Source organism: Arachis hypogaea, chromosome 11 (assembly GCF_003086295.3).
Source record: "Arachis hypogaea cultivar Tifrunner chromosome 11, arahy.Tifrunner.gnm2.J5K5, whole genome shotgun sequence".
Taxonomy (NCBI): domain Eukaryota; kingdom Viridiplantae; phylum Streptophyta; class Magnoliopsida; order Fabales; family Fabaceae; genus Arachis; species Arachis hypogaea.
Genome location: NC_092046.1, coordinates 102,056,835 through 102,128,923, shown reverse-complemented (window position 1 = coordinate 102,128,923; position 72,089 = coordinate 102,056,835). Strand labels below are relative to the sequence as shown.

General features: G+C 38.7%; 4 non-coding genes across 4 annotated transcripts; 2 read left to right on the top strand and 2 right to left on the bottom strand.

The window, feature by feature from the left end:
* Positions 1 to 12,703: 12,703 nt before the first annotated feature.
* On the top strand, positions 12,704 to 12,811 carry LOC112725995 (small nucleolar RNA R71). Its single transcript, XR_003165069.1, has one exon. It is a non-coding gene; the product is annotated as a small nucleolar RNA R71 (small nucleolar RNA).
* Positions 12,812 to 26,313: 13,502 nt separating this feature from the next.
* Positions 26,314 to 26,421, top strand: LOC112725320 (small nucleolar RNA R71). Its single transcript, XR_003164436.1, has one exon. It is a non-coding gene; the product is annotated as a small nucleolar RNA R71 (small nucleolar RNA).
* Positions 26,422 to 32,818: 6,397 nt separating this feature from the next.
* LOC112725263 (small nucleolar RNA R71) lies at positions 32,819 to 32,927 on the bottom strand. Its single transcript, XR_003164382.1, has one exon. It is a non-coding gene; the product is annotated as a small nucleolar RNA R71 (small nucleolar RNA).
* Positions 32,928 to 50,287: 17,360 nt separating this feature from the next.
* On the bottom strand, positions 50,288 to 50,395 carry LOC112725566 (small nucleolar RNA R71). The gene has a single exon (XR_003164666.1). It is a non-coding gene; the product is annotated as a small nucleolar RNA R71 (small nucleolar RNA).
* Between the last annotated feature and the right edge of the window lie 21,694 nt (positions 50,396 to 72,089).

The window sequence follows — 72,089 nt, the reverse complement described above, 5'->3', positions numbered from 1 at the left end:
GGAGCATTAGTTAGTCCAAACGACATAACCGTATACTCATAGTGACCATAACGAGTTCTAAATACAGTCTTCGGTATATCTGATTCTTTCACTCGAATCTAGTGATAGCTCGATCACAAATCAATCTTCGAGAACACAGTTGCACCTTCCAACTGATCCATCAAATTATCTATCCGTTAAAGTGGATACTTGTTCTTGATAGTGTCTTTATTTAGCTGTCGGTAATCTACGCAAAGTCTGATTCCACCGTCCTTCTTCTTTACTAGCAATACTGGAGCTCCCCAAGATGATGCACTAGGACGAATAAATTCCTTTCCAAGTAGCTCATCCAACTACTTCTTTAACTTTGCAAGTTCCAGTGGTGACATCCGGCACGGTGCTATGGAAATCGGTCCGGTTCCAGGTACTAGTTTAATGCTAAATTCTATCTCTCACTAAGGAGAAAACTCAGGTATGTCATCCGGGAAAACATTAGGAAATTCCTTCACCACTCGGATTCGTTCTAAGCTTAGTTCACTGTCATTCGAGCTAGCCACTAACGGAATGTACCCCTCATAATCACTGCCGCCTAAGGTAACTCTTACAGAATTCAGATATAAGGTGTGGGACAGAAATGGTTTGGTACATAGACTATCAGATGGAATAACAGTAGTTCTTTTAAAATAATCAAGGAAAAGATGATACTTAGATAACAAAATCTAATCCTAAAATAACTTCTAAACTACATAGAGGCAAACATATTAGATCAGGTATAAAAGTCCTGTTCCTAATAGCGAATGGTACTTGCAGGCACACTAAACTGGTCAAAGCATTTTGGGATGCAGGTGTATGGACAATCAGATCAAAGTTCAACTCAGAGAAATCTAGTCCCAACTCACGAGCAACAGTTAAAGAAACAAAGGAATGCGATGCACTTGAGTCATACTGTATAGTTAGAAATCAATCTTTGACAATACACTGACCTTGGATCAGGGCGTCTGATTGCATAGCATCATCAGCAGTCATGGCAAACACTCGACCTTGTTGCTGGGTTCGCACTAGATTCCGAAAAAACTTTCTTGGGTACATCCTAGCTGTGTGTCCAGATTCCTCACAAGTAAAATAAGCGTTCGTTCCTTACAGCATCCAAATATAACATAACCATAACCATGGAGATCATAACAGCTATGAGGATAGCTATGCCTCGCATCGATTCGTCATTCGGAACTCGATTAAACTATGTCTATTCGCAGTCATTAAGGTCCTATCCACACCAAACAATCAACATTAAGGTGATCAGTCTTAATATTTCAAGTAAGGCACGAACATTCCCAAAATGAGCACTCATAGACATTCATGCCAAATGTATCATACCCTAATGGCGTGAGACACACAAGCAGAGTATGCAATGAAGCATAGTCAGTCTACCCCCCCAGGCTCTACTGGGAACGAACTGCTCTGATACCAAATTGTAACGACCTAATTTTCAATACGCCTAGGACATACCAGAAACTAAGTGCTACCAATTTGTCATCCTATATATTATCTATTATTTATTATATGAGCCTGATTCGTTGTTAAAAGCGTAGTTAGTTAGCGAGGAACTTTTTTTTTTTTTGAAAAAATTTGGATTAATAGACGGATTCATTCATAATCAACTCACAGCTGATAAGAAATAAAACAGTTATAAGCAACCACACATAAATACATCACAAGTAGCTAGCAACATTCAGTTATCCAGCCTTTATTAGAGTATAGACCTTTAGTTGGAACACCCCTAGGTATAGCTAGATAATAACTATATACATATACATACATACAACATCCCAGGTCCTGACCTGTTCAAGAGGTCCCTAAGCTGGCACCTAGGCTAGCCTAGACTCTATACTCACCTAGTCCCTCTAAACTACTAAAGTGAGGGAAAGTACGTTCTAAGTCTTCACAACTCAAGTCAGGTGGAACGTCATCAAAAGATAGAACATCATCTGTTACTCCTCTGCACGATCAGACTTTTCCACAGGACGTCTCTCTGGTACCTCATGAAGTATCCACAAAATAGGAATCTCGTACACAGGATTTAGGTTAAAGTGCGCATACAAAGGGGTGCAGACGTTGGCTGGTCTCACAGTATTTACATATAATCAGAGAACGATATTCACCCTAGACTCAGAAGACTATCTAGAGCAGAATCCTCTTCTTGCGAACGGTCATCAGCGAACTATGGTAAGGTACTCTTACTTCCATCTGAAGGGGGAAGGGAGAGAGAAGGGGTAAGAACAGGGGAGTTCTTAGTAGGGTCGGGGTTATTAGTTACGTTCATTAATTCTATGTTGTTTAGCAGACTATTAGCAGAATACAAGGAAGTAGTAATTAGAAAACACAGATAAGTAGAGAAGATAGAGAAAACAGATAGCAGAACACAAACAGAAGAATACAAGAAAATATCACAAGCGCAGATAATGGAATACAAACAAGGAAAGCATACATTCATACCACAAACATAACAAAGGAAATGCGCAACCAAGTATGATGCATGTCTAGCCCTAGTGTAGGTAATGAGCTTATCTGTCGGTTACTAACCCGCTCCCGACGTTATCCAGCAACCTCTGTCTGGATAAGGCTTTCCTATTGGCTATACCCCTGTGTACAGGAAATAACCCTTTTGCCACCACAAGGTCCATTGCACGCAGGAAATAACATATCTACCACTGCAGGGATGTACGCCGACACACCTTCTGTATACAGGAAATAACCCCTCTGTCACTATAGAAATGGAACAGGTAGTCACGGTACTTCTGTAGCAGGAAATAACCCCTCTGCCTTACAGAAATAAAATATGGATCTTTACCGTAGGAAAGCGTTCTCAATGATCACACCATTATCTATCTGACTGCCTCACTGCAGCAGATGATCATACAAGTATATCTGGAGTTGCCTTAACGCAACAAATGAATAAACACATCTCTTGGGTTGCCTCAAGCAACAAATAAATATCTCTTGGGTTGCCTCAAGCAACAAATCATCACCTAATCATTCTCATTATCATCATTCATCATCATTCTCATTATTCATCATCATTTTCTCATTTTTATGCAGTACCTCTTTCTTTCTCTGTTCTATCATACTGTACAAACTTTACATCTTTCACTTTTACAACATCTTAATTCAAACCATTTCTCTTTATCACATTACTCTTTTCTCTTTGTCTTTTTACTTTGCTCTGATTACTCTTTTCTCTGTATCCCTTTATTCTACTCTGGTTACTCTGTTCTCTGTGTTTTTTTACTCTGCTCTGATTTCTCTGTTTAACGTATGTATTTAAAGCTTATGTAAATTTTGGTATGAATAGTTAGTCTGTCCCAAGTATAGGTTCATTAAGTCTATACTAAAACAGTTTAACTTTTCATATAATACCTAACCCTATTCACAATTCCAGGACTAACTATGTTGCCCTAGTTCGTCACTAGTCTCTGTCTGTTTTTATGTCATTAAAACTTTACAGACTTTTTTTTTTATTTTTATCTTTTCTTCAACATTTTATCTTTTATTTATCTTTGCCTCACTAATATGTTTTTACCAATCCCTAAGTGTTTTATGAAGGTAATTATGAGATCCTGAGTTTAAAGTTGTCTTTCTAAAGCTTTTACAGAAAACTGCCTTTTCCGTATTATTTTATTATTTTATTACTAAATTTTCGAAAATTACCCCACTTTAACTTTTAACCTTTAAAATTTACTTTTTACCACCAGTAACTTTTAATATTTCTACTTTAACCACCCTAACTTTCAAAAATTTCTAAATAACCCCCCAAACACCAAATTAATTAATTCCTTGCCCTTTTATGAATCAAAAAGGTTGGTGCACGAAATAGTGATCTCAGGCAACGGTGCCAGAAACTCTGTACGCACGTCTTAATAAATCGTTTTTCATTCACAACTTCGATACAACTAACCAGCAAGTGCACTGGGTCGTCCAAGTAATAAACCTTACGTGAGTAAGGGTCGATCTCACGGAGATTGTTGGTATGAAGCAAGCTATGGTCACCTTGTAAATCTCAGTTAGGCGGATATAAAATAGTTATGGAATTTTTGAACATAAATAATAAATAGATAGAAAATAAGGATAGAAACACTTATGTATATCATTGGTGAGAATTTCAGATAAGTGTATAGAGATGCTTTCGTTCCTCTGAACCTCTGCTTTCCTGCTGTCTTCATCCAATCAGTCTTACTCCTTTCCACGGCTGGCTTTATGTAAGGACATCACCGTTGTCAATGGCTACTTTTTATCCTCTCTGGAAAATGGTCCGATGCGCTGTCACTGCATGGATAATCGTATGGAGGCATCATCCTTGTCAATGGCTGCATCCCATCCTCTTGTGAAAATGGTCCAAATGCTCTGTCACAGCACGGCTAATCATCTGAGGTTTTCGATCATACTAGAATAGGATTCACCCTCCTTTTGCGTCTGTCACTACGCCCAGCACTCGCGAGTTTGAAGTTCGTCACAGTCATTCAATCCCAGAGTCCTACTCGGAATACCACAGACAAGGTTTAGACTTTCCGGACTCTCATGAATGCCGCCATCAATCTAGCTTTTACCACGAAGATTCTGATTAAGAGATCCAAGAGATACTCATTCAATCTAAGGTAGAACAGAAGTGGTTGTCAGGCACGCGTTCATAGGTAATGATGATGATTGTCACGTTCTTCACATTCAGGTTGAAGTGCGAATGAATATCTTAGAAGCGGAATAAGTTGAATTGAATAGAAAGACAGTAGTACTTTGCATTAATCTTTGAGGAACAGCAGAGCTCCACACCTTAATCTATGGAGTGCAGAAACTCTACCGTATGAAAATACATAAATGATAATGGTCCAGGCATGGCCGAATGGTCAGCCCCCATGAAAGTCTAACATAGCATAAAACTGATCAAAGATTTCTAATACAATAGTAAAAAGTCCTATTTATACTAAACTAGTTACTAGGGTTTACAGAAGTAAGTAATTGATGCATAAATCCACTTCCAGGGCCCACTTGGTGTGTGCTTGGGCTGAGCTTGAATGTTACACGTGTAGAGGTCAATCTTGGAGTTAAACGCCAGTTTGTAACGTATTTCTGGCATTCAACTCTGGCTTGTGACGTGTTTCTGGCGTTTAACTCCAGACAGCAGCGTAGAACTGGCGTTCAACGCCCTTTTACGTCATCTAAACTCTGCCAAAGTATGGACTATTATATATTGATGGAAAGCCCTGGATGTCTACTTTTCAACGCAATTAGAAGCGCACCATTTTGATTCATGTAGCTCCAGAAAATCCACTTTGAGTGCAGAGAGGTCAGAATCCAACAACATCAGCAGTCCTTCTTCAACCTCTGAATCTGATTTTTGCTCAAGTCCCTCAATTTCAGGCAGAAAATACCTGAAATCACAGAAAAACACACAAACTCATAGTAAAGTCCAGAAATGTGAATTTAACATAAAAACTAATGAAAACATCCCTAAAAGTAACTAGATTCTACTAAAAACATACTAAAAATAATGCCAAAAAGCGTATAAATTATCCGCTCATCACAACACCAAACTTAAATTGTTGCTTGTTCCCAAGAAACTGAAAATCAAATAGGATAAAAAGAAGAGAATATACTATAAATTCCAAACTATCAATGAAATATAGCTCCAATAAAATGAGCGGGACTTGTAGCTTTTTGCCTCTTGAATAGTTTTGGTATCTTACTTTATCCATTGAAGTTCAGAATGATTGGCATCTATAGGAACTCAGAGTTTAGATAGTGTTATTGATTCTCCTAGTTCAGTATGATGATTCTTGAATACATCTATTTTATGAGTCTTGGCCGTGGCCCTAAGCACTTTATTTTCCAGTATTACCACCGGATACATAAATGCCACAGACACATAATTGGGTGAACCTTTTCAGAATGTGACTCAGCTTTGCTAAAGTCCCCAATTAGAGGTGTCCAGGGTTCTTAAGCACACTCTTCTGTTGCTTTGGACCTTGACTTTAACCGCTCAGTCTCAAGTTTTCACTTGACACCTTCACGCCACAAGCACATGGTTAGGGACAGCTTGGTTTAGCCGCTTAGGCCAGGATTTTATTCCTTTAGGCCCTCCTATCCATTGATGCTCAAAGCCTTGGGATCCTTTTTATTTACCCTTGCCTTTTGGTTTTAAGGGTTATTGGCTTTTTGCTCTTGCCTCTTGGTTTTAAGAGCTTTTGGCTTTTTCTGCTTGCTTTTTCTTTTTAATTTTTTTCGCCTATATTTTTTTTCTGCAAGCTTTGTTCTTTGCTGCTTTTTCTTGCTTCAAGAATCATTTTTATGATTTTTCAGATTACCAAATAACATGTCTCCTTATCATCATTCTTTCAAGAGCCAACATATTTAACATTCTTAAACAACTTCAAAAGACATATGCACTGTTCAAGCATTCATTCAGAAAACAAGAAGCATTGTCACCACATCAATATAATTAAACTAAGTTCAAGGATAAATTCGAAACTCATGTACTTCTTGTTCTTTTGAATTAAAACAGTTTTCATTTAAGAGAGGTGATGGGTTCATAGGACATTCATAACTTTAAGACATAGTTACTAACTACTAATGATCATGTAATAAGACACAAACATGGATAAGCACTTAACATTAAGAAAATGAAAAACAGAAAATAAGAACAAGGAATGAGTCCACCTTAGTGATGGTGGCGTTTCCTTCTTGAGGAACCAATGATGTCCTTGAGCTCTTCTATGTCTCTTCCTTGTCTTTGTTGCTCCTCCCTCATTGCTTTTTGATCTTCTCTTATTTCATGAAGGATGATGGAGTGCTCTTGATGTTCCACCCTTAATTGTCCCATGTTGGAACTTAATTCTCCTAGGGAGGTGTTGATTTGCTCCCAATAGTTTTGTGGAGGAAAATGCATTTGAGGCATCTCCGGGATCTCATGGTGATGAGCTTCATGCGTCTCTTGAGATCCATGAATGGGCTCTCTTGCTTGCTCCATCCTTTTTTTAGTGATGGGCTTCTCTTCCTCAATGGGAATGTCTCCTTCTATGAAAGCTCCAGCTGAGTAACATAGATGGCAAATAAGATGAGGAAAAGCTAGCCTTGCCCCAGGAGAGGGCTTTTTGGCTATTTTGTAGAATTCAAGGGAGATGATTTCATGAACTTCTACTTCCTCTCCAATCATGATGCTATGAATCATGATGGCCCGATCCACAGTAACTTCAGATCGGTTGCTAGTGGGGATGATGGAGCGTTGAATGAATTCCAACCATCCTCTAGCCACAGGCTTGAGGTCCAGTCTTCTTAATTGAACTGGCTTGCCTTTGGAGTCAATCTTCCATTGAGCTCCTTCCACACACATGTCCATGAGGACTTGGTCCAACCTTTGATTAGAGTTGACCCTTCTAGTGTAGGGGCATGCATCTCCTTGCATCATAGGCAAGTTAAATGCCAACCTCACATTTTCCGGACTAAAATCTAAGCATTTCCCCCGAACCATTGTAATATAATTCTTTGGGTTTGGGTTCTTACTTTGATCATGGTTCCTAGTGATCCATGCATTGGCATAGAACTCTTGAACCATTAGGATGCCGACTTGTTGGATGGGGTTTGTTAGAACTTCCCAACCTCTTTTTTGGATTTCATGTCGGATCTCTGGATACTCATTCTTCTTGAGCTTGAAAGGGACCTCGGGGATCACCTTCTTCTTGGCCACAATTTCATAGAAGTGGTCTTGATGGGCTTTGGAGATGAATCTTTCCATCTCCCATGACTCGGAGGTGGAAGCTTTTGTCTTCCCTTTCCCTTTTCTAGAGGATTCTCCGGTCTTGGGTGCCATCAATGGTAATGGAAAAACAAAAAGCTTATGTTTTTACCATACCAAATTGCTCGCCCTCGAGCAAGAGAAGAAAGAATAGATAAAGAAGAAGAAGAAAATATGGAGGAGAGGGGGGAGGGGTGTATTCGGCCAAGAAGGGGGAAGAGAGGGTTGTGTTGTGTGAAAATGAAGAAGAATGGAGGGCTTTATATAGGGAAGGGAGGGGGGGTAAGGTTCGGCCATAAGGGTGGGTTTTGGGTGGGAAATTGATTTTGAATTTTGAAGGTAGGTGGGGTTTATGAGGTAGGTTTATGGGGAAGAGTGGATGGATGTGAGTGGTGAAGTGGTGATAGGGAAGAGAGATTGAGGTGATTGGTGAAGAGTTTTGGGGAAGAGTGTTTATGGGATTGTGTGAAAGAGGGGTGAGAAGAAGTGAGTGGAGGTAGGTGGAGATCCTGTGGGGTCCACAGATCCTGAGGTGATCCTATGGGGTCCTCAGATCCTGAGGTGTTCAAGGATTTACAACCTTGCACCAAATTAGGCATGCAAAATGCCCTTGCACACAACTCTGGGCATTCAGCGCCAGATTGGTGCTTGTTCTGGGCGTTGAACGCCCATTTGTTGCCTATTTCTGGCGTTGAACGCCAGAACCATGCTTGTTCTGGGCGTTCAGCGCCAGCTCTTCTCCAGGGTGCAATTCTGGCGTTCAAACGCCCAGATGCTGCCCATTTTGGGCGTTCAGCGCCAGAACCATGCTCTGTTCTGGCGTTGAACGCCAGCCAGATGCTTCTTACTGGCGTTTAAACGCCAGTAAGGTCTCCCTCCAGGGTGTGATTTTTCTTCTGCTATTTTTGATTCCGTTTTCAATTTTTATATTTATTTTGTGACTCCACATGATCATGAACCTAATAAAACATGAAAGAACAAGTAAAATAAAATTAGATAAATAAAAATTGGGTTGCCTCCCAACAAGCGCTTCTTTAATGTCAATAGCTTGACAGTGGGCTCTCATGGAGCCTCACAGATGTTCAGAGCATTGTTAAGACTTCCCAACACCAAACTTAGAGTTTGGATATGGGAGTTCAACACCAAACTTAGAGTTTGGTTGTGGCCACCCAACACCAAACTTAGAGTTTGATTGTGGGGGCTCTGGTTGACTCTGTTTTGAGAGAAGCTTACTGTGCCTCTTTTCCATGTTTACAGAAGGGTAACCTTGAGTTGTAAACACAAGGGAGTCCTCATTCAATTGAAGGACTAATTCACCTCTGTCAACATCAATCATAGCTCTTGCTGTGGCTAGGAAAGGTCTTCCAAGGATGATGGATTCATCCTCATCCTTCCCAGTATCAAGGATTATGAAATCAGCAGGGATGTAAAGGCCTTCAACCTTTACTAACACGTCCTCTACTTGTCCATAAGCCTGTTTTCTTGAATTGTCTGCCATCTCTAATGAGATTTTAGCAGCTTGTACCCCAAAGATTCCCAGTTTCTCTATTACAGAGAGGGGAATGAGGTTTATCCCTGAACCAAGGTCACACAGAGCCTTTTCAAAGATCATGTTGCCTATGGTACAAGGTATTACGAACTTTCCAGGATCCTGTTTCTTCTGAGGCAATGTCAGTTGATCCAGATCACTTAGTTCATTGGTGAACAAGGGAGGTTCATCTTCCCAAGTCTCAATACCAAATAATTTGGCATTCAACTTCATGATTGCACCAAGGTACTTGGTAACTTGCTCTTCAGTAACATCCTTATTCTCTTCAGAAGATGAATACTCGTCAGAGCTCATTGATGCACGGAAATCTTGTCTCACAACAAATCTCCCTTCGGCAAGTGTACCGAATTTGTCGTCAAGTAAAAACTCACAATAGAGTGAGGTCAAATCCCACAGGGATTGATTGATCAAGCAACTTTAATTAGAAGAATGTTCTAGTTGAGCAAATCCAGGATTTGGGTTAAGAGTTCCAGAAAATAAAATGGCGGGAATGTAAATAACAGAAAAGTAAATGCTAGAATTAAAGGACTTGAAGTAAATGACTGAAAATAAATTGCAGAATTGTAAATGGGAATAGGGGATTTGCTAATAAAAGTAAATGGCAGAAATTAAAGAGAATGGGTAAGATCAGAGATGGGGAGTTCATTGGGCTTAGGAGATGTTGCAATTCTCCGGATCAATTTCATTTTCATCTCTTTCTCAATCAATGCACTCATTGATCTCCTTGGCAATCTTAAGTGATTGAATTACAATGTCTTGCAATTCAATCTCTCAAATCTTGATCAATAGCCAATTCCTTGGTCAATTGCTCATGAGAAGAGATGAAGTATGGTCACTGATTATACCACATGCATTTCCCAAATCAAGTATTGAGAGGGTTATAGTCACATACCCATCCAAACCCAATTTGGTCCAGCATGAGAAAGCATTTCTAGCTTGATCTCTTCATTCCTCTTTCAAGGTTCAAAAGAGATCCAAGTTTGAATAGCTTCTTTTCCAAGATTACTACTCAATTGGATGAAGATCGAAAGCTTTCAAGTAAAACCAAGAGAAAAGATAGAAGAAGAATAATGAAGATTAGTATTGATCCATCAAATTACAACAGAGCTCCCTAACCCAATGAAAGGGGTTTAGTTGTTCATAGCTCTAGAAAATGAAAACAAAGATGGAGAATACATCCTAGAACCAGAAATTGCAGAGAAAGTAAAATACAGAGAGTAGTTCTCTTTTTCCAACTTCCAGCCCCCTTAACAATTCAAACCTACTCCTATATATACTACTTCTCTCAGCTTCTAGTTGGCTCTTCAAGTCTTGGGCCTTTGGATCTTGAGTTTGAAGCAGTTATCTTCTTCATTTGGGCTTGGCTTTACTTGCAGAGAGAAAATGTGAAGTGGGTAGAGACTTTAGCTTAGGACGTTAGGGGTGTTAACGTTTAGTGAAAATATAAGTTCGAGAACGTTAGTGACAATCAACTTTCTCACTAACGTTACTAAGTAAAAGCCACGTTAACTTCAACGTTAGTGGCATAAACGTTGCCTCTAAGTCTTTAGCACACGTTATTGAGACTTAACATTTCCAATAACTTTGAAAAGCCCGCTTTGTTCCCACGTTAGAACCCACGTGGCTCTTTAACGTGGGCTTGCCATCCTTCGAGAACGTTAGTGACACTCAACATTGTCACTAACGTTCCAAGGTGCCCCTATGCCTCACGTTAGAGTCCACGTTAACTAGGTTAACGTGGCTTCTAACGTGGCCATGCTTAGCCATCCCCAACGTTAGTGACAATGTTGAGTGTCACTAACGTTGGCCATTCTTTCACTCATCAACGTTAACTTCCACGTTAACTAGGTTAACGTGGAAGTTAACGTGGCTCCTTGGGGGGTTGTGTGGTTGCTTCCAACGTTAGTGACAATGTTGGGTGTCACTAACGTTGTCGACCATGCTTGCTTCTTACGTTAGCTCCCACGTTAACTAAGTTAACGTGGGAGTTAACGTGGTATATTTCTCCTTAGGCCCACGTTAGTGACAATGTTGAATGTCACTAACGTTGGCGCTTCTCCCCCTTTCTAACGTTAAAGGCCACGTTAACTAAGTTAACGTGGACTCTAACGTGGCCACTTATGTGCATTTGCCAACGTTAGTGACAATGTTAAGTGTCACTAACGTTGGCTCAACTTCCCTTCTCCACGTTAGAGTTCACGTTAACTTAGTTAACGTGACTCTTAACGTGGTTAATGATGGCTTTGAGAGCGTTATTGGCAATCACTTTTCTCATTAACTTTGCAAGTTACCTCCCATTCCTTGCTTCCTTTGGTCCTGAAATCAAGCAATAGAGTGCATCAAAGTTCTAGTCCAAGTCATGGGTAATGCAACATACAATTTGTCACTAAACTCATGCAAAATCCTCATGAAATAATGTAAAATGCACAATGTATGCTTGAATCAAGGTGTAAGTGAATATCTACCCAAAACTAGCTTATTTCCTAAGGAAATGCATGAAACTAACCTAAAAACAGTAAAGAAAAGGTCAGTGAAACTGGCCAAGATGCCCTAGCATCACTCATGAAGGGCATAAGGAGGTTCAATGGAATCTCTATGGTCTTTAGATGAATCTCAGATTCCTTTGGTTCCTCAAAGGGAAACTCCTTATTGATCACTGGACGTCCCAGGAGGTCTTCCTCACTGGGATTTACGTCCTCCCTTTCCTCTCCAGGTTCGGCCATGTTGACTATGTCAATGGCCTTGCACTCTCCTTTTGGATTTTCTTCTGTATTGCTTGGGAGAGTACTAGGAGGGATTTCAGTGATCCTTTTACTCAGCTGGCCCACTTGTGCCTCCAAATTTCTAATGGAGGACCTTGTTTCATTCATGAAACTTACAGTGGCCTTAGATAGATCAGAGACTAAGTTTGCTAAATTAGAGGTATTTTGTTCAAAGTTTTCTGTCTGTTGCTGAGTGGATGATGGAAAAGGTTTACTATTGTTAAACCTATTTCTTCCACCATTATTAAAGCCTTGTTGAGGCTTTTGTTGATCCTTCCATGAGAGATTTGGGTGATTTCTCCATGAGGGGTTATAGGTGTTTCCATAAGGTTCACCCATGTAATTCACCTCTGCTATTGCAGGGTTTTCAGGATCATAAGCTTCTTCTTCAGAAGATGCCTCTTGAGTACTGTTGGATGCAGCTTGCATTCCATTCAGACTCTGAGAAATCATATTGACTTGCTGAGTCAATATTTTATTCTGAGCCAGTATGGTATTCAGAGTATCAATGAGTTCTTGAGCTTCTGCAGGCATTTTCTTTAGGTGAATGGATCCACCTGCAGAAGTATCCAATGACATTTTAGCCAATTCAGATAGACCATCACAGAATATATCCAGGATGGTCCATTCTGAAAGCATGTCAGAAGGACACTTTTTGGTCAGTTCTTTGTATCTCTCCCAAGCTTCATAGAGGGATTCACCTTCTTTCTGTCTGAAGGTTTGAACATCCACTCTAAGCTTACTCAGCTTTTGAGGAGGAAAGAACTTGGCTAAGAAAGCCTTGACCAGCTTATCCGAAGAGTTCAGGCTATCCTTAGGTTGAGAGTCCAACCATATTCTAGCTCTGTCTCTCACAGCAAAAGGGAAAAGCATGAGCCTGTAGACTTCAGGATCTACTCCATTAGTCTTAACAGTATCACATATCTGCAAGAATTCAGTTAAGAACTGAAAAAGGATCTTCAGATGGAAGTCCATGAAATAACTTGCAGTTCTGCTGCATCAGAGAAACTAATTGAGGTTTAAGCTCAAAATTGTTTGCGCCAATGGCAGGAATGGAGATGCTTCTTCCATGTAAATTGGAATTAGATGCAGTAAAGTCACCAAGCATCCTCCTTGCATTATTATTATTTTCGGCTGCCATCTCCTCTTCTTGTTCAAAAATTTCTGAAAGGTGCTTGCTGGATTGTTGTAATTTAGCTTCTCTTAGTTTCCTCTTCAGAGTCCTTTCAGGTTCTGGATCTGCTTCTACAAGAATGTTCTTGTCCTTGCTCCTGCTCATATGAAAAAGAGGGACAGAAAAATAATAATAATAGGGGTCTTTTTTACCACAGTATAGAGGTCCCTGTGTGAGTAGAAGAAAAGAAGAAGAAAAAAATTCGAACACAGATGGAAGAGGGGGTTCGAATTTGGGTGAGATGAAGTGTTAGTAAATGAATAAATAAATAGAAGGAGATGAGAGAGAAGGATAATTTTCGAAAATAATTTTTGAATAAGAGTTAGTGATTTTTGAAAATAGTTTTTGAAAAAGGTTAGTAATTTTTCAAAAATTAAAATAATTAGTTAATTAAAAAGAAATTTTGAAAAAGAGGGAAGATATTTTCAAAAATTAGAGAGATAGAGTTAGTTAGGTAGTTTTGAAAAAGATAAGAAACAAACAAAAAGTTAGTTAGTTAGTTGAAACAAATTTGAAAATCAATTTTGAAAAGATAAGAAGATAAGAAGTTAGAAAGGATATTTTAAAATCAAATTTTTGAAAAAGATAAGATAAAGAGATATTTTTGAAAAGATATGATTAAAATTAGTTTTGAAAAAGATTTGATTTTTAAAATCACAATTAATGACTTGATTCACAAGAAATCACAAGATATGATTCTAGAACTTAAAGTTTGAATCTTTCTTAGCAAGCAAGTAACAAACTTGAAATTTTTGAATCAAAACATTAATTGATGATGTTATTTTCGAAAATATGGAGATAAAGATAAGACAAAGATTTTTGAAAAATATTTTTGGAATTTTCGAAAATAGATAAGAAAAATGAAAAAGATTTGATTTTTGAAAAAGATTTTGAAAAGATAAGATTTTTAAATTGAAAATTTGATTTGACTCATAAGAAACAACTAGTTTTTAAAAAGTTTTGAAAAAGTCAACTCAAATTTTCGAAATTTATGAGTGAAAAAGGGAAAGATATTTTTTTTATTTTTGAATTTTTAATGATGAGAGGGAAAAACATGAAAAAGACTCAATGCATGAAAATTTTGGATCAAAACAATGAATGCATGCAAGAATGCTATGAATGTCAAGATGAACACCAAGAACACTTTGAATGTCAAGATGAACATCAAGAACTTATTTTTGAAAAATTTTTAATGCAAAGAAAACATGCAAGACACCAAACTTAAAAATTTTTCATGTATAGACACTATGAATACAAGAATGCATATGAAAAACAAGAAAAGACACAAAACATGAAAACATCAAGATCAAACAAGAAGACTTACCAAGAACAACTTGAAGATCATGAAGAACACTATGAATGCATGAATTTTTCGAAAAATGCAAGATGAATATGCAATTGACACCAAACTTTCAACTTGACTCAAGACTCAAACAAGAAACATGAAATATTTTTGATTTTTATGATTTTTTTATTTTTTTGGATTTTTGTATAATTTTTTTTTTCGAAAAAACATATAGGAAAAAGAAAATAAGGATTTCAAAATTTTTTTATATGAATTCCAGGAATCTTGTATTCTTAGTCTAAAGCTCCAATCCGAGGGTTAGGCATGGCTTAATAGCTAGCCAAGCTTTAGTATGTAACTCAGACATGCCACGACAGACATTCCAATTAACTTGCCTCTATGCTGATGGTTGGAAGCCTCTATCCAAATGAATTAGACATGGCTTTACAGCCAGCTAGGCTTCAACATGCTTCATGAAACTCTAGAATTCATTCTTAAAAATTCTGAAGAAAAATATATTTTTGAAAAGATTTATTTTTTTTTTCGAAAACAGATGAGAAATTTTTGAAAGGTTTTTGAAAAATTTTTGAAAATAAAACAAAAAGAAAATTACCTAATCTGAGCAACAAGATGAACCGTCAGTTGTTCAAACTCGAACAATCCCCGGCAACGGCGCCAAACACTTGGTGCACGAAATTATGATCTCAGGAAACGGCGCCAGAAACTCTGTACGCACGTCTTAATAAATCGTTTTTCATTCACAACTTCGATACAACTAACCAGCAAGTGCACTGGGTCGTCCAAGTAATAAACCTTACGTGAGTAAGGGTCGATCCCACGGAGATTGTTGGTATGAAGCAAGCTATGGTCACCTTGTAAATCTCAGTCAGGCGGATATAAAATAGTTATGGAGTTTTCGAACATAAATAATAAATAGATAGAAAATAAGGATAGAAACACTTATGTATATCATTGGTGAGAATTTCAGATAAGTGTATAGAGATGCTTTCGTTCCCCTGAACCTCTGTTTTCCTGCTGTCTTCATCCAATCAGTCTTACTCCTTTCCATGGCTGGCTTTATGTAAGGACATCACCGTTGTCAATGGCTACTTTTTATCCTCTCTGGAAAATGGTCCGATGCGCTATCACTGCATGGCTAATCGTCTGGAGGCATCACCCTTGTCAATGGCTGCATCCCATCCTCTTGTGAAAATGGTCCAAATGCTCTGTCACAGCACGGCTAATCATCTGAGGTTCTCGATCATACTGGAATAGGATTCACCCTCCTTTTGCGTCTGTCACTACGCCCAGCACTCGCGAGTTTGAAGTTCGTCACAGTCATTCAATCTCAGAGTCCTACTCGGAATACCACAGACAAGGTTTAGACTTTCTGGACTCTCATGAATGCCGCCATCAATCTAGCTTATACCACGAAGATTCTGATTAAGAGATCCAAGAGACACTCATTCAATCTAAGGTAGAACGGAAGTGGTTGTCAGGCACGCATTCATAGGGAATGATGATGATTGTCACGTTCATCACATTCAGGTTGAAGTGCGAATGAATATCTTAGAAGCGGAATAAGTTGAATTGAATAGAAAAATAGTAGTACTTTGCATTAATCTTTGAGGAACAGCAGAGCTCCACACCTTAATCTATGGAGTGCAGAAACTCTACCGTATGAAAATACATAAGTGATAATGGTCCAGGCATGGCCGAATGGTCAGCCCCCATGAAAGTCTAACATAGCATAAAATTGATCAAAGATTTCTAATACAATAGTAAAAAGTCCTATTTATACTAAACTAGTTACTAGGGTTTACAGAAGTAAGTAATTGATGCATAAATCCACTTCCAGGGCCCACTTGGTGTGTGCTTGGGCTGAGCTTGAATGTTACACATGTAGAGGTCAATCTTGGAGTTGAACGCCAGTTTGTAACGTATTTCTGGCGTTCAACTCTGGCTTGTGACGTGTTTCTGGCGTTTAACTCCAGACAGCAGCGTAGAACTGGCATTCAATGCCCTTTTACATCGTCTAAACTCTGCCAAAATATGAACTATTATATATTGATGGAAAGCCCTGGATGTCTACTTTCCAACGCAATTAGAAGCGCGCCATTTTGAGTTCTGTAGCTCCAGAAAATCCACTTTGAGTGCAGAGAGGTCAGAATCCAACAACATAAGCAGTCCTTCTTCAACCTCTGAATCTGATTTTGGCTCAAGTCCCTCAATTTCAAGCAGAAAATACCTGAAATCACAGAAAAACACACAAACTCATAGTAAAGTCCAGAAATGTGAATTTAACATAAAAACTAATGAAAACATCCCTAAAAGTAACTAGATTCTACTAAAAATATACTAAAAACAATGCCAAAAAGCGTATAAATTATCCGCTCATCAAAGGTGTTCTTCATTGTTCTTCATCACACTCAAAGTGTTCTTCATGTTCTTCATAAATTCTTCAGATTCCTTCTCTGTTTTTACCCGTTTTTCAGTCTTTTCAACAATCGATTTTTACTATAATTCATAATAAATTAGCAGCCACTAAAACCCCATCTTTTCTACATGATTTCAACACAAATTGAACCTCAATTTAGGCTTAGGGTTTCATTTTTTCCAGCTGCCCAAGAACATGAACTTTAAAGCTTGAATTTCATCAAATTTCATCAAAATTTCACCAAATTTTCACCAAGAATCAATCATATAAGCAACCAATTTTTAGCACAGCCAATTTATACAACATTCACATAACTCAAACAAAAATTAGCATGATTAATTTCGTGACATCCTACCTGGTTTTGCTGCTCCTAATTCGGTTAAACTTTCAGGTGGTCCTTAAGCACTTTTTCCTCCTAAATCACATCAAGAACAACTTTAAATCCAAAAATTCTCAACTGACCAAATGTCACTCAGTATGTTAGGAAGAGATATCTCATCTTAGACTTACTGGAAATTCACGTTTCTTGGCCCTCAAGTCAAGTTAAGCATGATTCCTAAGGAAGAACATCAAGAAAGCACATGTTTTGCATGGTTTTCCTTGAAAACCGAATTGAAATGGGAGAGAGACAGCCATCTCACCTTATTTCCAGCCTTGATAAGTCACATGGTTATGTAGAGGAAGAAGAGAGGATCATTTTGGTGAAATCGGAGTTTGGATTTGAGTTTTGGTTCAGAAGAAATCAAGCTTTGAAGATTAAGTGTTCATGAAGTTTTCTCTCTTTTCTCTCTTGTTATTTTCGGCCAAAATGATGAAATGAGACAGCCTTGGAGGTCTTGGGGGTGTAAGGTGAGTTGTGATTGGTTGGCTTGGAGGTGGATTAAAATAATATTAAAATATCTCTGGTGTACAACTACTAAAACTAGGTGTATCAGAACACTCGTAAAAACATCTCTAAAAATTATTTTTTAAGCTACTAGCATAAATGACACTAGTAACATATTTATTATGATAATAGTACATGTATAATGAGGCCTTAGCATTGCTAAATTCATCAGAGAGTGTTGGTGCTAAGCTGTACCAGTAAACCGTAAACCCAGTTAAACCGATTTTCTGTTTTTAACTAAAACTGACTAGGTAATCTTATAATATTATTCAAGAAGCTTCTAATACTAATATAATGATAATATCATCCTATTATCTCTCTTCTCTCATAAATCAAGTCCGGTTCGTCAAACTGAGACTATTTAAAAAAAAAACCAAATCAAAACTTCTAACTGATACGGTTCGAAAACCAGGTTCTTCGTGACCGCGTTATCGAGCTTGTCTTGGAAAAGGTTCTAACTTAAAGATCACATAATGACAATGAGGATTGAGATACTTGATGATATATCAAAGGTTTTCCCCTTACTGATCTTCCGGAGAAATTCGTACTTTCAGAAAAGATTTGCGTTCTCGAAAACCGGGGTTGTTACACACGCGCACACGCGCCAATACTCTTACATGGCCCACTTAAAGACAAAACGCTGGGGGCGATTTCTAAGCTGCCCAGGCCCAATTCCAACTTGTTTCTGAGTGTATTTCATGCGGAATTGAAGTCCAAGCAAGGGGGGAGCAATTGTTTGAAGTGTTAGCATCATGTAGTTTAGTTTCTAGAGAGAGAAGCTCCCTCTTCTCTCTAGAATTAGGATTAGAATTTCTTAGATCTAGGTTTAATTCATGCTTTGATTTACTTTTCCTTTACAATTTCTTGTTCCTCTACTCTTTCTCTCTCTAATTTTGTATTTCATTCTTGTAATTATTTACTTTGTTGTTGATGCACTCTTTCTTCTTCTATTTTCCTTTAATGCAATTTATGATTCATGTTATTTTATTATTGATTTGCTTTATTGTTGTTTAATTCCTTGAAATTGAGTAGTGTAATTACATTCCTTACAATTTACTATGCTTTCCTTTTATGCCTTCAAAGTGTTTGACAAAATGCTTGGTTGGATTTTAGTGTAGATTTAGTGTTCTTGGCTTTGGTAGAGTAATTAGTGATGCTTGAGTTATCTAATTCCCGTGTTGATTGATAATTAGACGTTGCTAATTGATTTGGATACCACTAAAGCTAGTCTTTCCCTTGGGAGTTGGCTAGGACTTGTGGAATCAAATTAATTCATCTACTTGACTTTCCTCCATGGTTAGAGGTTAACTAAGTGGTAGCAATGGATAATTGTGGTCACAATTGAGAAGGATAACTAGGATAGGACTTCTAATTCTCATTCTTTGTCAAAAGCTTTCTAGTTGTTAGTTTATTTTCATTGCCATTTACCTTTCATGCCTCTTATCAAAAACCCCAAAACATGCTCCATAACTAATAACAAGGCACTTTATTGTAATTCCTAGGGAGAACGACCCGAGATTCCAATACTTCGGTTTATAAATTTAGGGATTTGTACTAGTGACAAACACAATTTTTGTATGAAAGGACTATTGTTGGTTTAAAAACTATACTTTATAACGAGAATTCATTAGTGGAATTCTAGACCACACAAAAGTTTGATCATCAGTTGGCTTGGTTATTAATACCCTTAGCCCTTATGCTTATATTGGTTTTCTTGGGAATTTATTTATTTTGACCAAGTAATTGCATTCATTTAGATAGGTTGCATATAGATAGTTTGCATTGAATAAATGTTGATACCCTTTGCCTCTTTCTTGATTAAGCATGCAGACATGCTTGGTTTAAGTGTGGGATGATTTGATGCACCACTATTTTGTGGTATATTTTGTGCTTAATTTAGGTGGATTTCATCCACTTTTCCCACATTTATTCAATAAAATGGCATGGTTTCATAATTTTCTGCTAATTTGAGCTTAAGTGTGAAAACATGCTTTTTAGGCCCTTAATTGGTTAATTTTAATTCACCTTTGATTCCACTAGATGCCTTGATGTGTTTGTTGAGTGATTTTAGGTTCAAAAGGCTAGGAATAAATCAAAGGAATGAAGAGAAAAGCATGCAAAATGGAGAAACCATGGAAAATCAAGCATTTGGGATGCACCTATCAATGCGCATGCGCAGTAGACGCGCACGTGTGGAATATGGAGTCGCATGGCGACGCGTACGCGTACATGACGCGTACGCGTGTGATAAATCACTATTTTATGGTTTATGTTGTGCTAAATTGAGTGGTTTATATCAAGTCTTTGTACACTTATTCATACCATTTGCATGATTTTACAATTACTTCTTAATTCTGTTCTATGATTGAAAATTTACTTCCTAAGCCTTTAAATTATGTATTTTAATTTCCCTTTATACCATTCGATGCCGTGATCTATGTGTTACGTGTTTTCAGGCTTTATAAGGCAGGAATGGCTTAGAGGATGGAGAGGAAGCTTGCAAAAATGGATGGAACAGAAGAAACTAAGGACATGACCAGCGAGGAACGATGTGCGCTCGTACCTGACGCATGCGCGTGACTTGGCACATTACATGGCGACGCGTGCGTGTACCTGACGCGTACGCGTGACACGCGAAGATGACCAGCGGCGCGTACGCGTGACTGACGCGTACTGGTGTGGGAAATTGTGATTCACACTTTTCACAACTCCGCACCAACTAACCAGCAAGTGCAATGGTTCGTCCAAATAATCCCTTACGTGAGTAAAGGTCGATCCCACGAAGATTGTTAGCTTGAAGCAAGCTATGGTCATCCTTGTAAATCTCAGTCAGGCGAATTCAAATGGTTATGAGGTTTTGATAATTAAAATATAAATAAAACATAAAATAAAATAGAGATACTTATGTGATTCATTGGTGGGAATTTCAGATAAGCGTCTGGAGATGCTTTGTTGCTTCTGAATCTCTGCTTTCCTATTGCCTTCTTCCAACCATGCGTGCTCCCTTCCATGGCAAGCTGTATGATCCTCTCGGATGGAAAATACTAGGTACGATCTTTGCATGGCTAATCAACTGTCGGATTGCTAGTCTCGGATGAAAAATACCATGTATAGCTACCGCATGGCTAATCATCTGTCGGTTTCGACTAGCGTCGGAATAGGACCCTTGTCCTTTTGCACACTGTCACTGCGCCCAACATTCGCAGGTTTGAGGCTCGTCACAGTCATCCCTTCCCAGATCCTACTCGCAATACCACAGACAAGGTTTAGACTTTTTGGATCCCAGGAATGCTGCGAATTGGTTCTAGCCTATACTACGAAGATACTAATCTCACGGACTCGGTCCGTGTATTAGATACCCAAGAGATACGCACTCAAGCTGTCGTCCAATGACTACGTTAAGCTCAGATAGAACGGAAGTGGTTGTCAGGTACGCGTTCATAGAATTGAGAATAATGATGAGTGTCACGGATCATATCATTCTCCAGATTGAAGTATGAGTGAGTATCTTAGAAATAGAATCAAGCGTGATTGAATAGAAAATAGTAGTAATTGCATTAATTCATGAAGAACAGTAGAGCTCCACACCTTAATCTATGGGGTGTAAAACTCCACCGTAGAAAATACATAAGTGAAAATAGTCTAGGCATGGCCGTGAGGCCAGCCTCTCAAAACGTGAACAATAGTCCCTAGATCAAAAGTGATCAAAAGATGATAAAAGTCTATGAATACAATAGTAAAAAGTGCTAATTATACTAAACTAGTTACTAGGGTTTACAGAAAATAAGTAACTAAGTGCAGATAGTGTAGAAATCCACTTCTGGGGCCCACTTGGTATATGCTTGGGCTGAGAATTGAAGCTTTCACGTGCATAGGCTGTTCTTGGAGTTAAACGCCAGCTTGGGTGCCAGTTTGGGCGTTTAACTCCAATTCTGGGGCCAGTTATGGCGTTTTACGCCAGACAGGCTGGTTTTTAGCGCCGGTTTGGGTCATTAAATATCAGAAAAAGTATAGACTACTATATATTGCTGGAAAGCCCAAGATGTATACTTTTCAACGCAATTAAGAGCGCACCAATTGGGTATCAGTAGCTCCAGGAAATCTACTTCGAGTGCAGGAGGGTCAGAATCCAACAGCATCTGCAGTCCTTTTTCAGCCTCTGAATCAGATTTATGCTCAGGTCCCTCAATTTCAGCCAGAAAATACCTGAAATCATAGAAAAACACACAAACTCATACAAAGTCCAGAAATGTTTGAAAAAAAACTAATAAAAATATAATAAAAAATAACTAAATCATACTAAAAACTTCCTAAAAATAATGCCAAAAAGGGTATAAATTATCCGCTCATCACAACACCAAAATTAAATTGTTGCTTGTCCCCAAGAAACTAAAAATAAAATAGGATAAAAAGAAGAGAAAATAAAATAAATTTCAAATATCAATGAAGCTCAGTTCCAATCAGATGAGCGGGGCTAGTGGCTTTTTGCTCTGAACAGTTTTGGCATCTCATTTTATCCTTTGAAGTTCAGAATGATTGGCATCTATAGGAATTTAGAATTCAGATAGTGTTATTGTTTCTCCTATTTCAGTATGTTGACCCTAAGCATTTTGTTTTTCAGTATTACCACCGGATACATAAATGCCACAGACACATATCTGGGTGAACATTTTCAGATTGTGACTCAGCTTTGCTAGAGTCCCCAGTTAGAGGTGACCAGAGCTCTTAAGCACACTCTTTTTGCTTTGGACCACGACTTTAACTGCTCAGTCTCAAGCTTTTCACTTGACACCTTCATGCCACAAGCACATGGTTAGGGACAGCTTGGTTTAGCCGCTTAGGCCAGGATTTTATTCCTTTGGGCCCTCCTATCCATTAATGCTCAAAGTCTTGGATCCTTTTTACCCTTGCCTTTTGGTTTAAAGGGTTATTGGCTTTTTCTGCTTGCTTTTTCTTTTTTTTTTCTTTTTTTCGTCATTTTTTTTCTGCAAGCTTTTCACTGCTTTTTCTTGCTTCAATAATCAATTTTATGATTTTTCAGATTATCAACAACATTTTTCCTTTTTCATTATTCTTTCAAGAGCCAACAATTTTAACATTCATAAATAACAAATTCAAAAATATGCACTGTTCAAGCATTCATTCAAAAAACAAAAAGTATTGCCACCACATCAAAATAATTAGATTATTTTCAAGATGTAATTCAAAATTCTTGTACTTCTTTTTCTTTCTCAGAAAACATTTTTTCATTTAAGAAAGGTGAAGGATTTATAGGACATTCATAGCTTTAAGACATAGACACTAGACACTAATGATCATGTAATAAAGACATAAACATAGATAAAACATAAAGCATAGAAATTGAAAAACAGAAAAATAAGAACAAGGAAATTAAAGAACGGGTCCACCTTAGTGATGGCAGCTAGTTCTTCCTTTTGAAGATCTTATGGGGTGCTTGAGCTCCTCTATATCTCTTCCTTGCCTTTGTTGCTCCTCTCTCATGGCCTTTTGGTCCTCTCTGATTTCATGTAGGATGATGGAGTGCTCTTGGTGCTCCATTCTTAGTTGCTCCATGCTAAAACTCAAATCTCCTAAAGAGGTGTTGAGTTGCTCCCAATAGTTTTGTGGAGGAAGGTGTATCCCTTGAGGCATCTCAGGGATTTCTTGATGAGTAATTTCCTCATGCTCTTGTTGAGGTCCATGAGTGGGCTCTCTTGTTTGCTCCATCCTCTTCTTAGTGATGGGCTTTTGAGATGAATCTCTCCATCTCCCATGACTCAGAGGTGGAAGCAATTGCCTTCCCTTTCCTCTTTCTAGAGGTTTCTCCGGCCTTAGGTACCATTAATAGTTATGGAAAAACAAAAAGCAGAGCTTTTTTCATACCAAACTTAGAAGGTTTGCTCATCCTCGAGCAAAAAGAAGGAAGAAATGAGGAGAAGAAGAAGAAATGGAGGAGATAGAAAGGAGGAGTGAATTTGGCCAAGAGGCTTGAGGTGTGTAAGATGTGTGAAATTGAAGGTGGTAATGAGGGGTATTTATAGGGTAAGAGAGAGAGAGAAGGCATGTATGAGGGGTTGGGTTTGGGAGGGAAATGTTTTTGAATTTGAATGGTGAGGTAGGTGGGGTTTTATGATGGATGGAAGTGAGTGGTGAAGAGATTATGAAGAAGATGGTAAGATTTGATAGGTGAAGGGTATTTGGGGAAGAGTGTTATGGAAAAGTGTGAAGAGGAGAGAAGAAGAGGTGGGGTAGGTGGGGATCCTGTGGGGTCAACAGATCCTGAGGTGTCAAGGAATTCTACTCCCTGCACCATTCTGGCGTGTAAACGCCCTCTATGTGCCAATTCTGGCATTTAACGCCAGCTCTGCTACCTTTCCTGGCGTTAAACGCTAGTCTGCTACCCCTTTCTGGCGTTTAACGCCAGTCAGACACCCTTTTTTGGCGTTAAACGTCAGTCTGTCTGCCATTTCTGGCATTTAACGCCAGCCAAACGCCAGAAACCCTTTTCTGGCGTTAAATGCCCAGAATACTTCCCATTCTACTGTTTAATGCCCAAAATGCTGCCAGACTGGGCGTTAAACGCCCATTCTGCTATCCTTACTGGCGTTTAAATGCAAGTAAGCCTGTCCTCCAGGGTATGCTATTTTTGATGCTATTTTTGATTCCGCTTTAATTCTATAGTTGTTTTTATGACTCCACATGATCATCAACCTAAAGAATACATAAAATAGCAATGGAAAATAAATAAATATAATTAAATAACATTGGGTTGCCTCCTAATAAGCACTTCTTTAATGTCAATAGCTTGACAGTGAGCTCTTAGAGAGCTTCACAGAGACTCAGAGCTTAATGGTGGCCTCCCAACACCAAACTTAGAAGTTGAGTATGGGGGCTCTGTTTGACTCTGTGTTGAGAGAAGCTTTTCATGCTTCCTCTCCATGGTTACAGAAGAAGATCCTTGAGCCTTAAACACAATGTAGTCCTCATTCAATTGAAGGACTAACTCTCCTCTGTCCACATCAATCACAGCTCTTACTGTGGCTAGGAAGGGTCTTCCAAGGATAATGGATTCATCTTCATCTTTCCCAGTGTATAGGATTATGAAATCAGCAGGGATGTATAGGCCTTCAACCTTCACTAAGACATCCTCTACAACTCCAAAAGCCTGTTTCCTTGATTTGTCTGCCAACTCTAATGAGAATTTAGCAGCTTGTACCTCAAAGATCCCTAGTTTCTCCATTACAGAGAGTGGCATGAGGTTTATTCCTGATCCCAAGTCACACAGAGCCTTCTTAAAGGTCATGGTGCCTATGGTACAAGGTATTAAGAACTTTCCGGGATCCGGTTTCTTCTGAGGTAACTTTAGTTTCCCCAAGGCATTCAATTCATTGATGAGCAATGGAGGTTCATCCTCCCAAGTCTCATTATCAAATAACTTGGCATTCAGTTTCATGATTGCTCCTAGATATTAAGCGACTTGCTCATCAATAATATCTTCATCCTCTTCAGAGGAAGAATACTTATAAGAGCTCATGAATGGAAACAATAAGTTAAGTGGAATCTCTATGGTCTCTGTATGAGCCTCAGATTCCTCTGGTTCCTCATTAGGGAACTTCTTAGTGGCCAGTAGACATCCATTGAGGTCTTCCTCACTGGAATTCACTGCCGTTCCCCTTTCTGTGCATTCGGCCACTTTGGGTATATTGATGGCCTTGCACTCTCTCTTTGGATTCTCTTCTGTATTGCTTGGGAGAGTACTAGGAGGGATTTCAGTAACTCTTTTACTCAGCTAACCCACTTGTGCCTCCAAATTTCTGATGGAGGACCTTGTTTCAGTCATGAAACTGAGAGTGGTCTTAGATAGATCAGAGACTATGGTTGCTAAGTCAGAGAGACTCTGCTTAGAATTCTCTGTCTGTTGCTCAGAAGATGATGGAAAAGGCTTGCTATTTCCAAACCTATTTCTCCCACCATTATTATTATTGAAGCCTTGATTATGCTTCTGCTAATCCTTCCATGAGAAATTAGGATGATTCCTCCATGAAGGATTATAGGTGTTTCCATAGGATTTTCCCATGTAATTCACCTCTTCCATTCCAGGATTCTCAGGGTCATAAGCTTCTCCTTCAGGGGAGTCTTCTTTAGTACTTCCTGATACAGCTTGCATTTCAGTCAGACTCTGAGAAATCATATTGACTTGCTGAGTCAATATTTTATTTTGAGCCAATATGGCATTCAGAGTATCAATCTCAAGAACTCCTTTCTTCTGTGTTGTCCTATTATTCACAGGATTTCTTTTAGAAGTGTACATGAACTGGTTATTTGCAACCATTTCAATGAGTTTTTGGGCTTCTGTAGGCGTCTTCTTCAGATGAAGAGATCCACCAGCAAAGTGATCCAATGACATCTTAGACAATTCAGACAGACCATCATAGAATATACATAGGATGTTCCCTTCTGAAAGCATGTCAGAAGGACACCTTCTAATCAATTGCTTGTATCTTTCCCAAGCTTCATAGAGGGATTCACCTTCCTTCTGTCTGAAGGTTTGGACTTCCACTCTAAGCTTGCTCAACTTTTGAGGTGGAAAGAATTTGGCCAAGAAAGCATTGACCAACTTTTCCCAAGAGTTCAAGCTTTCTTTAGATTGTGAGTCCAACTATGTCCTAACTCTATCTCTTACAGCAAAGGGGAAAAGCATAAGTCTGTAAACCTCAGGATTAACTCCATTGGTCTTAATAGTGTCACAGATTTGCAAGAATTCAGCTAAGAATTGATGAGGATCTTCCAATGGAAGTCCATGAAACTTGCAATTCTGCTGCATTGGAGAAACTAATTGAGGCTTAAGCTCAAAGTTGTTTGCTCTAATTGTAGGAATTGAGATGCTTCTTCTATAGAAGTCAGAAGTTGGTGTAGTAAAGTCACCAAGCACTTTCCTTGCATCTCCACCATTGTTGTTATTTTCGGCTGCCATGTCTTCTTCTTTTTCAAAAATTTCTGTAAGGTCCCCTCCAGAATGTTATGCTTTAGCTTCTCTTAGCTTCCTCTTCAGAGTCCTTTCAGGTTCAGGATCAGTTTCAACAAGAATGTCTTTATCCCTTTTTCTGCTCTTATGAAAAAGAAAAGAATAGAAAAGAAGAGGAATCCTCTATGTTACAGTATAGAGATTCCTTTATGTGAGTAAAAGAATAGAAGAATAAGGTAGAGATAGAATGAGAAGAATTCGAACACAGAGAGAGGGAGAGGGTTCGAATTATTAGAAGAGAAGTGTTAGTAAATAAATAAAATAAATAGAAAGAGATGAGAGAGAGAGAGAGTATTCGAATTTTAATTAAAAGAAAAGAAAAATATTTTTGTTTTTATTTTAATTATTAGCTAGAATTAAAAATTATTAAAAGAAATAAAATAAAATTAGAATTTAAAATAATTAGTTAATTAAAAAGAATTTTGAAAAAGTGGTGAGGGGTTTTCAAAAATTAGAGAGAGAGAAAAGTAGTTAGGTGGTTTTGAAAAAGATAAGAAATAGTAAACTTTTTAAAATCAAACAAACAAGTCAAGTGGTTAATTGAAAAAGATTTGAAAATCAATTTTGAAAAGATAAGAAGTTAGAAAAGGATTTTGAAATCAAATTTTGAAAAAGATATGATTGAATTTCATTTTGAAAAAGATTTGAAAAGAAAATTAAAAAGATTTGATTTTTTTTTTGAAATTAAAGTTGATTACTTGACTAACAAGAAACTAAAAGATATGATTCTATAATTTAAAGGTTGAACCTTTCTTAATAGGCAAGTAACAACTTGAAATTTTTGAATCAAAACATTAAATGTTAGCAATAAATTTGAAAATATGAAATAAAAGTTAAGAAAAAGATTTTGAAAATTTATTTTGAAGAATTTTCGAAAAAACATGAAAGAAAAATGAAAAAGATTTGATTTTGAAAAACATTTGAAAAGATAGAATTTTTAAATTGAAATTTTGACTTGACTAACAAGAAACAACTAAATTTTAAAAATTTTTGACCAAATCAAACCAAAATTTCGAAATTTATTGGTAAGTAAGAGAAAGATATTATTTTTGATTTTTGAATTTTTAATAAGGAAAGAGAAAAATAACAAAATGACACAAAACATAAAAATTTAATATCAAAACAAATAATGGATGCAAGAACACTTTAAATGTCAAGATGAACACCAAGAACACTTTGAAGATCATGATGAACATCAAGAACATATTTTTGAAAATTTTTAAGAAAAGAAAGACATGCAAGATACCAAACTTAGAAATTTTTAAACTTTAGACACTAATACTTTGAAAATGCATATGAAAAACAAGAAAAGACACAAAACAAGAAAATTTAAAGATCAAATAAGGAAAATCATCAAGAACAACTTGAAGATCAATGAAGAACACAATGCATATATTTTCGAAAATTTTAGAAAATTAAAACATGCAATTGACACTAAACTTAAAATTTGATATAAGACTCAAACAAGAAGTACAAAATTTTTGGTTTTTATGATTTTATTAATTTTTTTGTAATTATTCAAAAATTATTTTGGAAAAAGAAAAATAAAGGGATAAAAATTTTTTAATAAGAATTCTAGGCTTCATGCAATGTTAGTCTAAAGCTTCGGTCCAAAAGAATTAGACATGGCCAAATGGCCAGCCAAGCTTCAGCATACAAATACAGACATGTCCTTTCTACAATGGAAAGTAGAAACCTCGGTCCAAAAGATTAGACATAGCTTAACAGCCAGCCAGGCTTCAACATATCTCAATAAGCTCTAGAATTCATTCTTAAAAATTCTGAAGAACATATTATTTTTTTTAGTTTTTGAATTTTTCAAAAATTATTTTTGTATTATTTTTTTCGAAAATAAAAAATAAAAAAATAAAAAGCTTAAACATACGATAAAATTACATAATCTAAGCAACAAGATGAACCATCAGTTGTCTAAACTTGAACAATCCCCGGCAACGACGCCAAAAACTTGGTGTGGGAAATTGTGATTCACACTTTTCACAACTCGGCACAACTAACCAGCAAGTGCACTGGGTCGTCCAAGTAATACCTTACGTGAGTAAGGGTCAATCCCATGGAGATTGTCGGCTTGAAGCAAGATATGGTCATCCTTGTAAATTTCAGTCAGGCGGATTCAAATGGTTATGAGGTTTTGATAATTAAAATATAAATAAAACATAAAATAAAAAAAGAGATACTTATGTGATTCTGATGAGCGGATAATTTATACGCTTTTTGGCATTGTTTTTACATAGTTTTACATAGTTAGTTTTTAGTATATTATTATTAGTTTTTAAATAAAAATCACATTTCTGGACCTTACTATGACTTTGTGTGTTTTTCTGTGATTTCAGGTAATTTCTGGCTGAAATTGAGGAACTTGAGCAAAAATCAGATTCAGAGGTTGAAGAAGGACTGTAGATGCTGTTGGATTCTGACCTCCCTGCACTCAAAGTAGATTTTCTGGAGCTACAAAACTTCGAATGGCGCACTCTAAATTGCGTTGGAAGGTACACATCCAGGGATTTCCAGAAATATATAATAGTCCATACTTTGCCTGAGTTTAGACGATGCAAATTGGCATTCAACGCCAGTTCCATGCTGCATTCTGGAGTTAAACGCTAGAAACAGGTTGCAAAGTGGAGTTAAACGCCAGAAACAGGTTACAAACTGGCGTTCAACTCCAAGAGAAGTCTCTACACGTGTAAAGCTCAATGCTCAGCCCAAGAACAAACCAAGTGGGCCCTAGAAGTGGATTTTTGCATCATTTACTCATTTCTGTAAATCCTAGTAACTAGTTTAATATAAATAGGACTTTTTACTATTGTATTTACATCTTTTTTTGATCATGTTTTGATGATTGAACCCTCCTTGGGAGGCTGGCCATTTGGCCATGCCTGAACCTTGTTCTTATGTATTTTCAACAGTAGAGTTTCTACACACCATAGATTAAGGTGTGGAGCTCTGCTGTTCCTCATGAATTAATACAAAGTACTATTGTTTTTCTATTCAATTCAAGCTTATTCCGATTCTAAGATATTCATTCGCACTTCAATATGAATGTGATGATCGTGACAGTCATCATCATTCCCAACCTATGAACGCGTGCCTGACAACCACTTCCGTTCTACCTTAGATTGAATGAATATCTATGGGATTCCTTAATCAGAGTCTTCGTGGTATAAGTTAGAATCCATGGACGGCCATTCTTGAGATCCGAAAAGTCTAAACCTTGTCTGTGGTATTCCGAGTAGGATCTGGGAAGGGATGGCTGCGACGAGCTTCAAACTCGCGAGTGCTGGGTGTAGTGACAGACGCAAAAGGATCAATGGATCCTATTCCAGTATGATCGAGAACGACAGATGATTAGCCATGCAGTGACAGCGCATTGGACCATTTTCACTAAGAGGACAGGATGTAGCCATTGACAACGGTGATGCCTAATATACAGCTTGCCATAGAAAGGAGTATGAATGATTGGATGAAGACAATAGGAAAGCAGAGGTTCAGGAGGAATGAACGCATCTCTATACACTTATCTGAAATTCTCACCAATGAATTACCTAAGTATCACTATCTTTATTTTACGTTTTATTTATATTTTAATTATCAATTCACCATAATCAATTAAATCCGCCTGACTGAGATTTACAAGATGACCATAGCTTGCTTCAAGCCGACAATCTCCGGGGGATCGACCCTTACTCACGTAAGGTTTATTACTTGGACGACCTAGTGCACTTGCTGGTTAGTTGTGCGAAGTTGTGACAAAGAACTAAGATTATGAACGTGCGTACCAAGTTTTTAGCGCCGTTACCAAGGAATGAACCGTCACGATTTCTGCGCACCAAGTTTTTGGCACCGTTGCCGGGGATTGTTCGAGTTTGGACAACTGACGGTTCATCTTGTTGCTCAGATTAGGTAATTTTATTTTAATTTTAAGCTTTTTATTTTTTATTTTCGAAAAATATAAAAAAAATTTCTTCTTTTTTTCGTTGTTCCCAAAATAATTTTCGAAAAATCCAAAAATTTTTTTTTATAAAATCATAAAATCAAAATTATTTTATGTTTCTTGTTTGAGTCTAGTGTCAATTTTTAAGTTTGGTGTCAACTGCATTTTTTTAATTTTTCTTAAAATTTTTGAAAATTCATGCATGTGTTCTTCATGATCTTCAAGTTGTTCTTGATAAGTCTTCTTGTTTGATCTTTAAAATTTCTTGTTTTGTGTCTTTTCTAGTTTTTTATATGCATTTTCAATTTGTTAGTGTCTAAAGTTTGAAAATTTCTAAGTTTGGTGTCTTGCATGTGTTTCTTTTCTTGAAAATTTTCAAAAATAAGTCTTGATGTTCATCTTGATCTTCAAAGTGTTCTTGGTGTTCATCTTGACATTCAAAGTGTTCTTGCATGCATCATGTGTCTTGATCTAAAATTTCCATGCATTGTGTCTTTTTTGTGTTTTTCTCTCTCATCATTAAAAATTCAAAAATAAAAAAAATATCTTTCCCTTTTTCTTCTCATCAAATTCGAAAATTTGAGTTGACTTTTTTCAAAATTTTTTAAAATGTAGTTGTTTCTTATGAGTCAAATCAAATTTTCAATTTAAAAATTCTATCGTTTTCAAATCTTTTTCAAAAATCAAATCCTTTTTATTTTTCCTTTATAAATTTTGAAACTTTCAAAATTATTTTCAAAATCTTTTTCTTATTTTTATTTCATATTTTCAAAATTAATGCTAACAATTAATGTCATTGATTCAAAATTTTTAAGTTTGTTACTTGCCTAATAAGAAAGGTTCAATCTTTAAACTCTAGAGTCATATCTTTTTAGTTTCTTGTTAGTCAAGTAATCAACTTTGATTTCAAAAATCAAATCTTTTCAAATTTCTTTTTCAAATCTTTTTCAAGTTAAATTTCAATCATATCTTTTTCAAAATCAATTTCAAAATCTTTTCTAACTTCTTATCTTTTCAAAATTAATTTTCAAATCTTTTTCAGTTAATCCTATCCTTTTGTTTCAATCATATCTTTTTCAAAACTACCTAACTAATTCTCTCTCTAATTTTCAAAAATAACCTTCCCCTTTTTCTAAAATTTCCTTTTTAATTAACTATTTGTTTTAAATTTAATTTAATTTGATTTAATTTTCCTTGCTTAATTTTCGAATTTTTAATTTTTATTTTAAATTAAAAACAAAAGTATTTTTATTTTAATTTATTTAATTTTCAAAAATTCTTTTCTCTCATCTCCTTCTAATTATTTTATTTATCTACTAACACTCCTCTTTTTCTTAAAAATTCGAACCCTTTCTATCTTTCTGTGTTCGAATTTCTTTTCTTCTTCTACTCACATAAAGGAATCTCTATACTGTGACATAGAGGATTCCAAATTTTCTTTTTTGTTTTCTTCTTTTTCATATGAGCAGGAACAAGGATAAGAACATTCTTGTTGAAGCTGATCCTGAACCTGAAAGAACTCTGAAGAGGAAGCTAAGGGAAGCTAAAGCACAACTCTCTGGAGAAAAACTAACAGAAATTTTCGAAAAAAAAGGAGACATGGTCAAAAATAATAACAATTCAAGGAAGATGCTTGGTGACTTTACTGCACCTAATTCCAATTTACATGGAAGAAGCATCTCAATCCCTGCCATTGGAGCAAACAATTTTGAGCTGAAACCTCAATTAGTTTCTCTGATGCAACAGAATTGCAAGCTTTATGGACTTCCATCCGAAGATCACTTTCAGTTCTTAACTGAATTCTTACAGATCTGTGATACTGTTAAGACCAATGGGGTTGATCCCGATGTCTATAGGCTTATGCTTTTCCCATTTGCTGTAAGAGACAGAGCTAGAATATGGTTGGACTCTCAACCTAAGGACAACCTGAACTCTTGGAATAAGCTGGTCACGGCTTTCTTAGCCAAGTTCTTTCCTCCTCAAAAGCTTAGTAAGCTTAGAGTGGATGTTCAAACCTTCAGACAAAAAAAAAGGTGAATCCCTCTTTGAAGCTTGGGAGAGATACAAGGAACTGACCAAAAAGTGTCCTTTTGACATGCTTTCAAAATGGACCATCCTGGATATATTCTATGATGGTCTGTCTAAATTATTTAAAATGTCATTGGACCATTCTGCAGGTGGATCCATTCACCTAAAGAAAACGCCTGCAGAAGCTCAATAACTCATTGACATGGTTGCAAATAACCAGTTCATGTACACTTCTAAAAGGAATCCTATGAGTAATTGGACGCCGCAGAGGAAGGGAGTTCTTGAAATTGATACTCTGAATGCCATATTGGCTCAGAATAAAATATTGACTCAACAAGTCAATATGATCTCTCAGAGTCTGAATGGATTGAAGGAATCATCCAACAGTACTAAGGAGGCCTCTTCTGAAGAAGAAGCTTATGATCCTGAGAACCCTGCAATAGCAAAGGTGAATAACATGGGTGAACCCTATGGAAACAACTATAATCCCTCATGGAGAAATCATCCAAATTTCTCATGAAAGGATCAACAGAAGCCTCAACAAGGCTTTAATAATGGTGGAAGAAACACGTTTAGCAATAGCAAGCCTTTTCCATCATCCACTCAGCAACAGACAGAGAATTCTGAGCAGAATCCATCTAGCTTAGCAAATATATTCTCTGATCTATCTAAGGCCACTGTGAGTTTCATGAATGAAACAAGGTCCTCCATTAGAAATTTGGAGGCACAAGTGGGCCAGCTGAGTAAAAGAGTCACTGAAACTCCTCCTAGTACTCTCCCAAGCAATATAGAAGAGAATCCAAAGAGAGAGTGCAAGGCCATTGATTTGACCATCATGGCCGAACCTACAAGGGAAGAGGAGGACGTGAATCCTAGTGAGGAAGACCTCCTGGGACGTCCAGTGACCAATAAGGAGTTTCCCTTTGAGGAACCAAAGGAATCTGAGGCTCATCTAGAGACCATAGAGATTCCATTGAACTTCCTTCTGCCCTTCATGAGCTCTGATGAGTATTCTTCCTCTGAAGAGGATGAAGAAATTACTGAAGAGCACGTTGCTAAGTACCTTGGTGCAATCATGAAGCTGAATGCCAAATTATTTGGTAATGAGACTTGGGAAGATGAATCTCCCTTGCTCACCAATGAACTGAATGCATTGGGCAGGCAGAAATTACCTCAAAAGAAAGAGGATCCTGGCAAATTCTTAATACCCAGTACCATAGGCACCATGACCTTTGAGAAGGCTCTGTGTGACCTGGGGTCAGGAATAAACTAAATGCCACTCTCTGTAATGGAGAAACTTGGGATCTTTGAGGTGTAAGCTGCTAGAATCTCATTAGAGATGGCAGACAACTCAAGAAAACAAGCTTATGGACAAGTAGAGGACGTGTTAGTAAAGGTTGGAGGCCTTTACATCCCTGCTGATTTCATAATCCTAGACACTGGGAAGGATGAGGATGAATCCATCATCCTTGGAAGACCCTTCCTAGCCACAGCAAGAGTTGTGATTGATGTGGACAGAGGAGAGTTGGCCCTTCAATTGAATGAGGACAACCTTGTGTTTAAAACTCAAGGATCTCCTTCTATAACCATGGAGAGGAAGCATGAAAAGCTTCTCTCACTGCAGAGTCAACCAAAGCCCCCACAGTCAAACTCTAAGTTTGGTGTTGGGAGGCCATAACCAAACTCTAAGTTTGGTGTTAAACCCCCACATTCAAACTCTAAGTTTGGTGTTGGGAGGTCCCAACAATGCTCTGAACATCTGTGAGGCTCCATGAGAGCTCACTGTCAAGCTATTGACATTAAAGAAGCGCTTGTTGGGAGGGAACCCAATGTTATTTAATTATATCTATTTTATTTTCTTTTTGTTATTTCGTTTTTTTATTAGGTTGATGATCATGTGAAGTCACAAAAACTACTGAAAAATCAAAAACAGAATGAAAAACAGCATTGAAAATAGCACACCCTGGAGGAGAGCAGTCTGGCATTTAAACGCTAGAAACAAGTATCTGTCTGGCGTTTAACGCCAGAAACAAGCACCAAGCTGGCGTTTAATGCCAGAAACAAGCATCTTCCTGGCGTTAAATGCCAGAAACAAGCTACATTTGGGCGTTTAACGCCAGAAACAAGCAGCAATCTGGCATTAAACGCCAGGATTGCACAGCAAGGGCATTTTACACGCCTAATTGGAGCAGGGATGTTAAGTCCTTGACCCCACTTGATCTGTGGACCCCACAGGATCCCCACCACTTCTTCTTTCCTCTTCACTCCTTTTCATAATTCTCTTCCCCAAATACCCTTCACCAATCACCTCAATCACTCTTTCCCATCACCTCTTCACCACTCACATCCATCTTCTCTTCCCCATAAACCCCACCTACCTTCAAAATTCAAACTATTTTCCCTCCCAAACCCAACCCTAATGGCCAAACCCAAACTCCCATCCCACCCCTATATAAACCCTTCTTTCCTTCTTCATTTTCAAACAACACAACCCTTTCTTCTTCCCTTGGCCGAATACACACCCCTCTCCCTCTCCTCCATTCTTCTTCTTCTTCTACTACTTTCTTTCTTCTTTTGCTCAGGGACGAGCAAACATTTTAAGTTTGGTGTGGTAAAATCATAGCTTTTTGTTTTTCCATAACCATATATGGCACCTAAGGCCAGAGAAACCTCTAGAAAGAGGAAAGGGAAGGCAATTGCTTCCACCTCTGAGTCATGGGAGATGGGGAGATTCATCTCAAAGGTCCATCAAGACCACTTCTATGAAGTTGTGGCCAAGAAGAAAGTGATCCCTGAGGTTCCTTTCAAGCTTAAAAAGAATGAGTATCCGGAGATCCGACATGAGATTCAAAGAAGAGGTTGGGAAGTTCTCACCAACCCCATTCAATAAGTCGGGATCTTAATGGTTCAAGAGTTCTATACAACCACATGGATCACTAGGAACCATGATCAAAGTGTGAACCCAAATCTGAAGCATTGGCTTACCATGGTTCGGGGGAGATACTTAAATTTCAGTCCGGAAAATGTAAGGCTGGCGTTCAACTTACTAATAATGGAAGAGAACGCACGCCCCTACATAAGAAGGGTCAACTTTGATCAAAGGTTGGACCAAGTCCTCATAGACATATGTAAGGAAGGAGCGCAATGGAAAATTGACTCAAGAGGCAAGCCGGTTCAATTAAGAAGGCATGACCTCAAACCAGTGGCTAGGGGATGGCTAGAGTTCATTCAACGCTCAATCATTCCTACTAGTAACCGGTCTGAAGTTACTATAGACCGGGCCATCATGATCCATAGTATCATGATTGGAGAGGAGGTGGAAGTTCATGAGATTATACCTCAAGAACTTTACAAGGTGGCTGACAAGTCCTCCACTTGGGCAAGGTTAGCCTCTCCTTACCTTATATGCCACCTCTACAATTCGGCTGGAATTGACATAGAGGGAGACATCCTCATTGAAGAGGACAAGCCCATCACTAAGAAAAGAATGGAACAAATAAGAGATCATGGACCTCAACAAGAGCATGAGGAAATCCCCCACCATGAAATCCTTGAGATACCTCAAGGGATGCACTTTCCTCCACAAAACTATTGGTAGCAAATCAACACCTCCCTAGGAGAATTAAGTTCCAACATGGGACAACTAAGGATGGAGCACCAAGAGCACTCCATCATCCTCCATGAGATTAGAGAAGATCAAAGAGTTATGAGGGAGGAGCAACAAAGGCAAGGAAGAGACATAGAGGAGCTCAAAAGCACCATTGGTTCTTCAAGAAGAGGAAGACACCACCCTCACTAAGGTGGACTCATTCTTTAATCTCCTTGTCTATTTATTTTACTGTTTTTCGATTTTTGAGCTTTATGTTTTATTTATGTTTGTGTCTTTACTATATGATCACTAGTGTCTAAGTGTCTATGCCTTAAAGTTATGAATGTCCTATAATCCATCACCTTTCTTAAATGAAAAATGTTCTAAAAACAAAAGAACAAGAAGTACATGATTTCGAATGCATCCTTAAAACTAGTTTAATTATTTTGATGTGGTGACAATACTTTTTGTTTTCTGAATGAATGCTTGAACAGTGCATATGTCTTTTGATATTGTTGTTCATGACTGTTAAATATGTTGGCTCTTGAAAGAATGATGAAAAGGAGAAATGTTATTTGATAATCTAAAAAATCATAAAAATGATTCTTGAAGCAAGAAAAAGCAGTGAATACAAAAACTTGAAGAAAAAAAAAGAGAAAAAAATAGCGAAAAAAAGAAAGAAAAAGAAAAAAAGCAAGCAGAAAAAGCCAAAAGCGCTTTAAACCAAAAGGCAAGAGCAAAAAGCCAATAGCCCTTAAAACCAAAAGGCAAGGGTAATAAAAAGGATCCAAGGCTTTGAGCATCAGTGGATAGGAGGGCCTAAAGGAATAAAATCCTGGCCTAAGCGGCTAATCATCTGATGAAAAATACCATGTACAGCTACCGCACGGCTAATCATCTGTCGGTTCCCACTAGCGTCGGAATAGGACCCTTGTCCTTTTGCACACTATCATTGCGCCTAACATTCGCAGGTTTGAAGCTTGTCACAGTTATCCCTTCCCAGATCCTACTTGGAATACCACAGACAAGGTTTAGACTTTCCAGATCCCAAGAATGCTGCCAATTGGTTCTAGCCTATACTACGAAGATACTAATCTCACGGACTCGGTCCGTGTATTAGATACCCAAGAGATACACACTCAAGCTGTCGCCTAATGACTACGTTCAGCTCAGATAGAACGGAAGTGGTTGTCAGGCACGCGTTCATAGCATTGAGAATAATGATGAGTGTCACGGATCGTATCATTCTCCAGATTGAAGTATGAGTGAGTATCTTAGAAATAGAATCAAGCGTGATTGAATAGAAAACAGTAGTAATTGCATTAATTCATGAAGAATAGCAGAGCTCCACACCTTAATCTATGGGGTGTAGAAACTCCACCGTAGAAAATACATAAGTGAAAATAGTCTAGGCATGGCCATGAGGCCAGCCTCTCAAAATATGAACAATTGTCCCTAGATCAAAAGAGATCAAAAGATGATAAAATTCTATGAATACAATAGTAAAAAGTGCTATTTATACTAAACTAGTTACTAGAATTTACAGAAAATAAGTAACTAAGTGCAGATAGTGCAGAAATCCACTTCCGGGGCCCACTTGGTGTGTGCTTAGGCTGAGAATTGAAGCTTTCATGTGCATAGGCTGTTCTTGGAGTTAAACGCCAGCTTGGGTGCCAGTTTGGGCGTTTAACTCTAATTCTGGTGCCAGTTATGGCGTTTTACGCCAAAACGTTTTAGGCTGGTTTTAGTGCCCGTTTGGGCCATCAAATCTTGGGCAAAGTATGGACTATTATATATTGCTGGAAAGCCCAAGATGTCTAATTTCTAACGCAATTAAGAGCGTGCCAATTAAGCTTATGTAGCTCCAGAAAATCCACTTTGAGTGCAGGAGGGTCAGAATCCAACAGCATCTGCAGTCCTTTTTCAGCCTCTGAATCAGATTTTTGCTCAGGTCCCTCAATTTCAGGCAGAAAATACCTGAAATCACAGAAAAACACACAAACTAATAAAAATATAATAAAAAGTAACTAAATCATATTAAAAACTACCTAAAAACAATGCCAAAAGGGTATAAATTATCCGCTCATCACGTACGCGTGACGTGCGCCACGTGCAGAAATCTCATAAGACATTGGGGGCGATTTTGGGCTGAGTTTGGACCCAGTTTTCAGCCCAGAAACACAGACTAGAACTAGGGGACAAGCAGAGACTCAACACACATTCTCATTCGCATAGTTTTGAGTTTTAGATTGGAATCTTAGAGAAAAATTACTACCTCCTTTAGGTTTCCTTCACATTCATAGTTTTTAGGATTTTATGCTTTTGATTTGGATATTGAGAAGAGTTACTACCTCCGTTGAAGTTTCCACTATTCTAGTTTGTTTCCTTATTCCTTTACTCTTTTAATGTCCTATTAAGCCTGTTCAGATATGGATGTTTATGGTTTTGGAATTTATTATTAATGCAAAGAATTATTTTTATCTTTAATTAAATTTCTGTTATTACTTTATTTGAATTTCCATGTCTTCTTTTTATTCCCTTTATATGTCTATGACAATGGTATTCATGTCAATGGAATAGACTCCCAACTTGACTTGGGAGTTGGTTAAAAGGAGACCCTTGAGTTGAAATACTCAAGTGTTAATTGGGAATTGGAAGTTGTTGGCTAGCTCTCTAGTCTCTGACTCTAATCCTTCCTTAGGAGAGGATCAGGACTTGGGATTTAGAGTTAGTTAGTTAGTTACTTGACTTTTCTTTATTCGGTAAAAGATAACTAAGTAGAACAACAACCTCTTATTATTACACTTGTGAAAATTCAACAAGGATAGAACTTCCAATTAATCTTCTCCAGGTCAAGGCTTTTATTTTGATTATATAAATTCTCTCGTTTATTTTCATTGTTTTAATTTACAATCATTTATTTTTCTGTTATCCAAATCTTAAAATTTCTCGGAAAATTCCTAATCAATAAAATAGCACTCTTTTGTCAACTCATTGGGAGACGACGTGGGATTTCTACTCCCAGTATTTTATTCTCAAATTGTGATAATTCTTTCTAAATTGATAAGCGGATTTTTTTGTCAGTTAAGAACTGAACTTACAAACTATTCTCACTATAAATTCTTAATCGGCACTTTTCTGCCACGTCAATTTTTGGCGCCGTTGCCAGGGAGTTGCAATAATGTGCTAAATTATTAGTTGGTGTAAATATTTTTAGTTTTATGTATTTGCATATTTTATTTTATTTTATTACTATGAGATGTATGTTTCTGCCATTGAATGACGTGTTCACTGCCTGATTCGAGCTTAGCCGCGTTTGATCCTGAAATTGAAAGAACTATTTCACGTATTAGGCGAGCTCGGCATCGGTTAGCCTTTGAGGGTGGTGAAGTAGTCACAACCAATTTACCAGTCTTATCTGAGGGCGAATCTGAAGTGCCATCCAGGAAGAAACAAGCTCCTCTTCTACTAATTCAGTTGATTTATGTGCAGGTAACATGGCGGAGCCCAGAAGAATTACTCTCTAGGAAGTAGGAGCTCTAGACTTTACACTACAACCGTATCAAGCGTGTCACCCAAATCTGGCTGCAGATTTTGAACTGAAGATTGCACTAATAAACTTATTGCCCAAGTTTCGTGGCTTACCTGCTCAAGAGCCTATCAAGCACCTCAGGGATTTTCAGACAGCCTGCTCAACTACTAGGCGTCATGGTGTAGATGAAACTACTATTTGGCTATATGCCTTCCCGTTTTCTCTTGAGGGAAATGCATGGGAGTGGTTCTGCACTCAACCTGAAGTAGTCGTTACCAATTGGGATTTGCTCAGAAGGGAGTTCCTGGAGAAATACTTCCCAGCTAAAGTTACAGATAGACTGAGGAAAGAAATTTCCTGCATTATCCAGGGTGAGTCAGAGACTCACTACGATAATTGAGAACGCTTCAGGAATCTCCTGGACTCATGTCCCCACCACAAGATTGACCAGTTGGTGTTGATCAGATACTTCACACATGGCATGAAGCCTCAGGATAAGACTACACTAGATGCTGCAAGTAATGGCTCTCTGAAGAAGTACAAGGCGGTGACAAAAGCATGGCAACTGATCACCGATCTAGCTGAGTCTACCCGAAAAGTCAAGCACAGGAACAACCATCCCAAGGCCATTGTGGAGGTTTCCTCTAGCAGTGAGACTGCTGCTCTCACACAGACTCTGGAAGAGATGAGCAACATACTAAAGCAGCTGCAGCTGAATCAACAACAACATCAGCCTCCCCCACAACAACAGTGTCAACAGTTGGTTTCTCAGAGAGTGTGCGGAATATGTGCCTGCTATACTCATTACACTGATGAGTGTCCGCAACTCCAACAAGAAGACAACACCTTGGCAGCTACCCATAATTTCTATGACCGCCCGAACCAAGGATACTATCAACAAGGCGGAAATTATAACCAAGGTGGGAACTACAATCAAGGTTGGCAAGACAAATCCAACCAGGGATGGAGGGACAACTACAACAGAGGAGGCAGAGACAACAGTAAAAATCAGAGGTGGAACAACAACAATAGACAGCAGAACCAAAACTAGCCCTACCGAGCACCTCACCAAAGGCAGTCCCAAGCGCCTCAGAACAACCAACAGTAGGCCCCTCAAATTACTTACCCCCCTTCTTCTTCTAATGATGAGATGCTTCGCACTATTACGCGAGGACAACAAGACATTTAGAATACACTTACCTCGACCATAAACGGTCTGAACGCTACCTTACAAGTGCTCATCTCCCGGATGGATTCATTATCTACCGCTAACAATCAACGTTCAAGCTCTAGTGTAATTCCTTCACAACCTTTACCCAACCCCAAAGGTGGAATTAATGCCATCACTTTGAGGTCAAGAACTACACTGCAAGAGAGGAGTCATGAGGAGCCAAGCTCCAAGGAAGATATTCAAGTTGAAGACGTTGTTGAGGTAGAGGATGTTGAAGAGGAGGATGAAGTACAAGACATGGTTGATGAAGAAGCAACTCAACCAGAGAATAGCGCACCAAAGTAAGCTGAAGTTACAGGAGACGCCATCCGTATCCCCTTTGCACACCTTGCTAGGAAGTCCAGAAAGTAGATGGAGCTCGACCCCAAGATGGTGGAGATCTTCAAAAAGGTTGAGGTAACTGATAAACCACTATTTTATGGTTTATCTTGTGCTCAAATGAGTGGTTTTTATCAAGTCTTTGCACACTTATTCATACAATTTACATGATTTTACAATCCCTTCCTAATTCTGGTCTATGATTGAAAACCTGCTTCCTAAGCCTTTAAATTGTGTATTTTAATTCCCCTTTTTACCATTCGATGCCGTGATCTGTGTGTTAAGTGTTTTCAGGCTATATAGGACAGGAAAGGCTTAGAGGATGGAGAGGAAGCTTGCAAAAATGGAAGGAGCACAAGAAATAAAGGAGATAACCAGCGAGTATCGACGCGCACGCATGGCTCACACGTGCGTGTGACTTGGAGCTTTCCACTGCGATGCGTGCGCGTACTTGACGCGTACGCGTGACTGACGGCGTACGCTGGGGGCGATTTTGGGCTGAGTTTAGACCCAGGTTTCGGCCTAGAAACACAGATTAGAGCCAAGGGACAAGCAGAGACTCAACACACATTCTCATTCGCATAGTTTTGAGTTTTTAGATTGGAATCTTAGAGGGAAAATACTACCTCCTCTAGGTTTCCTTCACATTCATAGTTTTTAGTATTTTTTGCTTTTGATTTGGATATTGAGAAGAGTTACTACCTTCGTTGAAGTTTCCACTATTCTAGTTTGTTTCCTTATTCCTTATTCCTTTACTCTTTTAATTACCTATTAACACTATTCAGATATGGATGTTTATGGTTTTGGAATTTATTAATGCAAAGAATTATTTTTACCTTTAATTAAATTTCTGTTATTACTTTATTTGAATTTACATGTAATCTTTTTATTCCATTCATATGTCTATGAGAATGGTAACCATGCCAATGGAGTAGACTCCCAACTTGACTTGGGAATTGGTTAAAAGGAGACTCTTGTGTTGAAATACTCAAGTGTTAATTGGAAATTGGAAGTTTTTGGCTGGCTCTCTAGTCTCTTACTCTAATCCTTCTTTAGGAAAGGATTAGGATTTGGGATTCAGAGTTGGTTAGTTAGTTACTTGACTTTCTTTTATTTGGTAAGGGATAACTAAGTAGAAGCAGCAACCTATTACCATTACACTTGGAAAAATCCAACAAGGATATAAATTCCAATTAATCTTCTCCCGGTCAAGGCTTTTATTTTGAATATATAAATTCTCTTGCTAATTTTCATTGCTTTAATTTACAATCATTTATTTTTCTGTTCTCCAACTCTTAAAATTTCTCAAAAAAATTCCTGATCAATAAAATAGCACTATTTTGTCAACTCGATGGGAGACGACCTGGAATTTCTACTCCCAGTATTTTATTCTAAATTTGTGACAACCCTTTTTAAATTGATAAGCAGAACTTTCGTCAGTTAAGAACTGTACTTGCAATGCTGTTCTATGTATAATTTCTGAATTGGCAAATTTTTGCCACGTCAATTTTTGGCGCCGTTGTCGGGGAGTTGCAATAGTGTGCTAAATTATTGGTTGGTGTAAATATTTTTAATTTTACAATTTGCATATTTTATTTTATTTTATTACCATGAGCTGTATGTTTCTTTCCTTGAATGACGCGTTCACTGCCTGAACCGAGCTTAGCCGCATTTAATCCTGAAATTGAAAGAACTATTTCACGTATTAGGCGAGCTCGGCGTCAGTTAGCCTCTGACGGTGGTGAAGTGGTTCTTACCAATTCACCAGTCTTATCTGAGGGTGAATCTGAAGCGCCATCTGAGGAAGAAACAAGCTCCTCTTATACTAATTTGGTTGATTTATGTGCAGGTTATATGGCAGAGCCCAGAAGGATTACTCTCCAGGAAGTAGGAGCTCCAAACTTTACACTGCAATCGTATCAGGTGCATCACCCAAATCTGGCTGCAGATTTTGAACTGAAGACTGTGCTAATCAACTTACTGCCCAAGTTTCATGGCTTACCTGCTCAACTACTAGGCGTCATGGTGTAGATGAAACTACTATTTGGCTGTATGCCTTCCCATTTTCTCTTGAGGGAAAGGTAAGGGAGTGGTTCTACACTCAACCTGAAGCAGTCATTACCAATTGGGATCAGCTCAGAAGGGAGTTCCTGGAGAAATACATCCTAGCTGAAGTTACAGATAGACTAAGGAAAGAAATTTCTTGCATTATACAAGGCGAGTTAGAGACTCTCTACAAATATTGGGAATGCTCCAGGAATCTCCTCGACTCATGTCCTCACCACAAGATTGACCAGTTGGTGTTGATCAGCTACTTCACATAAGGCATGAAGCCTCCGGATAAGACTACATTAGATGCTGCAAGTAATGGCTCTCTGAAGAAGTACAAGACGGCGACAGAAGTGTGGCAACTGATCACCGATCTAGCTGAGTCTACCCGGAATATCAAACACAGGAACAACCACCCCAAGGCTATTGCGGAGGTTTCTTCTAGCAGTGAGACTGCTACTCTCACACAGACTCTGGGAGAGATGACCAACATCTTGAAGCAGCTACAGCTGAATCAACAACAACCTCAGCCTCTCCCACAACAACAATGTCAACAGTTGGTTCCTCAAAGAGTGTGCGAAATATGTGCCTGCTACACTCATTACACTGATTAGTGTCCGTAGCTCCAACAAGAAGACAACACCTTGGCAGCTACTCATAATTTTTATGACCGCCCGAACCAAGGATACTATCAATTAGGCGACAATTATAACCAAGGTGGAAACTACAATCAAGGTTGGCAAGACAATTCCAACCAAGGATGGAGAGATAATTCCAACCAGGGATAGAGGGAAAACTACAACAGAGGAGGCAGAGACAACAGTGGAAATCAGAGGTGGAACAACAACAACAGATAGCAGAACAAAAACCAGCCTTACCGAGCACCACACCAAAGGCAGTCTCAAGCGCCTCAGAACAACCAACAGCAGGCCCCTCAAATTACTTACCCCCTTCTTCTTCTAATGATTAGATGCTTCACACTATTACGTAAGGACAACAAGACATTCAGAATATAATTAACTCTTCCATAAATGGTCTTAGCTCGACCATATAAGTTCTAATCTCTCGGATGGATTCATTAATTACTCCCAACAATCAACCTTCAAGCTCCAGTACAATTCTTTCTCAACCTTTACCCAACCCCAAAGGTGGAATCAATGCCATCACTTTGAGGTCTGGAACCACACTACAAGAGAGGAGTCATGAGGAGCCAAGCTCCAAGGAAGATATTCAAGTTGAAGATGTTGTTAAGGTAGAGGATGTTGAAGAGGAGGATGAAGTACAAGACATGGTTGATGAAGAAGAAACTCAACCAGAGAATAGCGCACCAAAGGAAGCTGAAGCTACAAGAGACGCCGTCCCTATATCCTTTCCACACCTTGCTAGGAAGTCCAGAAAGCAGATGTTGCTCGACCCCAAGATGGTGGAGATCTTTAACAAGGTTGAGGTAACCATTCCCCTTTTTGATGGCATTCACCAAGTACCTAAATATGCGAAGTTTCTTTCCTTAGGTAGCTTTATATCTGCTTTAATGGGTGCCATACCAGAAAAATGTGGGGATCTGGGGCCATATATGGTTACGTGTACCATTGGGTGTGTACATATTTTTGACTGCGTGTGTGATTTAGGCGCATGTGTTACCATTATGCCATTATCTGTATATGATGCTCTGAGGCTCCCTCCCTTGAAAAGGTCAGTAGCTCGTTTTGTTTTGGCATATAAAAGCATAATCTTGGTGGTTGGAATTTCTGAGGACGTGCTGGTGAGCATTAAGGGGCTCACATTTTCTATTGACTTCTATATTTTGGAGATGCCCCCCAATGACTCAGGAAGACCATCATCCATCCTGCTTGGAAGGCCATTCCTGAAGACTTCAAAGTTCAAATTGGATGCCATCTTAGGAACTTACTCTTTTGAGATAGATGGCAGAGCAGTGAGCTTCAACCTGGATGAAGCTATGAAGCACCCCCCGAAAGATCATCATTCCATCTTCCAGTGCGACATCATTAATGAGACTGTAGCTACAGTTCACCAAGAGGAAGTAGAAGAGATGCACATGGAGCAAGGTCCAAGTGTGGGGAAACCCTCTGAGCTTACTGAAGACACCTTGCCACCATCACTAGCTCCAGATGATCAAGTGCCTAGCCATGAACAGAAAATAGAGTTGAAGCCCCTTCCACCCCACCTCAAGTATGATTACCTTGAGGATAATCAGAAGCTCCCAGTTATTATTGCAATGTGATGACTTGCATCATCTACCCTTCTTTCTTGCATAAAGATGACCATAAAAGAGCATAAATCTCATTTAATCATTGCAATTCATGCATTATTTGACGAATAATATGGTACATTACTTTGAGATGAGTTGTGCTGAATTTCAGGTGAAAAAACATCAAAAATGGGAAGAGAGCAACAAAGAAGCTGGGCGTGTGAAACAGGCGTGCCACATAGAGCAAGCGCCACAAAAATAAACTAGCGTGCCACGTCAGGAGCTGGGTGTGGCATGCCAGTACTAAATTCCAGAGAAGAATTCTCAAGCATTCACAAGGGCGTGTGATGAGCGGATAATTTATACGCTTTTTGACATTGTTTTTAGTAGGTTTTTAGTAGGATCTAGTTACTTTTAGGGATGTTTTCCTTAGTTTTTATGTTAAATTCACATTTCTGGACTTTACTATGAGTTTGTGTATTTTTCTGTGATTTCAGGTATTTTCTGGCTGAAATTGAGGGACTTGAGCAGAAATCAGATTCAGAGGTTGAAAAAGGACTGCTGATGCTGTTGGATTCTGACCTCCCTGCACTCAAAGTGGATTTTCTGGAGCTGCAGAACTCGAAATGGCGCGCTTCCAATTGCGTTGGAAAGTAGACATCCAGGGCTTTCCAGCAATATATAATAGTCCATACTTTGGCCAAGAATGGACGACGTAAACTGGCGTTCAACTCCAGCCTTCTGCCCAAATCTGGAGTCCAGCGCCAGAAAAGGATCCAAAACCAGAGTTGAACGCCCAAACTGGCATAGAAACTGGCGTTCAACTCCACAAATGGCCTCTGTACGTGCTACACTTAAGCTCAGCCCAAACACACACCAAGTGGGCCCCGGAAGTGGATTTATGCATCAATTACTTACTCATGTAAACCCTAGTGACTAGTTTATTATAAATAGGACCTTTTACTATTGTATTAGGTATCTTTTGATCATCTTAGGATCTTAGGATCATCTTTGAACGCATTGTTCTTAGACCATAGGGGCTGGCCACACGGCCATGCCTGGACCTTCACTTATGTATTTTCATACGGTAGAGTTTCTACACTCCATAGATTAAGGTGTGGAGCTCTGCTGTTCCTCAAAGATTAATGCAAAGTACTACTGTTTTCTATTCAATTCTTCTTATTTCGCTTCTAAGATATCCATTCGCACCCAAGAACGTGATGAAGGTGATGATTATGTGTGACGCTCATCATCCTTCTCCCTTATGAACGCGTGCCTGACAAACACTTCTGTTCTACATGAATTAAGCTAGAATGAGTATCTCTTAGATCTCCTAACCAGAATCTTCGTGGCGTAAGCTAGAATGATGGCGGCATTCAAGAGAATCCGGAAGGTCTAAACCTTGTCTGTGGTATTTTGAGTAGGATTCAATGATTGAATGACTGTGACGAGCTTCAAACTCGCGAGTGCTGGGCGTTAGTGACAGACGCAAAAGGAGGGTGAATCCTATTCCAGCATGATCGGGAACCGACAGATGAATAGCCGTGCCGTGACAGGGTGCGTGAGCATATTATTCACTGAGAGGAGGGGATGTAGCCACTGACAACGGTGATGCCCTTGCATACAGCCAGCCATGGAAAGGAGTAAGACTGATTGGATGAAGATAGCAGGAAAGCAGAGGTTCAGAGGAACGAAAAGCATCTCCATTCGCTTATCTGAAATTCCTACCAATGATTTACATAAGTATCTCTATCCCTATTTTATTATATAATATTCGAAAACAACATTATCACTTTATATCCGCCTGACTGAGATTTACAAGGTGACCATAGCTTGCTTCATACTAACAATCTCCGTGGGATTCGACCCTTACTCACGTAAGGTATTACTTGGACGACCCAGTGCACTTGCTGGTTAGTTGTATCGAAGTTGTGACATATTATGAATTAAGATCAGAGCACCAAGCTTTGGAGCCATTACCAGGAATTGTTTGAGCCTGGAGATCACAATTTCGTGCACCAAGTTTTTGGCGCCGTTGCCGGGGATTGTTTGAGTTTGGACAACTGACGGTTCATCTTGTTGCTCAGATTGGGTAACTTTCTTTTCGTTTTCTTTTCAAAAATCTTTCAAAAATATTTTCAAAAAAAAAATTTTTCTCTTTTGTTTTCGAAAAAAATAAAAATAAAAATGTTTTCAAAAATTTTCTTCAGAATTTTTAAGAATGAATTCTAGTGTTTCATGATGATTTGTTGAATCCTGGCTGGCTGTAAGCCATGTCTAATTTTTGGACTGGGGTTTCAACTTACCATCACAAATGAAGAGATTCTCACACACTTAGTTGTTCTATACATGAAAAGTATCCATATCTGCTGAAGCTTGGCTGGCCATTGGCCATGTCTAGTGTTTTGGACTGGAGCTTTCATTGAAAGCTTGGCTGGCTAGTGAGCCATGTCTAATTCCTGGACTGAAGATTTAGACTAACATGGCAAGATTCCTGGAATTCATATTAAAAATTTTGGAATCCTTATTTTTTCTTTTTCATATTATTTTCGAAAAAAAAAATCCAAAAAAAAAATTAGAAAATCATAAAAATCAAAAATATTTTTGTGTTCTTGTTTGAGTCTTGAGTCATGTTATAAGTTTGGTGTCAATTGCATATGCATCTTGCATTTTTTCGAAAATATCATGCATTCATAGTGTTCTTCATGATCTTCAAGTTGTTCTTGGTAAGTCTTCTTGTTTGATCTTGATGATTTTTTGTTTTGTGTCTTTTCATGTTTATCATATGCATTCTTGAATTCTTAGTGCCTAAGCATCAAAGAATTCTAAGTTTGGTATCTCGCATGTTTTCCTTGCATTAAAGATTTTTCAAAATTGTGTCTTGATGTTCATCATGACATTCAAAGTGTTCTTGGTGTTCATCTTGACATTCATAGCATTCTTGCATGCATTCATTGTTTTGATCTAAAAATTTCATGCATTGCATATTTTTCATGTTTTTCATAAAAATTTCAAAAATCAAAAAAATATCTTTTCCTTTTTCTCTCATCAAATTCGAAAATTTGGATTGACTTTTTCAAAAATTTTTAAAATCAAGTTGTTGCCAATGAGTCAAATCAAATTTTCAATTTGAAAATCTTATCTTTTTCAAAATCTTTTTCAAAAATCAAATCTTTTTCAAAATTCTTAGTTATTTTCGAAAATTCCAAAAATATTTTTCAAAAATCTTTTCTTATTTTATATTTTCGAAAATAACATAATCAATTAATTTTTTGATTCAAAAATTTGAAGTTTGTTACTTGCTTGTTAAGAAAGATTCAAACTTTAAGTTCTAGAATCATATCTTGTGATTTCTTATGAATCAAGTCATTAATTGTGATTTTAAAAATCAAATCTTTTTCAAAACTAATTTCTATCATATCTTTTCAAAAATATCTTCTCATCTTATCTTTTTCAAATATCTTTTCAAAATATCTTTCCTAACCTCCTAACTACTTATCTTCTCAAAATTGGTTTTCAAAATTTGTTTCAACTAACTAACTAACTTTTTGTTTATTTCTTAACTTTTTCAAAACCACCTAACTAATTCTCCCTTTCTAATTTTCGAAAATACCTCCCCCTTTTTCAAAAATTTCTTTTTTATTTACTAATTATTTTTATTTTTATTTTTATTTTAAAAAAAAAATTTTCGAAAAAAATACTAACAATTTTCAAAAAACCAATTTTCAAAAATCACTAACCCTTTTTCAAAATAATTTTCGAAAATTATTCCTCCCCCATCTCATTCTATTTATTCATTCATATCCTAACATCTCATCTCACATCTCTTCCATTCGTACAGTTGCATTTCTTCTTTTACATCACGTGCTTTGTCTCCCCCTCTTTTCTTCCACTCACAAAGGGATCCCTATACTGTGGTATAAAGGATCTCTATTATTATTATTATTTTTCTGTCCATTCTTCCTTGTCATATGAGCAGGAGCAAGGATAAGAGCATTCTTGTGGAAGCAGATCCAGAACCTGAAAGGACTCTGAAGAGAAAATTAAGAGAAGCTAAAATACAACAATTCAGAGATAACCTTTCAGAAATTTTCGAACAGGCAGAAGAGATGGCAGCCGAAAATAATAATAATGTAAGGAAGATGCTTGGTGACTTTACTGCACCTAATTCCAATTTACATGGAAGAAGCATCTCCATTCCTGCCATTGGAGCAAACAACTTTGAGCTGAAACCTCAATTAGTTTCTCTGATGCAGCAGAACTGCAAGTTTCATGGACTTCCATCTGAAGATCCTTTTCAGTTCTTAACTGAATTCTTGCAGATATGTGATACTGTAAAGACTAATGGAGTAGATCCTGAAGTCTACAGGCTCATGCTTTTCCCTTTTTCTGTAAGAGACAGAGCTAGATTATGGTTGGATTCTCAACCCAAAGATAGCCTGAACTCTTGGGATAAGCTGGTCACGGCTTTCTTAGCCAAGTACTTTCCTCCTCAAAAGCTGAGCAAGCTTAGAGCTGATGTTCAAACCTTCAGACAGAAAGAAGGTGAATCTCTCTATGAAGCTTGGGAAAGATACAAACAGTTGACCAAAAAGTGTCCTTCTGACATGCTTTCAGAATGGACCATCCTGGATATATTCTATGATGGTTTATCTGAGCTATCAAAGATGTCACTGGACACTTCTGCAGGTGGATCCATTCACCTAAAGAAAATGCCTGCAGAAGCTCAAGAACTCATTGACATGGTTGCTAATAACCAGTTCATGTACACTTCTGAAAGGAATCCTGTGAATAATGGGACGCCTATGAAGAAGGGAGTTCTTGAGGTTGATACTCTGAATGCCATATTGGCTCAGGATAAAATATTGACTCAGCAAGTCAATATGATCTCTCAGAGTCTGCATGGAATGCAAGCTGCATCCAACAGTACTCAAGAGGCTTCTTCTGAAGAAGAAGCTTATGATCCTGAGAACCCTGCAATAGCAGAGGTAAATTACTTAGGTGAACCTTATGGAAACACCTATAACTCAACATGGAGAAATCATCCAAATTTCTCATGGAAGGATCAAAAGCCTCAACAAGGCTTTAATAATGGTGGAAGAAACAGGTTTAGCAATAGCAAGCCTTTTCCATCATCAACTCAGCAACAGACAGAGACCTCTGAACAAAATGCTTCTAATTTAGCAAATCTAGTCTCTGATCTATCTAAGGCCACTGTAAGTTTCATGAATGAAACAAGGTCTTCCATTAGAAATTTGGAAGCACAAGTGGGCCAGTTGAGTAAAAGGATCACTGAAATCCCTCCTAGTACTCTCCCAAGCAATACAGAAGAGAATCCAAAAGGAGAGTGCAAGGCCATTGACATAAGCGCCATGGCCGAACCTGTGAGGAGAGGAGAGGACGTGAATCCCAAGGAGGAAGACCTCCTGGGACGTCCAGTGATCAATAAGGAGCTTCCCTTTGGGAAACCAAAGGACTCTGAGGCTCATCTAGAGACCATAGAGATTCCATTGGACCTCCTTATGCCCTTCATGAGCTCTGATGAATATTCTTCTTCTGAAGAGAATGAGGATGTTACTGAAGAGCAAACTGCCAAGTTTCTTGGTGCAATCATGAAGCTGAATGCCAAATTATTTGGCATTGATGCTTGGGAAGTTGAACCTCCCTTGTTCATCAATGAACTAAGTGATCTGGATCAACTGACATTGCCTCAGAAGAGACAGGATCCTGGAAAGTTCATAATACCCTGTACCATAGGCACCATGATCTTTAAGGCTCTGTGTGACCTTGGTTCAGGAATAAACCTCATGCCCCTCTCTGTAATAGAGAAATTGGGAATTTATGGGGTGCAAGCTGCTAAAATCTCACTAGAGATGGCAGACAGCTCAAGAAGACAGGCTTATGGACAAGTAGAAGATGTATTAGTAAAGGTTGAGGGCCTTTACATACCTACTGATTTCATAGTCCTGGACACTGGAAAGGAAGAGGATGAATCCATCATCCTAGGAAGACCTTTCCTGGCCACAGCAAGAGTTGTGATTGATGTTGACAGAGGTGAAATAGTCCTTCAATGGAATGAGAACTCCCTTGTATTCAAAACTCAAGGATCTCCCTCTGCAACCATGGAGAGGAAGCAGGAAAAGCTTCTCTCCAAGCAGAGTCAACCAGAGCCCCCACAGTCAAACTCTAAGTTTGGTGTTGGGAGGCCACAACCAAACTCTAAGTTTGGTGTTAAACTCCCATATCCAAACTCTAAGTTTGGTGTTGGAAAGTCCCAACAAAGCTCTGCACATCTGTGAGGCTCCATGAGAGCCCACTGTCAAGCTATTGACATTAAAGAAGCGCTTGTTGGGAGGCAACCCAATGTTTATCTAATTCTTATTTTTATTGTTTTTCATGTTTTCTTAGGTTCATGATCATGTGGAGTCACAAAATAAATAGAAAAATTGAAATCGGAATAAAAAAACAGCAGAAGAAAAATCACACCCTGGAGGAGCATCTGTCTGGCGTTCAGCGCCAGAACAGAGCATGGTTCTGGCGCTGAACGCCCAAAATGGGCAGCTTCTGGGCGCTGAACGCCAGAACAGGCATGGTTCTGGCGTTCAACGCCAGAAATGGCACACAAATGGGCGTTGAACACCCAAAATGGCCACCAACCTGGCGCTGAACGCCCAGAGTTGGGTACAAAGGCATTTTTACATGCCTAATGGGTGCAGGGATGTAATTCCTTGAACACCTCAGGATCTGTGGACCCCACAGGATCCACTCAGGATCTGTGGACCCCACAGGACCCACTCAGGATCTGTGGACTCCACAGGATCCACTCAGGATCTGTGGACCCCACAGGATCCCCACTACCTCCACTCACTTCTTCTCACCACTCTCTTTCACACAACCCCATAAACACTCTTCCCTAAAAACCCCTCACCAATCACCTCCATCCCTCTTTCCCACTAAACCTTCACCACTCACATCCACCCACTCTTCCCAATAAACCTACCTCATAAACTCCACCTACCTTCAAAATTCAAAACCAATTTCCCACCCAAACCCACCCATATGGCCGAAACCTTCCCCCCCTTCCCTTCCCTATATAAAGCCCTCCATTCTTCATCAAATTCACACCACACACTCCTCTTGGCCGAAACCACATCTCCCTCTCCCTCTCCATATTTCTTCTTCTTCTTCTTCTTCTATTCTTTTGTTTATTGCTCGAGGGCGAGCAATATTCTAAGTTTGGTGTGGTAAAAGCATAGCTTTTTTTGTTTTTCCATTACCATTGATGGCATCTAAGACCGGAGAATCCTCTAGAAGAGGGAAAGGGAAGATAAAAGCTTCCACATCCGAGTCATGGGAAATGGAAAGGTTCATCTCCAAAGCCCATCAAGACCACTTCTATGATGTTGTGGCCAAGAAGAAGGTGATCCCTGAGGTCCCTTTTAAACTCAAAAGAAATGAGTATCCGGAGATCCGACATGAAATTCAAAGAAGAGGTTGGGAAGTTCTAACAAATCCCATCCAACAAGTCGGCATCCTAATGGTTCAAGAGTTCTATGCCAATGCATGGATCACCAAGAACCATGATCAAAGTAAGAACCCGGATCCAAAGAACTATGTTACAATGGTTCGGGGGAAATACTTAGATTTTAGTCCGGAAAATGTGAGGTTGGCGTTCAACTTGCCATACATGGAAGAGAACGCACGCCCCTACACAAGGAGAGTCAACTTTGATCAAAGGTTGGACCAAGTCCTTATGGACATATGTGTAGAAGGAGCTCAATGGAAGATTGACTCCAAAGGCAAGCCGGTTCAACTAAGAAGATTGGACCTCAAGCCTATAGCTAGAGGATGGTTGGAGTTTATTCAATGCTCAATCATTCCCACTAGCAACCGGTCTGAAGTTACTATAGACCGGGCCATCATGATCCATAGTATCATGATTGGAGAAGAGGTGGAAGTTCATGAGATTATACCTCAAGAACTCTACAAGGTGGCTGACAAGTCCTCCACCATGGCAAGGTTAGCCTTTCCTCACCTCATTTGCCACCTATGCAATTTAGCTGGGATTGACATAGAGGGAGATATCCTCATTAAAGAGGAAAAGCCCATCACTAAGAAAAAGATGGAGCAAGCAAGAGAGCCCAGTCATGGAGCTCAAGAGGCACAAGAAGCTCATCACCATGAGATTCCGGAAATGCCTCAAATGCACTTTCCTCCACAAAACTATTGGGAGCACATCAACACCTCCTTAGAAGAATTGTGTTCCAATATGGGACAACTAAGGGTGGAACATCAAGAGCACTCCATCATGCTTCATGAAATAAGAGAAGATCAAAAAGCAATGAGGGAGGAGCAACAAAGACAAGGAAGAGACATAGAAGAGCTCAAGGACATCATTGGTTCCTCAAGAAGGAAACGCCACCATCACTAAGGTGGATTCATTCCTTGTTCTTCTTTCTTCTGTTTTTCATTTTCTATGTTATGTGCTTATCTATGTTTGTGTCTTCATTACATGATCATTAGTAGTAGTAACTTTGTCTTAAAGTTATAAATGTCCTATGAATCCATCACCTCTCTTAAATGAAAAATGTTTTAATTCAAAAAGAACAAGAAGTACATGAGTTTCGAATTTATCCTTGAACTTAGTTTAATTATATTGATGTGGTGACAATGCTTCTTGTTTTCTGAATGTATGATTGAACAGTGCATATGTCTTTTGAAGTTGTTGTTTAAGAATGTTAAATATGTTGGCTCTTGAAAGAATGATGACTAGGAGACATGTTATTTGATAATCTGAAAAATCATAAAAATGATTCTTGAAGCAAGAAAAAGCAGCAAAAAAACAAAGCTTGCAGAAAAAAAAAAAATTTTTTAGGCGAAAAATAAAATAGAAAGAAAAAGAAAAAGCAAGCAGAAAAAGCCAATAACCCTTAAAACCAAAAGGCAAGGGCAAATAAAAAGGATCCCAAGGCTTTGAGCATCAGTGGATAGGAGGACCTAAAGGAATAAAATCCTGGTCTAAGCGGCTAAACCAAGCTGTCCCTAACCATGTGCTTGTGGCGTGTAGGTGTCAAGTGAAAACTTGAGACTGAGCGGTTAAAGTCAAGATCCAAAGCAAAAAAAAAGAGTGTGCTTAAGAACCCTGGACACCTCTAATTGGGGACTTTAGCAAAGCTGAGTCACAATCTGAAAAGGTTCACCCAATTATGTGTCTGTGGCATTTATGTATCCGGTGGTAATAATGGAAAACAAAGTGCTTAGGGCCACGGCCAAGACTCATAAAGAAGCTTTGTTCAAGAATCATCATACTGAACTAGGAGAGTCAATAACACTATCTGAACTCTAAGTTCCTATAGATGCCAATCATTCTGAACCTCAATGGATAAAGTGAAATGCCAAAACTATTTAAGAGGCAAAAAGCTATAAGTCCCGCTCATATGATTGGAGCTATGTTTCATTGATAGTTTGGAATTTATAGTATATTCTCTTCTTTTTATCCTATTTGATTTTCAGTTGCTTGGGGACAAGTAACAATTTAAGTTTGGTGTTGTGATGAGCGGATAATTTATCGGCTTTTTGACATTGTTTTTAGTAGGTTTTTAGTAGGATCTAGTTACTTTTAGGGATGTTTTTCTTAGTTTTATGTTAAATTCACATTTCTGGACTTTACTATGAGTTTGTGTGTTTTTCTGTGATTTCAGGTATTTTCTGGCTGAAATTGAAGGACTTGAGCAGAAATCAGATTCAGAGGTTGAAAAAGGACTGCTGATGCTGTTGGATTCTGACCTCCCTGCACTCAAAGTGGATTTTCTGGAGCTACAGAAATCGAAATGGCGCGCTTCCAATTGCGTTGGAAAGTAGACATCCAGGGCTTTCCAACAAAATATAATAGTCCATACTTTGGCCAAGAATTGACGACATAAACTGGCGTTCAAGCCAGCCTTCTGCCCAAATCTGGAGTCCAGCGCCAGAAAAGGATCCAAAACCAGAGTTGAACGCCCAAACTGGCATAGAAACTGGCGTTCAACTCCACAAATGGCCTCTGTACGTGCTACACTTAAGCTCAGCCCAAACACACACCAAGTGGGCCCCGGAAGTGGATTTATGCATCAATTACTTACTCATGTAAACCCTAGTGACTAGTTTATTATAAATAGGACCTTTTACTATTGTATTAGGTATATTTTGATCATCTTAGGATCTTAGGATCATCTTTGAACGCATTGTTCTTAAACCATAGGGGCTGGCCACACGGCCATGCCTGGACCTTCACTTATGTATTTTCATACGGTAGAGTTTCTACACTCCATAGATTAAGGTGTGGAGCTCTGCTGTTCCTCAAAGATTAATGCAAAGTACTACTGTTTTCTATTCAATTCTTCTTATTTCGCTTCTAAGATATCCATTCGCACCCAAGAACGTGATGAAGGTGATGATTATGTGTGACGATCATCATCCTTCTCCCTTATGAACGCGTGCCTGACAAACACTTCTGTTCTACATGAATTAAGCTAGAATGAGTATCTCTTAGATCTCCTAACCAGAATCTTCGTGGCGTAAGCTAGAATGATGGCGGCATTCAAGAGAATCCGGAAGGTCTAAACCTTGTCTGTGGTATTCTGAGTAGGATTCAATGATTGAATGACTGTGACGAGCTTCAAACTCGCGAGTGCTGGGCGTTAGTGACAGACGCAAAAGGAGGGTGAATCCTATTCCAGCATGATCGGGAACCGACAGATGAATAGCCGTGCCGTGACAGGGTGCGTGAGCATATTATTCACTGAGAGGAGGGGATGTAGCCACTGACAACGGTGATGCCCTTGCATACAGCCAGCCATGGAAAGGAGTAAGACTGATTGGATGAAGATAGCAGGAAAGCAGAGGTTCAGAGGAACGAAAAGCATCTCCATTCGCTTATCTGAAATTCCTACCAATGATTTACATAAGTATCTCTATCCCTATTTTATTATATAATATTCGAAAACAACATTATCACTTTATATCCGCCTGACTGAGATTTACAAGGTGACCATAGCTTGCTTCATACCAACAATCTCCGTGGGATTCGACCCTTACTCACGTAAGGTATTACTTGGACGACCCAGTGCACTTGCTGGTTAGTTGTATCGAAGTTGTGACATATTATGAATTAAGATCAGAGCACCAAGCTTTGGAGCCATTACCAGGAATTGTTTGAGCCTGGAGATCACAATTTCGTGCACCAGCGTGGCACGCCAGACCCTGGGCGTGCCACGCTAGTACAAAGCTCCAGAGAAGCAACAATGGAGAACACTAAAGGGGCGTCGCACACCAGGCTGGGCGTGTCACGCCTAAGCCATCACCCACTGTGGGCGTGCCACTTGAGCCAAGGGGCGTGGCATGCCAGCTCATCACCCTAGGAGGAACCACCACTATGGCGTGCAAATTAATATCGAAGGCGTGGCACGCCAGCCCCAAGAAGTCACTTGGACGTGCCACTTGAGGAACCAGGCGTGGCACGCCAAGCTTGAGAAGTCTACAAATGTATAGGCGTGCCACTTGAACAGTATGGCATGACACGTTGGTACAAAATTTTAGAGAAAGGAGTTGAAGGCCATATAGGTCTGGGCATGCCACTTGAGGTCGAAGGCATGGCACGCCAGGCTCATAATCTCACTTAGGCGTGCCACTTGAGCGACCAGGCGTGGCACGCCAATGCACAAAGAGGCCAAAGAAAGGGCTGGGCGTGCCACTTGGTATCAAAGGCGTGGCACGCCAGTCTAGGAATCTCACTACGGCGTGCCACTTGAGTGCTGGGCGTGGCACGCCAGCTGCTGGAACCAAGGCAAGATTAAGGGCGTGGCACGCCAGCCTTTAGGCATGGCACGCTGGTACAAGTTTCCAGAGAGAATGAAGGAGGCAAAACATATGGGCATGCCACTTGGTGTCGAAGGCGTGGCACGCCACCCACTACTCCTCACTTAGGCGTGCCACTTGAACCCCAGGCGTGGCACGCCATTGTCATTCAGAAATTAAGAGCCATTGGGGCGTGCCACTTGAGTTCATGGCGTGGCACGCCAAACAGAAGGATCACTTGCCTCCAAAGGGCGTGGCATGCCAGACATTGGGCATGCCACGTTAGTTCAACTTTCTAGAGAGCTTAATCAAGTGTACAACAAGGGCGTGGCATGCCATACCCTGGGCATGCCACGCTAGTTCAAGTCTCCTGAGGCAAGAAAAAGAGGAAAAAGGCTAGGGCGTGCCACTTGGTATCGAAGGCGTGGCACGCCATGCTACATGGGCATTAAAAGACCCTGGGCGTACCACTTGAGCTCGAAGGTGTCGCACGCCAAGGGTGTTTCTAAAGAAGAGCGTGCCACTTGAGGGACTGGGCATGGCACGCCAAGCCAAAAGTACTGAAGAAGGGGTTAAGCAGTTAGGAAGACTAGTTTTGGATTCACTTTTACACTTCATCATCTTCTTTACTTTGGAATACTTTTCTTTGAGCTATGATTAGCTAAATTCCCCCTCATTGAGAGAGGGAGCTCTGTTGTACTTAACGGATTGATGATAGTGAAATTCTTCTTCTCTTCATCTTCTCTTTGATTTGCTAGAAGGAATTTCGTTTCTAATGCTTAGTGTTCAATTATCTTGAGAAAGAGATTGAATGCAAAATGGGTTTCATGGGAACCTTGGGAAAGGAAACATGAAACCATGCTTGAAATCCCTTCTCACACTTGAGTAGGATCTGGGTTTTGGTGTTTGGATTTGGTGACATATAATCCTCCCTCTACTTGGACCTAAGATGATGTGTGGTATAATCAGGGACCAAGCATATCTCTCTTCATGAACAATTAGACCAAGGAATTGGCTATTGATCAAGATCTGAGAGATTGAGTCACCAAGGGATTGGGGCTCAATCAATCATGATTGACAAGAGGTCAATGAGTTGCATAATTGAAGAGGATATAAGCTGAAATTGATCCAAAGAGACAACATCTCCTGATCTCAATGAATTTCCCCATTCTTATCTACCACTTTCTTTATAGCTTGCTTTTACATTCTGCAATTCCCCATTCCCATTTACAATTAAGCCATTTATGATTTTGTACTTTACATTCTGTCATTTCCATTTCTACACTTTATTGCTTCCCTTTACATTTTAGCCATTTACATTTCTGTCATTTATAATTCTACAAATCACAATCTATCTGTTCCACTTGACTAATTCATCAATTGATTAAAACTGCTCAAATTTGCCAATCTCTGTGGATACGATCCCACTCCACTGTGGGTTATTACTTGATGACAATTTTGGTGCGCTTGCCAAAAGAACTGATTCACCATTTTTTGAATGGGGTGTGAATTAAACTCATCAAGTTTTATGGCGCCGTTGCCGGGGATTAATTGTGATTAACAAACTACCGGTTGGTTGATTACCTAGATTAGACACTTTTTTCTTTCTTTTTGTTTTTGTTTTTGTCATTTAATTTCTTTTTATTTTCTCTTGCTACTAAGGTGTTTGTGTTATTGCCTCACTAAGAATCCCTCATCTGTGACAATGTGGATTCTAATTTCTTTTGGTGATTATTGTTTGAGACAGAGCATTTTGTAAGTAAGAATGGAGTCTACCTCATCTTTTGATCAATCATGTCATATGGGATATTGCCCACCACCACAAAATGATTCTAGTCAAATGAAATGGAATACCTCCCAGAGCCACAAAATAGTTCATATTGTTATAACAACTATAGAAATTTTGGCTTTGGAAGGAATTTTAATGCTGCATACCCCATTCTTCAAGGACAATCATCTTGTAATTGTCCAACCTATGCACCTCCATAAAATCTTCTAGAATTTGCAATAGAAGAACTCTCCAAGAGATATCTCTTCATTGCCCAACTCAGTGAGTTTTTAAGGCAAAATGTAAAAGAGGTGATTGAAGATATAGAATTCTCAAGGAGAAATCAAGAAGAGCAAATGAAATAATTGGCACAATATTTTGTTGCTGAACCAACCAATGTCTTCCCTTGGCCAAGGGAAGAATATCATGCCATCAGGATAAGAAGTGGAGAAGTGCTTAATGAAGGTGAAAAATGAGGAATTGGTAGAGCAAGAGAAAGAGATCCTTGTACCAAGTGAGCCACCATTCCAAGATGTTCTTGATAAAGAGGATACTCCAACCATCTCACAACACCCAAGTTCGAAAAATAAAGAAGTGAAGGCAATCAACCAAAACACTGGAATGAGGATTGTGACCAAGATACAAAGGACAACATTCATAAAGAAGAAAAGGTCAACTACAAACAATCCAACCCCTGCCCCAACAAGCAAAGAAAATCAAGCAAATAACGAAAGAAAGCTTGTTAGGAAGAGGCCTACACAGGGGACATCAACTTGCTCTTCTCTCCCCTTGAGGTCATTCCTCTTGAAAAATTGGAAGAAGAGGAAGAAAGTTGAGAACAACATGTCAAGCTAATGACACTAAAAGAGCGCTTGTTGGGAGGCAACCCAACTGTAGGTAACATTTTCTTTCTTTGCTTAGTTTACTTTCAATAATTTGGCATTTGATTGCATTCTAAGTTTGGTGTTTCCATGCAACAATTTAATTTTCAATTTTCACTGGGTACTTGCATCATGCTAAAATGAAAGTGTCACACTAAGTTTGGTGTTGTCACTTATCTTTCATGCTATGTACCATGCACACCACTTATTAATGCAATCATATTGCCTCTGTTTTTTCTTGTGCCTTTATGGTGATTCTTAATTTTGCTTGCTTAAACACATGTACTACTAACACTCTATTGTTTAAGACATTCATGAACTATCATAAACTCCATCACCACTATTTTATTTGTTGCTTGAGGATAAGCAATCATTCTAAATTTGGTGTGGGAAGGGGAAAAATATGAGGAAAGTGACAACAACAATGAAGATGAACTACAAGGTGGTAAAGTTTTTTTTCCTCTTATTTGTTTCCAGTACATTTAAATTGCATGATTGTCTTCTATTTCCTTTATATACATGTGTGTTATGAATAAGCATAGCTTGATTGTTGAATTGGAACATGTTGCTATGATATTATGACTACCATCTTGAGCTTTGTGAGTTCAAAAGCAATTTAGTTTCATGATCATAAACAAACAAGGTCATTAAAGAAGAACTTAGCATGAGCTTATATGTATTGGGAAGCTAGCATGATTATTGTTGCTCAATTGCATTTGAATTTGTTTGATTGAAGTTTTCATCTAGGACATTTTATGAAATTTTTGAAATCATGAAAACCTTGAAGAAGCAAATGCAAATAAGGCAAGAAAAAGAAAAGGGAAAGAATGAGAAAGCTGAAGGCTCTGAGTACCAATGACAATTCATTTGTTAAGTACTTGTGGTGTTTATGTATCAAGCAAAAAGCTTGAAAACAAAACACTTAGAGTCAAGGCTAGGCTCAAGTGCAAAACCACTCCCTTAAAGCTCAAGGCTCTGAGCATCAATGATTAGAGAGTAAAGAAAAGAAACAAATGAGCTTAAAGAGTCCTCTAATTAAATGCTTGTGGTGCTTATGTATCAAGTGGTAATACTTGAAAACAAAGCATTTAGAGTCGTAGCTTTCAACACATGGTGCAAAGCACCAAAAAAATAAGCTAAGAAAAGAATGAAAAGCTTGTTTCAAGGAAGGAACATAAAGAAAAAGATTTCATAAAATGAGCTAGATAGAAGCATCAATCATTTGAATATCTTTTGTAATTGTAGCATGCATAAGAAACTAGCCAACCATGAGCATAAAAATTGCTACTCTTCTCACCTTGGTTTGCCAAATTTTATTGCATGATTCTTTATTTGCTTGAGGACAAGCAAAGTTTAAGTTTGGTGTTGTGATGACTGTGCATCATGTATCCTTTTTCTTATCTAAAATGGCCATAAAAGAGCATAATCTCATTAAAACAATGCAATTTCATGAACCAAATGATATATATTATGGTACATTACTTTAAAATGGGTTTGTGCTGAATTTCAGGTGAAAAGAGCAACAAAAAGGGAAGAAAACAACAAATAAAGTTGGGAGTGTGAAGATGTGCGTGCCACTTGAAGCTCTGGGCGTGGCACGCCAAGCTTTTGAACCAACTCTCAACAATGGACGTGCCACTTGAAGCTCTGAGTGTGGCACGCCAGGCCAACATTCCAGCAAAGAAGGTTGAAGAATTTTACATGGGCGTGCCACTTGAAGCTCTGGGCATGGCACGCCAAGTTTTGAAGCCAAATCTCAAAGAGGGCGTGCCACTTGGAGCTCTGAGCGTGGCATGACAAGTTATGAAGCCAAGATCTCAAAGAGGGCGTGCCACTTGGTGTTTTGGGCATGGCACACCAGGCTTAAGTTCCAGAGGAGTAATTTTGAGCACCACTATGGGCGTGGCACGCCAAGCATTGGGCGTGGCACGTTGGGGCATATGCCAGCCTGACCTCCTCTCATTCCAATGAAGATATCTTGAGCTACACAACTTCAAATAAGGTGATTCTAGTGCCATTAGAAAGTAGACATCCAGGGCTTTCCAACCATATATAACACTTTATGATAGACACTAGAATTGAGGAAGATATTGACCCCGAAAACATAGGGAGCAAAACACGTCACTGCAGAGTTACCAGCCTAACCTCTTCATCTTCAAAGGAACATAACTTGAGTTGTAGAGGTTCCAATGATGTGATCTTGGTGGCGTTGGAAAGCTAACATCAAGAGCTTTCCAACGATATATAACACTCTAGGGTGGACGTTAAAAATAGAGGTGAAAAAGGCCATTATTTCAGCGTTGCAAAATCTGGGCCTGCCACTTGACATCGAAGGCATGGCACGCCAGCCCTGTTTTCATAATGGGCGTGGCACGCCAAGTTCTGGGTGTGGCACACCAGTTCCAATGGCCAGAGAGGAGATTTTGGTGAATCATTGAAGGCGTGGCACGCCGGGCGACCTGACAGACTGACCTATCCACCTTCAAATGGGTATAACTTGAGTTACAGAAGTCCAAATGAGTTGATTCCAAAGGCGTTGGAAAGCTAACATCCAGGGCTTTTCAACAATATATAATACTTTATAGTGTACATTCATTTTGAGACCCAACCAACTCCATACTTTCAACATTGCAAAGTGGGTCATACTCCAAACGGCAAAATCAAGTGGGAGTGGCACTTAAAACCACACACCAACTTCTCCCTGCAGTCCCCAACCTTCAATCAAGTCTACTCTAACTCTCATTCAAGCCACACTTATCAATCAATCAAGGCTACAAGAAGAATCTAGAATAGTTTATTTTCATTTCATTGTAATTTGCTTTTAATTTCATTTAAGTTTGTAATTAGGAGAGCCTATATAAAGGCCTTAGTTTCATAGAATGAGTCATGGCTGGATTGGGGGAAGTCTTCAGACCCTCTCTATTCACCATCAATTCTTTCTATTTTCTTTCTTACTTTGTAAATGATTTAGTTATGAATTACTAACTCTTTCCATTGGGAAAGAGAGCTCTATTATTTTTCAATGGATTGATTTGTTTTTATTCTTCTTCTTCTCTTCATCTCTTTTTGATTTACTAGAAAGAATTTCGTTCTTCATGATAGCATTTAATTATCTTGGAAAAGAGATTGAATGTAATTGGGTTTTATGGGAACTTTGGAAGAGGAAACATAAAACCATGCTTGAAATTTTTTTTCTCACACTAGAATAGGATTTGGGTTTTGGTGTTTGGATATGGTGACATATAATCCTCCCTCTACTTGAACCTAGGAAAGTGTGTGGTATAATCAGGGAATAAGCTTCATCTCTTCTCATGAGCAATTAGACCAAGGAATTGGCTATTGTTCAAGATTTGAGAGATTGAGTCACCAAGGGATTGGGGCTCAATCAATCAATCATGAAACTCATTGACCTCTTGGCAATCATGATTGGGTGGAGTTTGGCGGATATAGTAGGCATCAGCCCTCAAGTTTGTGAGCACTGGATATTTCTAGAAGAGGGAGCAAGGCCTGTCCGTCAACCTCAAAGGCGGTTGAATCCCACCATCTTGGGAGTTGTCAAGAAAGAAGTGACCAAGCTGCTTGAAGTTGATATCATCTATCCCATCTCAGATAGTGAATAGGTCAGCCCAGTACAAGTGATGCCCAAAAAGTCTGGAGTCACAATAGTGAAGAATGAGCTTAGAGAGCTCCTGACAACTAGTGTGCAGAATTCCTGGAGGGTGTGCATTGATTATAGGCACCTCAACCCGGCTACTCGCAAGGATCACTACCCCTTGCCATTCATTGATCAAATTCTTGATCGCTTGTCAGGTAAATCACACTACTGCTTTTTAGATGGTTACACTGGGTATTTTCAAATTCATATAGCTCCTGAAGATAAGGAAAAGACTACTTTTACATGTCCCTTTGGAACGTATGCATACAAGAGGATGCCTTTTGGCTTATGTAATGCACCGGCTACTTTCCAAAGGTGCATGATGAGTATTTTCTCAGATCTTAATGAGAGCTGTATGGAAGTTTTCATGGATGACTTTAGTGTGTATGGTGATTCATTTAACCTTTGCTTGGATAGTTTAGCTAGAGTATTAGACAGGTGTGTTAGTTCAAACCTTGTATTAAATTTTAAAAAATGTCATTTTATGGTAAAACAAGGCATTGTTGTAGGACACATTATTTCTAATACTGGTATTTCTGTAGATCCAGTAAAGGTGGATGTCATTTCTAGTTTACCTTAGCCTTCTCTGTGAGGGAAGTTCATTCGTTCCTTGGTCATACAGGTTTCTACTGGAGATTTATCAAGGACTTCAGTAAGGTAGCATATCCTTTATCCAGACTGCTACAGAAGGATGTTGAGTTCGAGCTGAGTGAGGATTGCATGAGTGCGTTTGATAAGCTAAAGATCGCCTTAACTCAAGCTCCGATTGTGAGAGAACCAGACTGGAGCCAGCCATTTGAGATTATGTGTCATGCCTCCAACCATGCAGTAGGAGCGGCGCTGGCTCAGTGCGAAGGTAAGGACCCTTTTATCATTGCTTATGCTTCTAAAACCTTAGACGCTGCTCAGTCTAATTATACTACCATTGAAAAAGAGCTTCTGGCTATAGTTTTTGCTTTGGATAAATTCTGAGCCTACTTACTTGGTACTAAAGTGGTAGTATACTCAGACCATGCAGCTCTAAAATATTTGTTAGCTAAAAAAGAGTCCAAACCAAGGTTAAAACGTTGGATATTGCTGCTGCAAGAATTTGATTTAGAAATCAAAGATAGGAGTGGTTCCCAGAATTTAGTGGCGGACCACTTGAGTCGCCTAGAGCACATCAAGAATGACTCCACTCCTATCAACGATGCTTTCCCATTTGATATCTTGCATGCAATATCTGAAGTAGTTCCTTGGTATGCACCTATAGCTAATTATCTAGTTAGTCATACCTTCCCTCCCAATTTTACTAAGCATCAAAGGGACAAGCTGAAAAGCGAGTCCAAATATTATATATGGGATGACCCCTATTTATGGAGGTATGGTGCTAACCAGATAATTAGAAGGTGTGTGCCTCAATTAGAATTCCAGTCAATTTTAGAGGCCTGCCACTCCTCTGAGAGTAGTGGATATTTTGGTCCTCAAAGAACAGCTAGAAAAATTTTAGACTGTGGATTCTGGTGGCCTACTCTTTTTAAGGATGCTACTACCTTATGTAAATCTTGTCCATCATGCCAAAGGTTTGGGAATATATCCAAGAAGGATGGGATGCCCCAACAACTTATGTTATTCTGTGAAATTTTTTATGTTTGGGGCATTGACTTCATGGGTCCATTTCCAAACTCTAGTGGTTTTTTATATATATTGTTAGCGGTAGATTATGTTTCTAAATGGGTGGAAGCAATTCCTGCCTGTACTGATGATGCTAACACTGTTGTCTCTTCTGTTAGAAATCATATTATATGTCGCTTTGGATCACCACGAGCAATCGTGAGTGATCAAGGCACTCATTTTTGTAACAGAAGATTGACAACTCTACTGAAGAAACATGGCATTGTTCACAAGGTAGCAACAGCTTACCATCCTCAGACCAATGGACAAGCCGAGGTGTCTAACAGAGAGTTAAAGCGCATCTTAGAGAAGATAGTCAAACCTCATAGGAAGGACTGGAGCACCAGACCTGTAGATGCACTTTGGGCTTATCGGACAGCATACAAGACACCCATAGGAATGAGTCCCTTCCGCCTAGTCTACGGAAAGGCTTGTCACCTCCTAGTGGAGGTGGAGCACAAGGCTTTCTGGGCTGTAAGGGAATGCAACATGGGATATGACAAGGCTGGTGCTGAAAGGAAGCTGCAACTAGCAGAACTGGAGAACCTTCGACTCGAAGCATATGACAACTCCAGGCTATACAAAGAGAAAGTGAAGGCAGTGCATGACAAACATATCAAGAGAAGAGCTTTCCGACCTGGGGAGCTGGTTCTCCTTTACAACTCACGGTTGAGACTCATGCCAGGCAAGCTGCGTTCAAGATGGGAAGGACCCTATAGAGTAGAAAAGGCAGAGCTATACGGAGTATTCCATCTGAGTCATCCCTCAAGTTCTAAATTCATCAAGATCAATGGACATCGCTTAAAGCTGTATCATGGTGAGAAGATGAAGAATACCAAGGAGCTAGAGATCTTCCTCTTGGAGGATCCATCAATAGAAGAAGACTGAACTTGTGGACCATCCAACTTAAGGACGTAAAAGAAAAATGCTAGGTGGGAGACAACCCACCATGGTACGATCTTTCATTTTTATTCTTAGCTATATTTTATTTTGTTTTTATCAGTATTCATTCATACTTTTTGCATAATCATCTGCATTCTGGATTCTGCAAAAAAAAAAAAGCATTCGACGTGCAAGCGTCAGCAACACGTACATATCTTATCTGAATGCGTGAATAATAGGAATTGACCTAAGAGTTGGGCAGGAGTGGCGCTGGAAGTGTGCTTTGCGCACAAGCAAGTCCACGCATACACGTACCTCACGCGTAAGCCTCCATAATGCGTACGCGTGACCCTGAAAATCGGCGTAAAAGGGTGTTTGGCCTGAGAGTTGTGTTGGTGTGGGGCTGGAACTGTGCTAGACGCACAACCCCATCACGTGTACGCTTCCTTGATGCGTGCGCGTCAGTTTCACTCTGTGGTTATCCACGCGTGCGCGTACCCGATGCGCACGCGTCGTATGTGTTTTTGGCTCTCACGCATTTCAACCTGAGAGTTGTGCGTGCGTAGGGCTGCCTTCGCGCGATTCGCACAACCAAAGGCACGCGCATGCGTGCCAGACGCTTACGCGTCATAATCCACATTGCGCGAGCCACGCGTATGCGTGTGGTACGCGTACACGTCGCATGCGACGCATAATTAAACCAGTTCGCCGCCAGATTTCACTTATCCCCTTCCCCAATCCTAATTATTTTTCAATCTTATTTCTTTTCCCCTCTTTCTTCTTCTTTCCTTATTCCTTCTTATTTTCTACTACTTTCTTCTTCCCTTTTTCATCTTCTACATCAGGTTTCTTTTCTTCCTCTCCTCGACTCTTTCATTCTTCTTTAAATTATTACATTTATCTATTTTTCTTTCTTCTCAAATATTTTTCTTTTAGCTTATTTATTCATGGTTTCTTTTTCTTTCTTTTTCATGCATTTCTATGTTGGTGTTGGAGCTTTATTTGGATGTTACCTTCTTATATTTGAACTTGTGGATACTATGAGGAGTCATTTGACAATTGACATGTAATTTTGGCTCTCATATACATTTAGATACATTATTTTCATTCCTATTATCACTTGCCCACCAAGTGTTTGTGAAAAGCTCTTATGGCATTTTGAATCCTATTTTGTTTTACTCTTTTACTTTAATGCCTCTTTTTCACAACACTTGGACTCCACATGTATTTGGGATTACCATTCACAATTGTCATTATCCAAGTGCTCTTTAATTTGGAACCTTTACTAATCGATGCTTGAGTTATGCTTCTCATGCCTATTACTTGCATGCCATTAACCCTCTTGCATCTAATTACTATGCATTGCCTTTTTGCTTTTAATTGATGTCTTACCTACATGTTGTAGCTATCATGTATTTAAGCTATTATCTTTTCTTTGGCATTCATTATCACTTGAAATTTCCACCTTTTGGTTTTTAGTTCTCTATATTTAACTTTCTTCCTCCTTCCTTCTTCCTTAGGCTTGGGTACCAAGAAAGGAAAAGAGAAGGCTACTGACAAGACACCAGCAAGCAGAGGAACCAAGCGACAACCGGCCAAAGCGCCACCCTCTACTAGCGTCAAGCCACCAACAAAGTGGGTGAAGAGGATCATTAAAGTTGATGAAGCAAAAAAAGCATTCCCCGCCCGGGACTCCAAACGGTTCACTAACCGTTACTGTGAGCAGATGTTCCCCATCCTAGATGAGAGGAACTACAACAACGAGCATCTACTCGTTATCCCAACTCATTTTGTTGATTTTGTGGAGCTGATAAATCCCGTTTTTAGGGTTTATCCTGTATAGATTTTGAGGGTTTTATCAATGATCTTTCACACTTATTCATATAAAAATGCATGATTTTGTGTTCCTTTCCCAAATTTGCCTCATGGATGAAAACATGCTTCTTTCGCATTGAATTAGATATATTTTAATCCTCTTCTGTTACCATTCAATGCCGTGATCCGTGCGTTAAGTGATTTCAGAGCTTATAGGGCTGGGATGGCATGGAGGAGAGGATGGAAGCATGCATAAAAGGGAAGGAGCATGGGAATTGGAGTTTTGGAATTTTGAGCATCAACGCGCACGCGCACCTGGAGCGTACGCGTGGATGTGCGTTGTTATGACCAGCGCGAAGGAGCCAAGCCATGAGCCGGTGCACTCGCTCGGCTAAGCCAGAACATAATGGACACGCCCGGGTACTGTGCACCTGCACGTGGATCACAAAAAGCCCCAGGGACACGTGCACGTGCTGTGTGCTGATGAGCGGATAATTTATACGCTTTTTGGCATTGTTTTTACAAAGTTTTTAATATGATTTAGTTAGTTTTTAGTATATTTTTATTAGTTTTTAAATAAAATTTATATTTCTAGACTTTACTATGAGTTTGTGTGTTCTTCTATGATTTCAGATATTTTCTGGCTGAAATTGAGGGACTTGAGCAAAAATCAGATTCAGAGGTTGAAGAAAGACTGCAGATGCTGTTGGATTCTGACCTCCTTGCACTCAAAGTAGATTTTCTGGAGCTACGGAACTCCAAATGGCGCGCTCTCAATTGCGTTGGAAAGTAGACATCCAGAGCTTTCCAGCAATATATAATAGTCCATACTTTGCCCGAGTTTAGAGGACACAAATTGGCGTTCAACACCAGTTCCATGCTACATTCTGGAGTTAAACGCCAGAAACAGGTTGCAAAGTGGAGTTAAACGCCAGAAACAGGTTACAAACTGGCGTTCAACTCCAAGAGAAGCCCCTACACGTGTAAAGCTCAATGCTTAGCCCAAACACACACCAAGTGGGCCCCAGAAGTGGATTTCTGCATCATTTACTCATTTCTATAAACCCTAGTAACTAGTTTAGTATAAATAGGACTTTTTACTATTGTATTTAGATCTTTTGATCATGTTTTGATGATTGAACCCTACTTGGGAGGCTAGCCATTCGGCCATGCCTGGACCTTGTTCTTATGTATTTTCAACGGTAGAGTTTCTACACACCATAGATTAAGGTGTGGAGCTCTGTTGTTCCTCATGAATTAATACAAAGTACTATTATTTTTCTATTTAATTCAAGCTTATTCCGATTCTAAGATATTCATTCGCACCTCAATATGAATGTGATGATCGTGACAGTCATCATCATTCCCAACCTATGAACGCGTGCTTGACAACCACTTCCGTTCTACCTTAGATTGAATGAGTATCTCTGGGATTCCTTAATCAAAGTCTTTGTGGTATAAGTTAGAATCCATGGACGGCCATTCTTGAGATCCGGAAAGTCTAAACCTTGTCTGTGGTATTTCGAGTAAGATCTAGGAAGGGATGGCTGCGACGAGCTTCAAACTCGGGAGTGTTGGGCGTAGTGATAGACGCAAAAGGATCAATGGATCCTATTCCAGTATGATCGAGAACCGGCAGATGATTAGCCATGCAGTGACAGTGCATTGGACCATTTTCATTGAGAAGACAGGATGTAGCCATTGACAATGGTGATGCCTAACATACAACTTGCCATAGAAAGGAGTATGAATGATTGGATGAAGACAATAGGAAAGCAGAGGTTCAGGAGGAGTGAACGCATGTCTATACGCTTATTTGAAATTCTCACCAATGAATTACATAAGTATCACTATCTTTATTTTATGTTTTATTTATATTTTAATTATTAATTCACCATAATCAATTAAATCTGCCTGACTGAGATTTACAAGATGACCATAGCTTGCTTCAAGCCGATAATCTCCGTGGGATCGACCCTTACTCACGTAAGGTTTATTACTTGGACGACCCAGTGTACTTGCTGGTTAGTTGTGCGAAGTTGTGACAAAGAACTAAGATTATGAACGTGCGTATTAAGTTTTCAGCGCCGTTACCAAGGAATGAACCGTCACGATTTCCGCGCACCAAGTTTTTGGCGCTGTTGCCGGGGATTGTTCGAGTTTGTACAACTGACGGTTCATCTTGTTGCTCAGATTAGGTAATTTTATTTTAATTTTAACCTTTTTGTTTTTATTTTTTTTATTTTCGAAAATAATACAAAAAAAAATTTCTTCTTTTTTCGTTTCTCCCAAAATATTTTTCGAAAAAAAAACCAAAAAAAAATTTTATAAAATCATAAAAACCAAAAATTTTATGTTTCTTGTTTGAGTCTAGTGTCAAATTTTAAGTTTGGTGTCAATTGCATGTTTATCCGTTTCTTGCATTTTTTGAAAATTCATGCATGTGTTCTTCATGATCTTCAAGTTGTTATTGATAAGTCTTCTTGTTTGATCTTTAAAATTTATTGTTTTGTGTCTTTTCTAGTTTTTCATATGCATTTTCAATTTGTTAGTGTCTAAAGTTTGAAAATTTTTAAGTTTGGTGTCTTGTATGTGTTTCTTTTCTTGAAAATTTTCAAAAATAAGTCTTGATGTTCATCTTGATCTTCAAAGTGTTCTTGGTATTCATCTTGACATTCAAAGTGTTCTTGCATGCATCATGTGTCTTGATCTAAAATTTCCATGCATTGTGTCTTTTTTGTGTTTTTCTCTCTCATCATTAAAAATTCAAAAATAAAACAAAATATCTTTCCCTTTTTCTTCTCATCAAATTCGAAAATTTGAGTTGACTTTTTCAAAATTTTTTAAAATCTAGTTGTTTCTTATGAGTCAAATCAAATTTTCAATTTAAAAATTCTATCTTTTTCAAATCTTTTTCAAAAATCAAATCTTTTTCATTTTTCCTTTATAAATTTTGAAACTTTCAAAATTATTTTCAAAATCTTTTTCTTATTTTTATTTCATATTTTCAAAATTAATGCTAACAATTAATCTGATTGATTCAAAATTTTTAAGTTTGTTACTTGCCTAATAAGAAAGGTTCAGTCTTTAAATTCTAGAATCATATCTTTTTAGTTTCTTTTAGTAAAGTAATCAACTTTGATTTCAAAAATCAAATCTTTTCAAATTTCTTTTTCAAATTAAGTTTCAATCATATCTTTTTCAAAATCAATTTCAAAATCTTTTCTAACTTCTTATCTTTTCAAAATTAATTTTCAAATCTTTTTCAATTAATCCTATCCTTTTGTTTCAATCATATCTTTTTCAAAACTACCTAACTAATTCTCTCTCTCTAATTTTCGAAAATCACCTTCCCCTTTTTCTAAAATTTCCTTTTTAATTAACTATTTGTTTTAAATTTAATTTAATTTGATTTAATTTTCCTTGCTTAATTTTTGAAATTTTTATTTTAATTTTAAATTAAAAACAAAAGTATTTTTATTTTAAATTAAAAACAAAAGTATTTTTATTTTAAATTAAAGGAGTTCTTGAAATTGATACTCTGAATGCCATATTGGCTCAGAATAAAATATTAACTCAGCAAGTCAATATGATCTCTCAGAGTCTGAATAGATTGAAGGAATCATCCAACAGTACTAAAGAGTCCTCTTCTGAAGAAGAAGCTTATGATCCTGAGAATCCTGCAATAGCAGAGGTGAATTACATGGGTGAACCTTATGGAAACACCTATAATCCCTCATGGAGAAATCATCCAAATTTCTCATGGAAGGATCAACAAAAGCCTCAACATGGCTTTAATAATGGTGGAAGAAACAGGT